The sequence below is a fragment of the Tenrec ecaudatus genome, chromosome 9 (assembly GCF_050624435.1).
Source record: "Tenrec ecaudatus isolate mTenEca1 chromosome 9, mTenEca1.hap1, whole genome shotgun sequence".
In the NCBI taxonomy this organism is placed as follows: Eukaryota; Metazoa; Chordata; class Mammalia; order Afrosoricida; family Tenrecidae; genus Tenrec; species Tenrec ecaudatus.
In genome coordinates this window covers 53,342,978-53,415,066 of record NC_134538.1, presented here as the reverse complement: position 1 = coordinate 53,415,066, position 72,089 = coordinate 53,342,978, and the positions used below count along the sequence as shown (strand labels likewise).

General features: G+C 43.3%; 1 protein-coding gene and 1 non-coding gene across 5 annotated transcripts; both read left to right on the top strand.

Annotated features, from left to right (window-relative positions):
- The first annotated feature begins 50,993 nt into the window (after positions 1-50,993).
- TBRG4 (transforming growth factor beta regulator 4) lies at positions 50,994-63,617 on the top strand. 4 transcript variants are annotated; one of them, XM_075558125.1, is made up of 11 exons: positions 50,994-51,072; positions 52,555-53,021; positions 57,412-57,735; positions 58,544-58,715; positions 59,026-59,183; positions 59,838-59,948; positions 61,135-61,279; positions 61,592-61,837; positions 62,139-62,250; positions 62,358-62,472; positions 63,312-63,617. In XM_075558125.1, the coding sequence occupies exons 2-11, from the start codon at positions 52,608-52,610 to the stop codon at positions 63,411-63,413; spliced, it is 1,899 nt and encodes a 632-aa protein (XP_075414240.1). In that variant the 5' UTR covers positions 50,994-51,072; positions 52,555-52,607; the 3' UTR covers positions 63,414-63,617. The 4 variants fall into 4 exon arrangements, with proteins under 4 accessions (XP_075414240.1, XP_075414241.1, XP_075414239.1 ...); XM_075558126.1 differs by having other exon boundaries at positions 51,044-51,072; positions 52,504-53,021; XM_075558124.1 differs by lacking the exon at positions 50,994-51,072 and adding an exon at positions 51,237-51,365.
- LOC142457571 (small nucleolar RNA SNORA5) lies at positions 58,790-58,921 on the top strand. Its single transcript, XR_012786282.1, has one exon. It is a non-coding gene; the product is annotated as a small nucleolar RNA SNORA5 (small nucleolar RNA).
- Positions 63,618-72,089: the final 8,472 nt, after the last annotated feature.

The window sequence follows — 72,089 nt, the reverse complement described above, 5'->3', positions numbered from 1 at the left end:
ACATAGGGTATCCCTGTGGCACAGTAGTTCTGTATTGATTTCTACTCCTGTAAAAAATTAAAGTCTTAAAAACCCACAGGGGCAGTTCTCCCCTGTCCTATAAGGTAACTAAGTTGGAACTGACTGAATATCAGTAAGTGATAAACTGTATAATATAGTATGTATTACATATAGTATATAATACTCTTATATTATTTTCTGTATGTATATAAAATGCTATATAAAATAATAGTTGCATAGTATCATATATACTCAAATATAAGTCGACACGAATATCAGCCAAGGCACCTAATTTTACCCAAAAAAACTGCATTAACAATGTGCTGAAATTTTTGGCTTATACACGAGTATATACGGTATATTAGTCTCTATCCTTTCACTTTTTTTAATTTAAGTCATTTTATTTGGGGCTCATACAATTCTTATCACAATCCACACATACATTCATTGTGTCAAGCACATTTGTACATTTGTTGCCATCATCATTCTCAAAACTTTTGCTTTCTACTTGAGTCTTTGGTGTCAGCTCCTCATTTTTCCCCTCTCCTTCCCCAATCCCCCCTCCCTATCCTTTCACATTTAACCTATAAATATCATAATATTTGAAGTAATTTTCTCCTAGATAGCATAAAACTGGGTCATTTTTCTAACAAAGACCCATCCTGACATTATCTATATTTTAATTGGAGTGCTTGGATCATTTGTATTTAATGCGGTTATTGATATATTTGGATTTTGACCTATTTTTTCTGCTTGTTTCTTCTGTTTTATTGTTATTATCATGCTTCCCATTTCATGCTTTATTTAGCCTACTTAAGGAATCTATTTTGTTAATAAATAATGGTTTGGTCTATGTCTCTCATATGATCTTTGTAAAGGTTACTCTAGCGATTACAATGTGCATAATTAACTTTTGACAGTCCACTTAGAATCAGTAATTTACCATTTGAAGTAGAATATAGAAATCTTACTACAATATATTTTGACTTATCCTTACTTCCTATTTTGATTTTACAAATTACATTTACATACATTGAAAAGTCCATCAAACAACCATCACACACATTTCAAAGAATTTAAGAGAAACAGAACACGAATTGATGTCAGTGCAAACTTCCCAACTCTTGAACTGAGATGGTTATCTATTAAAAGACATCAAGGAGAAAGGAGAGTGGGGCAGAAATGAAAGGAAATAAATCGGTACATTTGTCTCTATTTATTTATTTATTTTTGTCTCTTTGCTTATAACTAGCTCATAGATCACAAAGGAACTAAAAACAGTTTCAATTTTACTTTCCTTCTTTTTTATAACCACTCAGATCGGTGTTTACATCAAAATTGCACTGAATTTACAGAGTGCTTTCAGCAATATTGACATTTTCACTATATTAAATCTTCCTATCTATAAGCATGGGACATTCTTCCATTTATTGTCTCTTTTGGTTTCTTGTAGAAATACTTTATCATTTTCTTTGTATAAAGCTTTTGTTCCTCTTGTTAGTTTTATTCCTAAGTACTTTTTCTTTGTGTAGTTACTGTAAATGGTATTCTAATAATTTCCTTTTCAGAGTCTTTTCCTTTAAAATAACAGAATGCAATTCATTTTTATATAGTGATATTGTAGCCTGCTCTGTTACCAAAATCTTCAATTAGTTCTGGCAACATTTTATTGAGTGGGGTTCTCTAAATATTGGATTCCATCATCTGCAAATAAAGAGAGTTTTGCTTCTTCTTTGTCAGTTTGGATGTCTTCAATGTCTTTATGATGTTTTATTTATGAATCTGGCTAAGACTGCCAGGACTATATTAAACAAAAGTAGTGAGATTGGACAGTCCTGCCCGGTTCCTGTTTGGAGAGGGAATGTTTTCTATTTCTCTTCATTAAGTGAGATGCCACCTGTTGGTTTTGCCTATATGGCCTTTAATATGTTGAGAAATTTCCCTTTCATTTCTATCTCACTGTTTTTATAAAAAAATGTATGTGGGGGGGGAGCGGGGAGGGAGGGGAAAAAAAGAGGACCTGCTGCAAAGGGCTTAAGTGGAGAGCAAATGCTTTGAGAATGATTGGGGCAGGGAATGTATGGATGTGCTTTCTACAATTGATGTACGTATATGTATGGATTGTGATAAGAGTTGTATGAGCCCCTAATAAAATGTAAAAGAAGAAAAAAAATGTATGTGAAGTTCACAGAATGACTTCTCTGCAGTGATAGATATAATCATATGGTTCTTCATTTTGTTTACATGGTTTATTACATTGATTGTTTCTCCAATGTTGAAACATCCTTATATAATTGGTATGCATCTCATTTGATTATATTTTTCAAATGTTTTGTTAAATTTTATTGGCTAGAATTTTGTAGAATGTATTGGCATCTATATTCAGCAAAGATAATGGTCTATAATTTTCAATTCTGGTTATATCTTTGCCTGGCTTTGGTATTAGGGTAATACTTGCTTCATAAAATGAATTTGACAGTATATTATCCTTTTCTATAATCTGAAATAGTTTATGTAGGATTGGTGTTAACAGCACTTCTCTATAAATTATTTGTAGAATCCTATAGTAGAACTATCTGGTCCCAGACTTTTTTATGTTCAGAGTTTTTTAATGACTGGACTTATTTCTTGATAGGTAATGTGTTCTTTAAAATTATTCATTTATTCTAGGTTTGAAAATTTGCTGGAATACAATTTTTCATAATATTGTGTAATTATCTGTTTTATTTCTGTTGTGATGTCACCTATTACATTTATTAGTAGTAATGTTTGCTTTTCTCTTTCTTTGCCTTTGTTAATGTTTGCCAGTGGTTTATGAATTTTGTTACCAATGAACCAACATCTTGTCTTTTTAATTTTCTCTATTATTTATTTCTGCTCTAATAATTATTATTTATTTTCTTCTAGTATCTGAGGATTTATTTTTGCTGATCGTGCCATAGTTGTTGTAATTGATGTGTTAAGGCATTTATTTTAATTCTTTCTTCCTTTTCCATGTGTGCACTTATGCCTATAAATTCCCCTCTGATTATTGCTTTGCTTTGTCCCAGAGATTTTGGTCTGATGCATTTTCTTTTTTGTTTTTTTAATGTGGGATTTCTCATAAGCATGGATGAATAAAGATCTAATGCCAACAGAATACAGTGAATAACAAGCACTTATATTTTCCAGAAGTTAGAGAGATTGGAGTTTTCTAAAGCTGACTTAATTGAATTTCAAAAATGTAACTGGAATTCCACAATTTATGTTCAATAATTATTTTGGTGAATGTACCCCAGCTTGTGCACATAGTGCTCTTTTTTTAAACAATTTATTAGGGGCTCATACAACTCTTATCACAGTCCATACATATACATACATCAATTGTATAAAGCACATCTGTACATTCTTTGCCCTAATCATTTTCTTTTATTTTCTCCTCTTTTCTTTTTTTACATTTTATTAGGGGCTCATACAACTCTTATCACAATCCATACATATACATACATCAATTGTATAAAGCACATCCATACATTCCCTGCCCCAATCATTCTCAAAGCATTTGCTCTCCCCTTATGCCCTTTGCATCAGGTCCTCTTTTTTTCCCCCTCCCTCCCTCCTCCCCCCTCCCTCAAGTGCCCTTGGTAATTTATACATTGTTATTTTGTCATATCTTGCCCTATGCGGAGTCTCCCTCCCCACCCCCTTCTCTGCCGTCCCTCTCCCAGAGAGGAGGTCACATGTGGATCCTTGTAATCAGTTCCCCCTTTTCAACCCACTCACCCTCCACTCTCCCAGCATCGCCCCTCACACCCTTGGTCCTGAAGGTATCATCCACCCTAGATTCCCTGTGCCTCCAGCCTTCATATGTACCAGTGTACAACCTCTGTCCTATCCAGCCCTGCAAGGTAGAATTCGGATCATGGTAGTTGGGGAGAGGAAGCATCCAGGATCTGGGGGAGGTCTGATGCATTTTCATTCTCATTTGTTTTAAGGACTTTTTAATTGTGTTCTTTATTTCTTCACTTACTGAGTGTTTTGTTTTTTAAATAAAGTTTTCAATTTTCATGTAATTAAATTTTTGGTTGATTGTAGCTTATTTCTAATTTTACAGCAGTGTCATCTGGAAAAATGGTTTATACTATCTCAGTGTTTTTAAATTAACTGATGCTTGCTTCATGACCTAACAAATGCTCGTTTCTGGAATAAGCTCCATGTGTACTAGGAATAAATGCATATTATACGTTGTTGGGTAAAGTGTTCTTTATATGTCCAGTAAATAAAGTTGATGTGTTGCTTGGTTCTTCTTTGTGTTTGTTGATTTTCTTTCTAATTGATCTGTCTTTGCTTGAAATGATGTATTAAAGTCGCCTGGCATTATTGTATGACCCCCCCCCTACTAGTATAGTGGGTTATTCATTGGGCTGCTAACCACAAGATCAGCAGTTCTAAACCAACAGCCACTCCGTAGGAGAAAGATGAGGATTTGTAACCCCTTAAAGACTTAGTCTTGGAAACCCACAGGGGCAGTTCCACTGTCCTATAGGACTGCTATGCGTCTTAATTGATTTGATAGCAATGGGTTTGAGTTTCCAAGTAGACCGTATTATGGTTTCCTTGCCTCTTCCATCCCACCAGAATTTGATGAGTGCACTTTGAGGGTCTTTTATGGACCTCACAGATGTTGTTCTGGTTACGTCTTCTTGTTAACCTGCTTTCATCATTATATAAGGCTCCTCTTAGGCTCTCATGAAGGCTTTTACTTTGATGTCCATTTTGTCAGGAATTAATATTGCTACTCTGGCTTTCTTTTGACTTCCATTAGTTTAATATTAATTTTCATCCATTGATTTTAGTCCATTTCTCTTTATATCTTTATAATTTTTGTACACAGCATATTAATGGCTCATATTTTCTTATCCATTTTATTAGTCTCTGTCTCTTAATTGGTGAATTAAATCCACTTCTATTCAATGTTGTTATTGATAAAAATAGTTTTATAGCTATCATTTTGCTATATGTCATTTTATGGTATAGGTTTATTTGTTCATGATTTTCTGTGCTGATTTCCTTTTGTTTATAGATTTTCTTATAATTTTTTTTCTTTGCTTTAAAATTTTTATTGTTCTGTTTAACAAGATTTTGTGGTTGTTCTCTTTTTATTGGGTAGAGTTTTTAACATCTTTGAGGTTCATTGTTTTTTTTTATTGCTTTCTTTCCAGGTTTAAGACAGCTTTTTGTCTTTTGCGACAACTTATCTTCTCCACTCAACTGTTTATTATCTACTCTGTTTTTTTGTTGTCCCCCCTGCAGAATGTTATCTGTCCATATTTTGACTTGTATGGTCTTATTTCACTGTATATATTACTTAAGATGATTCCTCAACAATAATGTCTTCTATGATTATTTTAGGTGGCTGTCTGTTGGTGTTATTGATTCTGCCCAAAGAATTCCCTTTAGTATTTTGTGTAAGGCTGGCCTTGATGATATAAAGTCCTATATGAGTGACCTGAGACCTTAGTGTGTGGAAACTTGTGACAATTTCCACCTGAGTTCAATCACATTTGCCCCTCCCCAGCATGGACTTGACCCCACCCCAAAAATGTTGGGGTGAAAGTTCTACCTTCCTCTACAGTGTTAGTTAGGAGTGCATGTGTAGATGATGGCTCTGCTCCCTTTTCCCTCTCTCTTCTGCAGAGGTCCAGAGCTCCACGGGGATCCTGTCAGGCAGCCCAGAATCCACAGCTTTTGCATGAGGGGAGAAGCAGGGTGAGGGGAAGCAGGGTGTTTCTTTGTGGTGATTACTCCCTCTTAAATATCAAGGTGTAATTGGGAGAGTTTCTGTTCTTCCAGGGAGGTATAGAACTCAGATGACTGAGTCTCCTTTTATTTGAAGAAGGTTTTACAGAGTCTCCAGCTATGCAGCCCTATTGGATTAGAATCGTATTTAATGTATTTATAGATCAATATAGGTATACCTTTCTCAACTACTACACACTTTCAAGAAAGAAAAAAAATAGTCCTGCCAAAGCACAGAGAGGACCATAGGGCTGACCCCACTATGAAACACAACATCCCTCACTGACCCACAGGCCTACAGGGGATGACACTGGAGACACGGTGTGGTACTATACCCGATCTGACCCCACCACACTGAGGCAAAACACTAAGGGTGTGCAACAGAACGGCAAGGGGAACAGAGCAATGTAGTTCCCAGGAAATACCAAAATTGGACTTTGAGACCAGAGCTTGGCACCCCATCAGACGCAACCAGAAAACACTCCTAAAGGTCAACAAACAGACCTTGAACTATTTACAGACTTTCTCTTTTTTTCTTTTTCTTTTCTTTTGTTGTTGTTGGTTTTTGTTGTTGTTGTTGTTGTTTTGGGGGGATTGTTTCTTTGTTTTGCTCTGTCTTTTTTTGTGTGTGCATACTATTAGTTCTGCAGGTTTATCTAGAAAAGAGGTCATATAAACAATCTGGAGGAGAAAACAATGAGACCTACGGTTCTGGGGGGTCATGGGAGAGGGGGAGGCAGGGGAAAGGAAGTGGGAGCTAACAAACCCAGGGACAAGGGAACAACAAGTGATCTAAAATTGGTGGTGAGGAGGGTTTAGGAAGCCTTGTAGGACTTTATCAAGGGTAATGTAACAGAGAGGAATTACTGAAACCCAAATGAAGGCTGACCATGATAGTGGGACAAAAGGAAAGTAAAAGGAGTAGAGGGAAGAACTAGGAGGCAAAGGGCATTTCTATAGGTCTAAATACAGGCATTTACAGAAGTAAATATTTTTATATATGAGGATGGGGAAATTGATCTATGTGCATATATTTATAGATTTAATATTAAGGTAGCAGATGGACATTGGACCTCCACTCAGGTACTCCTTCAACACAAGAACACTTTGTTCTATTAAACTGGCGTTCCGTGATGCTCACCTTCCCGACATAATCGCTGAAGACAAAGTGGGTGCATAAGCAAATGTGGTGAAGAAAGCTGATAGTGCCCAGCTATCAAAATATATAGGATCTGGGGTCTTAAAGACTTGAAGATAAACAAGCGGCCATCTAGCTCAGAAGCAACAAAGCCCACACGGAAGAAGCACACCAGCCTGTATGATCACGAGGTGTCAATAGGATCAAGTATCAGGCATCAAAGAACAAAAAATCATATCATTATGAATGAGGGGGAGTGCGGAGTGAAGACCCAAAGTCCATCTGTAGGCAACTGGATTTCCCCTTACAGAAGGGTCATTGGAAGGAGATGAGCCAGTCAGGGTGAACTATAGCAACGATGAAACATACAGACTTCCTCTAGTTCTTAAATGCTTCCTCCCCTCCCCACCCCCACCACCACCAACATGATCCCATATATACTTTACAAATCCAGCTAGACCAGAAGATGTACACTGGTACAGATAAGAGCTGGAAACACAGGGAATCCAGGACAGATAAACCCCTCAGGACCAAGAATGAGAGTAGCAATACTAGGAGGGGAAGGGGAAGGTGGGGGAGAAAGGGGGAATCTATCCCAATGATCTATATATAACTCCCTCCCTGGGGGATAGACAACCAAAAAGTGGGTGAAGGGAGATGTCGGACAGTGTAAGACATGATAAAATAATAATAATTTATAAATTTACCAAGAGTTCGTGAGGGAGGGAAAAAAATCAGGAGCTGCTACCAAGGGCTCAAGTAGAAAGAAAATGTTTTGAGAAAGATGCTAGCAACAAATGTACAAATGTGCTTGACACAACAGATGCACGTACGGATTGTGATAATAAGAGTTGTACAAGCCCCCAATAAAATGATTTTTTTAAACTAGTCATTTAGGAAAGCTAGCGTCTGTTCATTATAAGACCAAGGATCTCTTGGGACATCACATGATGCAGGGGACAGTGTTGCAAATGCTTCTCCGAGCATGCCCACAGTGGCAGGAAAACAGGTGCACCTACTGCTCGGACTCCGGGATCACTTCTCTTCCCCTTTAGGCCTAAGGGCCCATGAAGGGGTTTGCAGATGCACATGGGAGCAAAGTAGAGATGGGACTGAAGGAAGTGTCCCTTCCGGCTCCCAGGCTTCCCCTGGGGAAATCTATGACCGGTCATGTCCACCATGCTGCGGGGCCCACTGTCTTCTTGTGAGCCCAGAGGTGCCACCTGCTATTTCCTTCCCCACACCGCTGGGGTTAGTTCACCGATTAGAATAAACATTTCTCTCTTTTCCCAACAGTTTCATTGGCACATAATGTGCATATCATACAGTTCAACACTTCAATAGCGTCAAGAAGAGTTGTACAGTCATCACCTCGATCAGTTGTAGAACATTTCCTTCAGTCTTGTGCTCATCCTTATTAGCTGCCCACTCCCCCTCAACCTCCCCTGCCGGACTCCCAGGAACCGCTAATTCATTAATCATAGGAAACCATCAAAACCAAACAACAAAATCGAACAGGAATTAAAAATTAAAACAGATGAAGACCTCAATCAAAAAGACAGCAGAAAATAATAAAAACTAGAATAAATGGATCATAAGGCAGATCAAATGAGAGGGTGCTAAATTCTAACCCATCCCTATTATCTGCAATAATCCACTTTCCAATCCATTCTGCAGGTTAGCAAGGCTTCGAATAGACACTTTGGAGAGTACCTTGATTAGCTGAAACCCCTGTGTGCATGTACCTCGGATGCTTGCCTTCGAAAACAAAACATTCAGCTAAAAATAGTCCTCTCCTAGGACTAAATAGGGAAGTTTCTGCAGATAGGCTTTCTGGGAATTTAATAAAATCACCCCCTGATGATTTTGATAAAAATGTCCTGGGTGCCTCCTGCATGCTGGTACAGTGTGTTGTGGGTGGGGAGTGAGGGTAGGGACCACGGGTAGGTAGGGCTCTAATGAACTCTTTCCTTTTAGAAGGAAACAATTGATTGAAGCGAGTCAAAAAGCTGTAAATAGACGCATTTTTATGAGCAAGAACTTGACATTGAAAGGACAAAATGTAGGAGGAAAAATATTTCCCAACACTTGCACCACCAATCGGGTCTAAATGGAAAATCACTATTTCCCATGGATTAAATATTAATCCCCAGTTTTCACAACAAATACATGGTGCCAACACCAAGGGATGGCTTCACCTCTGACGGCAGTTGCTCATTACAATTTGTTATTGGCTGACTTCACTCCCACACAAAGCAATGGAGAGCTGCGTAGTCCTGTGCCCTTCCGGAGCTGAGCTGTGTTTTCAATCTGTGGGGTTTTCTTTGTCTGATTTGCAGAAGGAGATTGTGGCAGTTACACAATCTGTTGTTAATTTGAGACTATTAAGCGTGAAGGAGTGGAGGTTAGCCTGTCAATCGGGTCACAGCTCGATGGTCTCATTTGGAGGCGCTAAGGAGATAAATAGCTCACTGGAGGCAGGACTCACACACACTCCCTGCAAGACATTCCTGTTGACAAGCCGCATGGAGCTATTCTTGGCAGCTAGATCTGGAGCTGGAGGAGCCACGTGGACACCCCTGCCAGCACCAAGATGCTTCCACCGCCACTGGAACCACAAGACTTTCCACCCACTGGCCTGTGATCTTCCTGCATTCGGTGTCATTGCATGTGTTGCATGAGTCTGAAGAGGAAGTTACAGACTGGTACTGGACATATGGGCTAATACCAAACTTATGGACTTGCTCTGGACTGGGCTGGGATGTTTTCTTAATGTACAATTACTCTTTCTATAAAGCTCTTTCCTATACACATATGAGTGTCTATGAATTTGTTTTTCTAGTCCACCCAGACTAACATAGATCACAGACTCCTGATCTGTGTCGGTCTGCAAGCGATCTGAAACCTGTTAACCATAGCAGCAGCATGCAAGCCTCCATTGACAGAGGAGTGGTGATTGTATATGAGGAACTTAGACTGGGAATTGAATTTGGGTCTCTTGCATGGGTCTCAGATAAGAATTCTGAACCACTAATGTTGTGAGATCATAAATGACAGGGGTATTGTAAGATGCTAAGTTTGTGGTCAGTTGTGATACTGCCTACATAATTAACACACATACCATACAAGTGACCCCAGCACCTGTTGTCACCCAATCATGGCCATGTCCTTGGAAATGGATGCTACATGGGCCGTCCTCAGATTCAACAGGTTCCTTCTTGTCTCAGTTCTGCCTTACAAACCTCCCCCTGTGCCTATTGTAGTTCAGAATAAAATAGTAGCGAGTCCTGCCCTCATTGTGGCATTCACATTGAGCTGCTAACTACAAGGTTGGCAGTTCAAATGCATCAGCTGCATCATGGGAGAGATGAGGTTGTCTGCTCCCGTAATATCTCAGAAATCCCAAGGGGCAGTTCTACTCTAGCCTATCAGATCACTATAAGTCAAAATCACCTGGATGGCAGTGAGTTTTCAAATAAGGCGGAGGTGCCCTGGAGGTGCTACTGAGTAAGCATTGCACGGCTACCTGAGAAGCCAGTGGTTCCTCACCCCCTGCCACTGTGCTTGAGAAAGATTGAGGCGATCTGCTGTTGTAAAGATGACGGCCTCAGAAACCCCGTAGCAAGTCACTATTGGTCAAAACTGACTTGATGGCAGTGGATTAAATGATGGGGAAGGATAGGGCAAATGGTTCATGAGTTCTGTGGTGAACCAACAGGCTGGAGGCTCAAATCCACCCAGAGGCATGAAGACAAAAGGGTTGGTAATCTACTTCTGAAAAATCAGTCATGGAAAATCCAGTGTAGCATGGTGTATTCTGACACTCATGGAGTCACCATGAGGGAAGGCTGATTCTACAAGAGCTGGTCTGGTAATGGTGGTGGTGGGTGCGGTGAAAGGTGAAGGGCTTCCAATCCTCTTCAACTGGAATCCTAGACGCTCTTAGTCTGGAAGCTGTGATAAAGCCCGGGGAGGCCAAATGAGCAGATGATAGTAGATGCTAGCATGAAGGAAATCGATTTGCCAAGATATGACAAGGCTTACTTTATGGGAAAATATGTGAACTTGAATTCTATCTTTAACTATTTCGACCTCAGGTGTGAGGGCCTCCAAGGACTGCAATCTTAGATAGAGCCACATGGCTGAGGCCATGTACACAGGCCCTCTTCCTCTGAAATTGACTTGCCGCCATGACCCTGTTGGTGGCAAGGGTCATAAAATGATCACGACCTTTGACCAGATACTAACACTCTGGAGAAGCATCCCTAGTAAGTCACCAAAATGTTACCTAGATCAGCAAAATGCTAGGGTCAGTCCCAATGCCCCATCTAGAGGAAGGGTACAGATAGTACCTCGGTGTGTCATTCATTTATTCATTCATTCATTTAAATAGTCCTTCATTCTTTCTCTACATGAGCCTCAGATGAGGGTGATCTCTGTAGAGCTTAGAGGTTCCAATGTCTGGACACAGCATCTCCCCCAAGGGTTAGAAAGGCTTGACAGATTTTCCCTGCATGAGGACAAGGGATGGAGAGAAATGCATGTAGTTTTGATTTTCTAAAACTATTTTATTTAATATTATTAATATGTACTCATATTTCCAGCTAAAAAATAAGGGGGAGAAATTGGATGAACAGCAACATAATCGTAGGAGTAACAGTATACGAGCTTGAATTCTACCACTTCAACATACAGACCTGGGACAGTCATACTAAATACCTGCAATGCCAGGGACCTAGTCAGGATTGCCTGCTTTTCTTTTCTTTGCTTTGTTTTTCTATTTAATCCCTTAGAGGTGAATCTTAGTACTGTCTCTTCAGCTAGCAACAGAAGCCTGGTGAGTTCAGGACAGGTAAGCTGCCTGCCTAGCAGCAACTTCACTTCTAAAAAACCTAGGTCGTGGGTCCCACTGGCTACGGCAAAGCAGATTTTCCTCTGCTCATGCTGGAAGGAGAAAGGTTTGCCTTGCACAGAGGCCTGTCCCCTTACTTGCTTTTCCCTAATCATGGAAGTGTCCTATGAGGAAATATGCAGCTATGTCCAGCTTGAGAATTGAACCACTTCCTGCTGAGTTGGAGCAGCAAAGAAAGGGTGTTTGAGAATCCAGCTAAGATACACAGGGAACAATTACCTGAATGAACACACTCAACCTGGGAGGCTGGGGAACCACCTAACTACTCAGCTAGTCTCACTGGCTGGGTGTTAGAAACTCCCCAGGACAAAGTCAAGGGGTCTCCACCTTCAGAGTAAGGTTTCAAAGTACAGGAATAAGGGGAATCCTGGGGTATTGCAATAGTGGGTCCTGGGTCTTTCTCTCTATCTTCTGGGGGAGCCCTCCTTTTGGGGTAGTGGTTTATGTGTTGGGCTGCTAACTTCAAGGTAAGTAGTTCATAACCACCATCCACTCCTCGGGAGAAAGATCCACAGTCGCAGAAACCTACATGGGCAGTTCTGCCCAGTCCTATAGGGTTGCTATGAGTCACAGTCAACTCAAGAGCAGTGAGTTTGTGGTTTCTGTTTTAACGGATCAGGAATAAACTCTAGCTAATGTATGTGAGGAAACCATGAATGGGATGGGTTCACTTGGTGCAAGTTAATCTCCTCGACACAATAAATTTCACAAATATAATTCTGTCTAGTTTGTTAGACCTATAAATGGAATAAACATTACTATGGGTGCTTAGAATACTCTTTGGGGCAGATGAACATTAAAAAGAATAAGGAATGTTAATTTGTGATTTCCACATTGAGGCTGCCCAGCTGCCCACCCTGATTACAAGTGCTATTTTAACAACTGGTTTGTCAAACTCAGTAAAAACTTAGGTATCAGTTCTGCTGAATCTATGTGAACTGACTGGATCCCACCAACAACTACATTCCCCAAAACCTCTTATACTTGAGGTCATTTAGTGGGAATCAAGCATGTCTAGACTGAAGTTTCGAAAATATTGCCTGGGGAGACCCTTAAAAATCTGGGGAATGCGTGTGCAGGTAAGAGAAGCCAATTTATTTGGGGCTGGATGTAGCTTCATTCCTCCTAGGAGCCTCTAATAAAATTCTCCACCACTGCTTCTGCGTCTAACCAGATCAAATCTTTCTCTCAGTGAAAACAGAACCTACTTCTGGTAGCAAGTGCTTCATGGTCAGGAGTAATATAACCTCTTAATCAGTTTAATTTGATTCACCTGAGGATGAATGACTCCTTTTTCCTTAGCAGCAGGAGACTTGGCTCACCACCCTGAGAAGGAGACCATTCCTTAAGTGGGTTGGAGTAAGAAATTCATAGCTGCATGGGAAGAACTGGAGGAAATCATGCTAAGCGAGGTAAGTCAGGCACAAAAGGACAAGTACAACATGAGCCCGCTGAGGTAAGAATTAAAATTTTTTTTAAAAAGCAAAAGTGGCATAGGGGAAAAAGCTACTGGATACAAACATTTTAGGGGTGAAGACGGTGTAGTATGGAAGAGACCAGACCAAAACCAGGGATGTACATGGTAGACAATGGTGGAGGAGGGGGGGAAAGGAAAACAAAAGGATGAATACAAGGAAGAAAAGGGTAGTGGGGGCATGGGGCACTAACCCACCCAAGGGGAGGGTATTGTTTATATCTCCACAGGGAAAGTGGGACCAGACTTCAACCCAGTGCCCCCAAGGTGTTAATGCAATATCCCGGCGTGGAGTAGGGAACCAGTGGAGAGGTCTGGGAGGCTGGCCCCAGCACCATAAATTAAGTGGATTCCTGCCCCTCCTCCGAAAAGAATTTGTTCCAAAGGACGAAAATGACTCTGCAGGTCCGGGAGATGAACATATCTGATCAGAGCACACGGGAGCAGATGAAGGGGCAAGAGGAGAGAGTGGAGCACAGCCTGGCCCACCAGGCCGTGAGGATGATGTTCCTGATTAGAGCAGCCAGTCCACAGAGAGAACAACATGGCTGGCCCCACTATGAGAAATGATGCCAATCAGTGACTAAGGGCGATACAGGGGACAGCACCGGAGACACAGTGTGGGAATTGCACCTGACCTGATCCCACCACACCGAAGCAAATCACTGGGGGAGTGCAGTGGAACAGCAAGGGAATGAAGTGGCAAGGTCCCCAGGGAATGCTGAAAGTGGACTTTGGGGCCAGGGCGTGGTGCCCCAATAGACTGGACTGGAAAACGCTCCTAAGAGCCAGCAAACGATCCCTGAACTAACTTCAAGCTTTTCTCTTATGAACTGTTTTGTTCTGTTCTTTGTCAGTGGTTTGTTTTTGTTGTTTTGTTGTCTGGATGTATACTGTTGCTTTATTTTCCTCTGTCTTGTTTTCGTGCATGTTAGTGTCTCCACAGGTCTGTCTAAATAGGACAGGCTGGATGAACTATCTGGAGGGAAAAAAAAGGGACAGACAGTTCCGGGGGGACTTGGGGTGGGGGGGTAAGGAAGTGGTGTTAACAAACACAGGGACAAGGGAAAAACATGGGACCCAAAATGGTAGAGAGGGGGGAGTGGCAGGCCTGGTGGGGAATGATCAAGGGTAAGGTTGCTTAGAGAAGAGGTATACTCTAGCCCAGGTGGCGACGAAGCATGGTAGTAGGGCAGGAGGAAAGTCAAGGGAGATGGAGGAAAGAGCTAGGAGTCAAAGGGCATTTATGGAGGTCTAGACAAAGACATGTACATGCAAATATATATAGGAGGATGGGGAAATAGATCTATGTGTCTATATTTATTGGTTAAGTATTAAGGTGGCGGAAGGACCTTGGGCCTCTACTCAAACACTCCCTCAATGCATGAATACTTTCTTTTATTAAATTGGAACTCTACGATGCTCACTCTCCCGACACAACTGCTGGAGCCAAAGGGGGTGAACAAGTAAATGTGGTGAAGAAAGCTGATGGTGCCCGGCTATCAAAAGAGATAGTGACTGGGGTCTTAAAGGCTTGAAGATAAACAAGCGGCCATCTAGCTCAGAAGCAACAAAGTCCACATGGAAGAACACACCAGCCTGTGTGATCAAGTGGTCCCGAAGGGATCAGTTACCAGGCATCAAAGAACAAAAAATCATATCATTGACTGCACACCTCCATGATAGGATCGCTGAAGACAAATGGGTGCTTAAGCAATTGTGGTGAAGAAAGCTGATGGTGCCCGGCTATCAAAAGAGATAGTATTATCTGGGGTCTTAAAGGCTTGAAGGTGAACAAGCGGTCATCTAGCTCAGAAGCAAAAAAGCCCACATGGAAGAAGCACACTGGCTAGTGCGATCATAAGGTGCCAAGGGACCAGGTATAAGGCATCATGCAAAAAAAAAAAAAAAAAGATATATGTGTGCATGTATATATATATGTGTGTGTGTGTGTATATATATATATATACCATATTAAATGAAGGGGGAAGTGCAGAGTGGAGACCCAAGGCCCAAGTGTCGGCCAATGGAGATCCCCTCATAGAGGAGTTTAGGAGAGGAGATGGGTTAATTAGGGTGCGAGGTAGTACCGATGAAGAATACAGCTTTCCCCCAGATCCTGGATGCTTCCTCCCCCCAACTACCATGATCCGAATTCTACCTTGCAGGGCTGGATAGGGCAGAGGCTGTACACTGGTACATATGAGGGCTGGAGGTACAGGGAATCCAGGGTGGATGATACCTTTAGGACCAGGGGTGTGAGGGGCGATGCTGGGAGAGTGGAGGGTGAGTGGGTTGGAAAGGGGGAACTGATTACAAGGATCCACATGTGACCTCTTCCCTGGGAGAGGGACAGCAGAGAAGGGGGGGAAGGGAGACTCCGGATAGGGCAAGATATGACAAAATAATGATGTATAAATTACCAAGGGCACATGAGGGAGGGGGAAAAGGGGAGGGAGGGGGAAAAAAAGAGCACCTGATGCAAGGGGCTTAAGTGGAGAGCAAATGCTTTGAGAATGATTGGGGCAGGGAATGTATGGATGTGCTTATACAATTGATGTATGTATATGTATGGATTGTGATAAGAGTTGTATGAGTCCCTAATAAAATGTAAAAAAAAGAAAAGAGGAGAAAAAAATGATTAGGGCAAAGACTGTACAGATGTGCTTTATACAATTGATGTATGTATATGTATGGACTGTGATAAGAGTTGTATGAGCCCCTAATAAATTGTTTTTTAAAAAAAAGAAATTGTGAAAAGGAGATCACTAGATGACAACACTGTCCAGGCTCCTCAGCCACCATACTAGACATGAGTTAACTCAGTGTTTGACCAAATATAGCAGGCTAATTTTTAAGCTGATAATTTATTTTCTTTTTTTTTAAAGATAATATTATTGGAGGCTCTTAGAGCTCTTATAACCATCCATACATCAATTGTATCAAACATATTTGTACATATGTTACCATCATCATTTTCTAAACATTTACTTTCCATTTGAGTCCTTGGTATCAGCTCCTCTTTTTTCCCTCCTCCCTGCCCTCGTGACCCTTAATAAATCATAAATTATTATTATTTTCATATCTTACAATGACTGCTGTCTTCCTTCACCCACATCTCTGTTGTTCGTCCCCCTGGGGGAAGGGGTAATGAGTTGATCATTGTGATTGGCTCATCTTTCCTCCCCTTCTACCCCCACCTTCCCCCTACCCTCCTGGTATAACTACTCCCATTTCTGTTCCTGAGGGGTTTATCTGACCTTGATTCTGTGTGTCCTGAGCTCTTATCTCTACCAGTGTACATGCTTTGGTCTAGACAGAACTGGAAGGCAGGACTGGGGTCATGATAGTATGGGGGGAGGAAGCCTCAAAGAACCAAAGAAATATTGTGGGTTTCATCGGTGCTTTTCTGTGCCCTGTTGACCCATCCCTTCCTTGTGACCCTTCTGTGAGGGGATATCCTATTGTCTATGGGTGGGTTGGGGGGTCTCTGCTCTGACCCTCCTCATTCTTAACAACATGGTTTTTTGTTTGTTTGTTTGTTTTTGGTCTTCTGATGCCTGTTACCTGATGCCATAGACACTTCATGATCAGGCACAGGCTGATTCGCTTCTTCTATGTGGGCTTGTTGCTTCTCTGCTAGAAGGTCGCTTGTTCGACTTCAAACCTTAAAGACCCCAGGTGTTATGTCTTGATAGCCAGGCACCATTATGCTGATAATTTCATATGGACATAAATGATGTTACAAATACCCAAATGTCTCTTGGAAGAAAAATAGTTTCCACATCCCTCCTTTATAGGATTGAGAAAATGAGGCAATGTATTGATATTGTTAGAAGTCAGTACTTCTTGTAGAAGAAAGAAGTTACAAATATGGAATGAGGAAAGGTAAGAACTGGAAGGAAACATCTATAGATTTATGTGCTTTCTAAATGTTAGAAACCATGTATGACTATATGTATATATATATACAAAATATTATATAATATATGCAAAATATGTATGTATGTGGGCAAAATTTTAAATGATGCAGGAAGCAACAAAAGGCTGTCACAAGTTGCTATACCAAAAAGAACAAGTTGACATTCAACCATTCCAGGAGGTAGCATATGATCAAGAACCAATGGTACTGAAGGAAGAAGCTCAAGCTGCCCTGAAAGCATTGGCCAAAAACAAGGCTCCAGGAATTGATGGAACACCAACGGATAAGTTTCAACAAGCTGATGAAGCACTGGAAATACTCATCTATGCCAGGAAATTTGAAAGACAGCTACTTGACCAAGTGACTGGAAGACATCCATATTTGTACCCATTCCATATGTGATAGGTAGGTTATTGTGCCAACCTGGCCAATAGGAACATGTGGGTAGATTAATCAGGTTGCAGCTTGAGTGGAGGTCAATGAAATAGATGGCTCTGCAAGGCCCACTCCCTCTCCTGGTGATCAGACTAGCACCCATCTGCTTTAGCTAATTATCTGCCTCAATGCGCATGCTATACTATTTGTGGGTCAAGAAAACCTGTAGATTGTGCTACTAGAGCTTGAGGCTCCTTTGAGACCTGCTTCACCATGCTGCTGGTGTGTACCTTGCTTGAGCTTGAGGCTGGTGGATCTTGTAACCATGCTTGAATTTGAGATCCCATCTGGGCCTGCTTAAATAAGCTACTGACGGTTGCTAACTCACCTGCTGTCTGCTGCCTATGGGCAGACCCTGTTTGCCCAGGCCCAGGGAGGACTCTGCTGCCTGCTTCCTTTACCATGGACATGGCAGCCCATGTGAGCTGAAGGACTTCCAGTGTATTAACTGTCCCACAGAAATGAGTTGAACTGAACCCTTTGTACTGATGTGTGGACTAATTAGCTGTTACATTCCTTCCTGCTGTGTAAACCATATATATATATATGGCATATATACTCGAGTATAAGCCGACCTGAATATCAGCCGAGGCACCTAATTTTACCACAAAAACTGCATTAAAAATGTGCTGAAAAACTGGACTTGTGCATGAGTACTTTATGTGTGTGAGTATTCATAAGTGTCCTCATTTTGTTTCTCTAGAGAACCCTACCTAACACACCATAGAAAGTTGACTCAACAAAATGCTCAAATTATAGAAAAATATCATGAATCACTTGCAAGTAAAATTTTGCTGAAGATCATCCAACAACAATTGCAGCAGTACATTGACAGGGACCTGCCAGAGGTTCAGGCCGGATTCAGAAAAGGACGTGGAACAAGGGATATCCTTGCTGATGTCAGATGGATCTTGGTTGAAAGAGAATATGTCCTCTTGACTGTGCAAAGGCAAACCGTTGCGTGGATCAAACAAACTATGGGTAGCCTTGAAAAGAATGGGAATTCCAGAGCATTTCGTTGTGCTCTTTCTGAACCAGAACATAGATCTGCAGCTGTGCAAACAGAACAAGGGAATGCTGCCTGATTTAAAATCAAGAAAGGGGTGTTTCACAGTTTGTATCCTCTCACCATCATTATTCAATCTGTGTGCTGAGCAAATAATCAGAGAAGCTGCACTATATGAATGGGGCATTAGGATTACAGGAAGGCTTATTAACAACCTGCAATGTGCTGATGACGCAACCTTGCTTGGTGAAAGTGAGGAGGACTTGAAGCACTTGGCCGGTGAACATCAAGGACTGCAGTCTTCAGTAAGGATCACAACTCAGTGTAAGGAAGAACAAAATCCTCACAGCTGGGCATCATAATACATGGGGAGATTGAGCTTGCCAAGGATTTTGTGTTGCTTGGATCCACAATTAATGTTCATGGAAGCAGCAGTCAGAGGATCAAATGACATATCGCTTTGGGTAAGTTTTGGAATGTTCAAAAGCAAGGATATTACTTTGAGGACTAAGGTATTTTCAATTGCCTCATGATATGTGAACACTGGACATTGAATAAGGAAGATTACAAAAATGATGTGTTTGAAATGGTGTTGCCAAAGAATATTGAAAATACCAGAGTCTGCCAAAAGAACAAACAAAACTGTCTCCCTAGAAGCAAGGAGAGCGAGGCTTCATCTCCCTCACTTTGGCCATGTGGCCAGGAGAGACGGTCCCTGGAGAAGGCCCTCATGCGCGGTAAAGAAGAGGGCAGTGACAAAGTGGAAGCCCTCTAATGGACTGACACAGTGGCTGCAACAATGGGCTCAAGCACAAGAACAGTTGTGATGGTGACGCAGGACTCAGTAGTGGTTCAGTCTGTTGTACGGAGGTCACTGTGACTCGGAACCAACTCAATGGCAGGTAATAACAATATTTATGCGTGTATTGTTGGTGTATATGTATGTCTATATGAACATGTACAGGAAAGGGCCTGACAAGCTACTTCTGAAATCAACTATTAAAGACCCTAAAGAATAAAGTTCTACTTTTTACACATGTGTCAGTTCGGGTAGACTAGAGAAACAAATTCATAGACACTCATATGAATGTAAGAAAGAGGTTTATCTACAAGAACAACTGAATTTTAAGAAAACATCCCAGCCCAGTCCAAATCAAGTTCATAAGTCCAATATTATCCCATATGCCCAATACCAATCTATAAAGTCCTCTTCAGACTCACGAAATATATGCAATGATGCCGAATTCAGGAGGATCACAGGCCAGTGGGTGGGGAGTCTTCTGGATCCAGTGGCATTGTAAGCATCTCACCACTGGCAGGGGTCTCCATGTGGCTTCTCGGGCTCCAAAGGTCTGGTTGCATCAGGGTGGGTCCATGTGGCTTCTCCAGCTCCCAGGACATATTGCCATGTGTCTTGTCAGTAGAGCTTCTCTCGGGGAGTGAGCCTTGAGTCTTGTCAGTAGTCTCGTCAGTAGAGAGGCTCCAAGGGAGGGCACAACGAGAGAGCGGTGCCTCTTGACTCCAAGAAGGAAATACAGGAGTTCCCGGAATTCTCAGGAGAAGAATTCTGAAGGCCATGCCCACCCAGAACCCTCATTGATTATATCTTGATTGACAGGTCAGACTCCAGTCCTTCACTCATACTCCTCTCAAATTGGCACCAGGTTATGTAACTACTACAACACACATGGAGTTGCTGTGAGTCAGAATGGATTCAGTTACAACTGTTGGGGTTTTGTTTGTTTGTTTGTGTTATGTATAAAGTTGTGTGTTTGTGTATACCAAACTGCACATTATCAAGAGAGAGGACCAAACTAAAGACACCCCCATATCATGATCTCTATTACCCTTGCTACAAAACTTTAAGCAACTTGGAGAAATTGCTAGTTCCAGGCTGTGGCAGGGTAGATACAAGGCTGAGCACCTTGCAATATGATAAGACAGAAGATGCTCAAATGAAAAACAAATAGAGAATGCCACAAAGGCACGGGGCCTGCTCTCCCACTGGTCAAATTTGAGACAATTTACCGTATTTTTTTCAGCACATTTTTACTGCAGTTTTTGTGGTGAAATTAGGTGCCTCGGTTGATAATCAAGTCGACTTTTACTCAAATATATACAGTAAGTACAAAAATAAACAAGTAGAGTAAGGAATGATATTCGATGGTGAAAGAAGTTCGTGAGTCTATGCCAATAAGAGATAAATAAATAAACAAAACAAAGGTCCCTGCTTACAGTAGAATCCTGAGTGCTGACTGGTAAACAAAGAGGGGCACTGGAATGGGAAAATCATCATTTTGCAGTCATCATTGTAAACACATCCAAGAATCTCTCACACAACTTAACTTACATCCAATTGTAGGTCAAACTGCATTACCTGCATCTTGTCATGAGGAAATATCAGAGAGATGAAAAGAGCATTCAATATCAATGCCACAGGCATCAGAGAAAGCCCAGGGAATTATCTAGGCTAAAGGAGACTAAGCAAGACTTGGACCCACGCAAGACATACAATGGTTGGGGGAAACTCCCCAAAGACATCAGTTGGGGCAGTTGATAAAAATTTCATATGAACACTAACATAATGCCATTGTGTTTATTTCAACTCTTAGTAACCCAGTACAGGATTTCTGAGGCTGTAAATATTTATGAGAACAGACAGCCTCCTTTTTTTCATGGTATGCTCAGCATGCTAAATTAACTGAAGTTGAAGACGTGGGTTTGACACGCTATTGTGAACAAGAGCTCTTCTTTTTATCTTAGTTGTTTAGTTAGGTACTTATTTATCACCGATATTAACTTGAGGTTTTTGTACAACATGCATTGATGACTTTTATGTGTTTAAATTTCCTTGATAACTCACTGTCATCACTCTCCCTTGGGTGGTGCACCTGATCTATGCCATGGTATTTTCAATTGACTCATATATATGTGAAAGCTGGGAGATGAATACAGAAGACCAAAGAGAAATTGATGCCTTTGAATTATATTGACAAAGAATAGTGACGATACCGTGGGCTACCAGAAGAGGGAGCAAATATTTCTTTGTATAACTGGAGTGCTCCTTAAAAGCAAAGATTGTGAGATGTGTTATTAGAAGGAACTAGTCCTTGAAGAAGGATTTCATGCTTGGTATAGGAAGACGCTCAATGTAATGGATGGATAAAGTGACTGCAAACATAACCATTGTGAGAATTATCAAGAGAGGACAGGGCAGTGTTTGCTGCTGTAGGTTTGCTGTGGGTTGAAACCAACTCAACAGCACTTAACAAAAACAACTTCCTTCTGTCCAAACAGATTGCACACCAGGACTTAGCTTGCTTCATAATTTATTATGTTCACCACTGTGCATAACAGACCACTACAGCTTGTCACTGGCAATAGGGCTCAAAACATCCAGTGGTCCATGTATGAAGATCATGTACCACAGTGGCAAATGCATTGTGGATTCAATTTGATCACAGTAGTGACAGATGTCACATGCTCAGTGGGAGTTCCCCATATTCAAGAGATTTTTAAAAGTAGATATGAATCTTTAATGGGGTCATTAATGCTTCATGAGCTTGGAAATACTGCTTGCAGGTAGAGCTTTAGTCTGTTTCCAGTGCCCATTAAAATTCATGAGTAAATACTATTGGAGAGTTTTTTGTTCTGTTTATTTTTTCAGTTTGTAGTTCATCCATTAGTAACTAGTAAAACAGCTGGATTATATGTGTTGTGGAGAAAAAGAACTGCATAAATCATAATACATACTATTTTTCCACCACTATATTTTTGCATTTGGGAATTTGTTGTTAATTACAAAGTTGGTAAAAATTGAACAAACATCACTCAGGAAGCACAAATATAAGTAATCAAGAATTCTTTGCCTGTAGGAGGATTGAAGTTGAAGATTTTAGAAACTAGTAAATCCCTATTTTGACAGCTGAGTGGTATCATAGAGGCTGCCACTGGCATCTTCACAACTGTCCGTCATCTTTAAAGACGGCATGAATTCTAATTCTGCCTAAATTGTGCTTGTCAGAATAGAAATGTCAAATATGTTTCATGCCTAATACAAGGACAACATTGATACACCACTATACGTGTTCATTGAGCATTTATTCTGTGTCAGACAGTGTTTGGCCCTGGGGATTCATTTGGGTCCGATACACTCTAGCCCTGAGAAAGCTCTGTCCTACCAGAAGCTGGGAGGATCAACGAACCAGGAAAAACACCATTAATATGATACAGTGGCATAGAGTGGGTGCAAGTAGCGCAGTAAAAAGATATGAGGAAGGACAAGAGCAAGGGAAATTTCTAGAAAATATGCTGGCTACACTATAATTTAATGACGAATGATGACGAAATCTGCAGGCACAGAAGGTAAGATGGCCATTGTGGGTAGAGGGAACAGTGTTTTCAAACTCAACTTTCATTAAAAAATTGTATTGTTGCAGAGTGTACACATAACAAAAAAATTTGCCACTTTAAACCTTTTGAATGTATAACCAATTATATTAATTACATTCACTATGTTGCACAATGACTATCACTACGCATTGCCCGAAATTTTTCTTCACCTAAATAAAAACTCAGTGTCCTTTCAGCCATAAAGTACAATTTCTCTTCTGTAGTAACCATTAATAAACATTTGTTTCTTTTTAGTTGCCTCCTTTGCTGTTGTTAGGTGCTGTTGTTAGGTTCACTGAGGCAACTGTGAAACATAGTGACCCTATGCACAAAGAGCAAAACACTGCAAGGTCGCGCACCATCCTTACAATTGTTCTTATACCTGAACCCATTGTCGCAGTCACAGGATCGCGCCATCTCCCCAAGGGCCTTCCTCTCCTTTGCTGTCCCGCCACCAAGAATGATGTCCTTCTTCAGGTCGCTCCGGACAACATGTCTGGAAATATGTAATGTCGAAAATATGTAAGGCGAAGCCTTGCCATCCTTGCCTCCAAGGAGCACTCTGGCCATACTGTTTCCAAGACAGACCGATTTTTCTTTTTAGCAGTCCATGGTACTTAAAATATTATTCTCCAACACCATAATTATTTTTTTTAATCATTTTAGAGGGGGCTCATACAGCTTTTATCACAATCCATGCATACTTCTATTGTGTCAAGCACAGTTGTACATTTGTTGCCATTATCATTCTCAAAACATTTGCTTTCTACTTGAACCCTTGGTATCAGCTCCTCATTTTTCCTCCTCTTTCCCCCACCCTCCCTCCCTCACGAGTCATTGATAATTTGTCCTTTTTTTTTCATGTCTTACTCTGATGTCTCCCTTCACCTACTTTTCTGTTGTCTGTCCCCCAGGGAAAAGGTTTGAGGTAGTTTATTGTGCCAACCTGGTCAATAAACATATGTGGGATTAATTGAAGGGCGAAGAGATAAATTCTTGTCTCTTGCTCTTTGATCATCGGACCAGTGTGCAGCTTGCCTTGCTTGTTCTGTGTCTCAATTCGCAAGCGACACTATCTGTGGGGCACCTAACCCGTAGACTGTGTCACTGTAATTTGAGGTTCCTTCAAGACCTGCTCTGCCACACAATTGGAATTTACATCTCTTGAGCTAGGTACTGCTGGACCCTGTCATCTGGCTGACTGTTGGTGACCTGCCTTGCTGTTTGCTGCCTGTGCCCGGATAGCCTGAACTGCTCTACAGAGGACTACGCAGCAGCCCTCAGGACTTGAAGGACTGCCAGTGTCTCACAACTGTCTCACGGGAGTGAGTTGCACTGAGCCATTTGTACTGCTTTATAATTTAATTGTTTGTTTCTTATGTTATATATCTATTTATCTAGCATTCTGGTTTTGTTTCTCTAGAGAACCCTGTCTAACACAGGGTTATATGTAGATCATTGTGATCTGCTCCCCCTTTCTCCCCCACCTTACCCTTACCCTCCTGGTATTGCTACTCCCATTATTGGTCCTGAGGGCTTTTTCTGTCCTGAATTCCCTGTGTTTCCAGTTGCTATCTGTACCAGTATACATCCTCTGGTCTAGCCATATTTGTAAGGTAGAATTGGGATCATGATAGTGGGGGAGGAAGCATTAAAGAACTAGAGGAAAGTTGTATGTTTCATCAGTGCTATACTACACCCTGACTGGTTTGTCTCCTCCCCATGACCCTTCTGTAAGGGGATGTCCAGTTGCATACAGATGGGCTTTGGGTCTCCATTCCGTACTCCCCCTCATTCACAATGATATGTGATGATGCCTGATACCTGATCCTATTGACACCTCATGATCACACAGGCTGGTGTGCTTCTTCCATGTCGGCTTTGCTGCTTCTCAGCTAAATGGTCACTTGTTTATCTTTAAGCCTTTAAGACCCCAGATGCCATATCTTTTGATAGCCTAGCACCATCAGCTTTCTTTACCCCATTTGCTTATGCCCCCACTTTGTCTTCAGCTATTGTGTCAGAAAGGCGAGCATCATGGAATGCCAGGTTATTAGAACAAAGTGTTCTTGCATTGAGGGAGTAGTTGAGTGGAGGTCCAATGTTCATCTGATCCCTAAGTACTAAACCTATAAATATATGCACATAGATCTATTTCCCCATCTCATATATGTTTCATTATATGTGTATTTAGATCTCTATAAATGTCCTTTGCCTCCTAGTTCTTCCCTCTATTTCCTTTTACTTTGCGCTTGTCCCACTATCATGTTCAGCCTTCATTTGGGTTTCAGTAATTCCTCTAGGTTACATTGCCTTTGATGAAAGCCCACCAGGTCTCCTGCACCCTCCTCGCCATTGATTTTGGATCACATGTTATTCGCTTGTCCCTGGGTTTGCTAACATCCCCTTCCTTTCACCTGCCTCCCCTTCTCCCATGTGCCCCTGGAACCATTGGTTCTATTGTTTATTTCTCCAGATTGTTTATCCCACCTATCTTATCTAGATAAACCAGCAGAGACGATAATATGTACAAAAAACAAGACAGAACAAAACAAAGCAACACAAGAAAACAAAACAACAACAAAGCCCAATGACAGAAAAAAGAAAAGCCTGTAAATAGTTCAAGGTCTGTTTGTTGACCTTTAGGAGTGTTTTCCACTTGAGTCTGATGGAGTGCCACACCCTGGCCCCCAAATCTATTTTTGGTATTCTCTGGGGCCTTCATTGCTCTGTTCACCTTGCTGTTCTATTGCACACCCTTATGTTTCGCCTCAATGTGGTGGAGTGAGATTGGGAGCAATTCCCCCACTGTGTCTCCAGTGTTGTCCCCCATAGGTCAGCACCATAATTCAAATGCATTGATTCTTCAATCTTCCTTACGCAATTTCTAGCTTTTGCATAAATCTGAAGCCATGTAAAATATCATGAATTTGGCCAGGTGTGCCTTAATCCTCAAAGTAATAACCTTGTTTTCAATACTCTAAAAAAGTCTTGTGAAGCAGATGTACTTAATGCAACATGTCTTTTGATCTCTACTCTGCTGCTTCTATGGTCACTGATCATGGACTCAAGTAAGACAAAATCCTTGACAACTTCCACCTTTTCTCCATTTATCATATTACCTGTTGGTCCAGTTATGAAGATTTTGTCTTCCTTACCTTGAGTCATAATCCATAGGCTGCAATCCTTGACCTTCATCAGCAAGTGCTTCCAGTCCTCCTCACTTTCAGTAAGCAAGGTTGTGTCATCTGCATATCAGAGGTTGTTCATTAGCTTGCTCCACTCCTGATGCCACATTCTTCTTGCCTACTTTAGACATTTAATATAAGTGGGATTAAACAATATTGGTCCCCCTTTTGTCAGCATAATGTTTTCAAGTCATCTGTACTATGTGAGTTAGTTAGTTTATTTATTTATTCTTTTGTTAGTTCACGGACTGCTTGTTGGCCTTTAGGAGTGTTTTCCAGTCCAGTCTGTTGGGACACCACGCCCTGGCCCCAAAGTCCACTTTCAGCATTCCCTGGGGACCTTGCCGCTCCTTTCCCTTGCTGTTCCGCTGCATTCCCCGTGCTCTGCCTCGGTGTGGTGGGATCAGGTCAGGGCAATTCCCACACTGTGTCTCCGGTGCTGTCCCCTGCAGGGCCATGGGTCGAGTTAGTTAGTTTATTGTGACAACCTAGCCGATAAACACATGTGGGGTTAATTGAAGGGCAGGGGGATAAATGGCTCAGTGAGCCTCCCTTTCTAGTTCTCGGGTCTCTTTCTTTGTGATGGTTGGACCAGGGTGCAGCTGCCATAGCCAGTTCCCTGCTTCCGCTGGCAAAACTCACTTCCTGCAAGACATGCCTGAGGAGGAGCCACATGGACCTTCCCCGATGCAGCCCTGGGTGCTGGAGCAGCCATGTGGAGACCCCTGCCAGCGCTGAGATGCTTACACGGTCACTGACTGGGCTTCCCTCCTGCAGTCGGTGTCATTGGGTGTGTTTTGTGAGATGGAGGAGGACTTTGTGGACTGGTGTCAGGCATATGGGTCAATGGGTTAATGTTGGACTTGTGGGCTTGGGCAGCACTGGGTTGGGATGTTTTCTTGATGTGCACTTAACCTTTATATAAAACTCTCTCTTATACATGAGTTTCTGTGGATTTGTTTCTCTAAAGTACCCAGACTAACACACTATAGTATTTATCAGAATTTCATCTCTATTTCTGATTAATATTCCACTGTATGTCTATACCACTATTTTTAAAAATACATTTTTGATGTACACCTCACCTTTTTCTTCCTTTTAACTATAGGAAATAATGTATTGCTACACAAAACTCAGTTATCTTAAATATTTTTATAAATTAAATAGGCCCTAGATAAACATGATTAAGAATAGGGCATAGAGACTGATTTTCAATTCTGATGAATGTGACATCATCCTTCTTTAATTTGTCAATCTTCCATAATAAACCATATGATTGTCTAATTCAAAATGGCTTATACCAGTCCATTTCAGCTCACTAATGCCTAAGACAAAAGTCTTTATATGTTGTATTTTATTTCTGATGCCTCCTCGTTTTTCTAGATTCATACTTTGTGTGTACAGTTCTCATTCCAATGATTACAAGATGTTGGCAGCTGTTTCTTCATTTTGAGTTAAGCACTGCAACCAAAGGTCCTGAAAGCTTTGATCTACCGACATCATTAAAGTTGAATTTGCTTGGAATAAGCAGCTCTTTCCCTGTTGTCAACCTGAGTAAAGTATCTCTGGCACTCTCTGAGGCAATGCTCTGCTTCTATTCGTAAGATTTCCAATGGTCAATTTGATAAGAAGTGGCCTCTTCTTTCGTCCTAGTCTGCTCTTAGTCAGGAAGCCCCACTGAACGCAGGGCGATGCTGCTGGTCTTGAAATGCTAGTACCCTGGGTCACAGCAGCCCAGCAACATGCAAGCCGCCTCAGGTGGATAAACTAACAGATAGCCGGAGTGTAGCTGCAGCAAACAACTTTATTTTCTTGCAATTTAGAAGTCTTGATGTTGAATTCACAGCATCAGCTACAGGAGAATGATCTCTCTCTGTCAGCTCTGGGGTGACATTTTTGTCATTAACCTTCCCCTGGATCCAGGTTGTTCTGTGCGTAAGAATCCCATGTCCAAATAATACACTCCACCCTAGGCTCTTCTTTCTTGATGATAGAACGTACCTGGGCTCTCTGCTTATTTGATTAATCCTTTCTATCTTAAAAGACTCACTCACTGTCATAGTGATGTAGTGCTTACTTGTTGGATTGCTAACTGCAAGGTCAGGAGTTTGAAACCACCAGCCACTCTGTGAGAGTAAGCCAAGTTAACATATCAGAAACCCATAAGGGCAGTTCTTCCCTGTCCTACAGGGCCAATGGGAGTCACAATAGACTTGATGGCAGTGAGTTTTGTTTGTTTATCTCAGAAGCGATTGACTCAAGATACAACTTAATCCTAGATTACATTTGGGCTCCTTAACAATACTGCTTGTGACCCCGGCTTATTAACATCATTCCTCACTGCTCTCCAGACAGTGCTGACTCATAGCGACCCTCTGTGGGTTTCCTAGACTGTACTGTTTACGGGAGTAGAAAGTGCAGTCTTAGACCCACGGACGCTACTCTTGGTTTTGAACTGCTGACTCTGTGGATAGCAGCCCAAAGCTTAACCACTGCACCACCATAGATGTTAGGATTTATAACACATGGTACAGAAGTTTCCAGACTTATTTGGCTCACTGTCCCCTTTTCAAAGCAAAGATTACTCAGCATTCCCACCGTCAGCAGTTTAAAACTTTTGTATTATGGCCCATAAACCAGGATAAAGTACAGGTACAGGATTTTGCAGCCCCCTGGATCATTCCAGTGCCCCACCCCAGGGGTCTAGTATCTCCCTCTTTGGGAAACAGTGGCACAGAATAATTACATCAGGTCACGAAACTAAGAATAATTGCATAATATTGAGAATCAGTGTCTAACCAAATTAATACATATTTTAAGTTGACCCAATTCAATCCATAACACTGGCCAATTAATTCTATAAATATTTGGCTCAAATTCTCTTTTGAACAAATATTAACATATTATTTATTCTTTCATTATTTGATCAGTGAAATGAAATATTTGAATCAGGTTCATTTAAGGAAACAAAGTTAATGAGTTTTTTTAGGGTATTTTTAAAAATCATTTTATTGGGACTCCTGCAACACATTGCAATCCATACATCTATACATTGTGTCAAGCACATTTGTACATTTGTTGCCATCAATATTCTCAAAACATTTGCTTTCTACCTGAGCCCTTGGTATCAGCTCCTCATTTTCTCCTCCCTCCCTGCTACCCCCTCTCTGGTATTTTTTAATATAAAAATATTCATTTTTCCATGTATATTTTGACTCCATCATCCCCTCCTCCATTCCATGCCTACTACATGGTAACATTAACCTTCTTTTGTCACAATGGGTATACTTATTGTAAATATTTTATATAAATGGGATTATACAATATTGTTCTGTTATAGCTGCTTAATCCACTTAACGTATTTTCAAGTTCCTTTTCACAAACCTTATGAACTTCACTTCTTTTTATATTTGAATACTATTCTATTATATAGATATATCACATTTTGTTTCTGTTCTTTGTCTGGATGCTCCACTGAAACATGTTCTTTTGAGTGGTTCTGCTGGCATTTGAAATACCAGTGAAAAGCTTCCGGCATCACAGCAACACACAAGCCACCACAGTGTGACAGACTGACAGACAAGTGGAAATACCATAATACCAGCTACCATATCGATTCTTCTACTGGGTAGATCTCCTAAAGAAATATTTTTAAATGCATGAATATTCTCTAGTTCTTTAATATTTCTTCCCCTTACTGGTATGGTATTAGTTTCACCTCATTAATCTTCTGAGACCTGTGTATGTTCATTTGTATAATTAAGATTGGTTGATGCATGAAACCCAAGATAGCAAAACCTTTTAGAAATCGTAATGGAAGTAATGACTCCCTGAGGGTCTATGTACATATATTTATAGGCTTAGTATTAAGGCAGCAGATGGACATTGAGCTTTGACTCAAGTACTCCCTCAACTCAAGAACACCTTGTTCTAATAACCTGGCATTCCATGATGCTCACCTTCCTCACACAATCACTGAAGACAAAGCAGGTGCATAAGCAAATGTGGTGAAGAAAGCTGATGGTGTCTGGCTATCAAAAGATATAGCATCTGGGGTCTTAAAGGCTTGAAGATAAACAAAACGACCATCTAGCTGAGAAGCAACAAAGCCCACATGGAAGAAATACAGCAGCCCATGTGATCATGAGGTGTGGGGAGAAGAGAGTCCCAACAAATCATCACAGGTCCGGTAGGCACAATTGTACAGCGATAATAGCTAAAGATTATAGTAAAGTCATAGAGAGCATGAGCGGTAGAGGAGAGATAGGAATAATGGAGTCAGACACATTTCATGGTAGCATGCTCACCTCAGCCTCGCTTGGCGGTCCTCATGGGGGGAGCTCGACCACGAGAGCAGGAGAGAACCTTGGGAGCAAGATCAGGAGAGCCCCCACTTTATTGCTAACCAAGGGTTATATCTCATTAGGGGGACATGATTACAGGTAACCACACGTCACAGGAAGGGGCAGTACAATAGGCATACACATCGTAGGAGGGGGATGTATGATAGGCATAAACGTGACAGGAAGAGGATGAGCTAGGGGTGTGACCATAGGAATGGGAAGGTCTAGGGGTCTACATGTGACAAGATGGGTGGACCCTAGATTCATGATGGCAGCCTAACCCTGGTCATCCTAGGGCGGGTTTGACCTCTCTGGTGTCTCCTACAAGGAAACAGACAACTACTATCATCAGAAGGGAGTGGGCCCTACTTGCTGTGGGATAAACAGTGGTGTCTACTTGGTCTAGAAGACTGATAGCTCTTAGGGAGAATGACCCCTGATCTACTCCTAATGATCTCCAAGTGTATACTCATTCGCAAGCAGCTAAGTTTGGCATATATTTGGGGAAGAGAGCTTGGGAGAAATCCTTCTGTTTCCCACAATAAAGTGTTGATAGGATCAGGTATCTGACATCAAAGACCCAGAACGAAAATCCATATCATTGTGAATGAGGAGGAGTGCGGAATGGAGACCCAAAGGCCATCTATAGACAATTGGACATCCCTTGCAGAGGGGTCATGGAGAGAAGAGGAGCCAGTCAGGGTGCAGGGTAGCAATGATGAAACATACAACTTTTCTCTACTTCTTTAATGCTTCCTCATCCCCGATATCATGACCCTAATTCTACCTTACAAATCTGGCTAGACCAGAGCATGTACACAGGTGCAAATCAGAGCTGGAAATACAAGGAATCCAGGACAGATAAATACCTCAGGACCAATATTGAAAGTAGCCTTACCAGGAGGGGAAGAGGGCAATGAGGGGAGAAAGTGGGAACCGATCATAATGATCTACTTATAAGCACCTCTCAGGGGGATAACCAATAAAAAAGTGGGTAAAGGGAGACATAGGTCAGTGTAAGACAAAAATAATAATAATAATTTATAAATTATCAAAGGTTCGTGATGGGGGTGGGGAGGGAGGGGAAAATGAGGAGATGATATCAAGGGTTCAAGTAGAAAGAAAATATTTTGAAAATGATGATGACAACAAATGTACAAATGTGCTTGACACAATGGATGGATGTATGGATTGTGATAAGAGTTGTTTGAGCCCCAAATAAAAAAAAGAAAACATCCCAGTCCAGTCCAGATCAAGTCCATAAATCTGATATTAGCCCATATGTCCAATACCAGTCTATAAAGTCCTCTTCAGACTCATGCAACACATGCAATGATGCCAAATGCAGGAAGATCCCAGGCCAGTGGATGGAAAGTCTTGTGGATGCAGTGTTGGTGAAAGCATCTCAGTGCTGGCATGGGGTCTCCACGTGGCTCCTCCAGCTCCAGGGCTCTGGCTCCAGCATTGTAGCCCTATGTGGCTTGTCAGCAGGAAGATGAAGCAGAGTGTATCTGGCCTCCAGTGAGCCATTTGTCTCCTTCTCCCCTCCAAATGAGGTCATCAAGCTGCGACCTGATTGACAGGCTAGAGTCCACCCCTGCCCAAGTTGACCATTATGTAACTGCCGCAGCATCGTCTATGAGATTGCTTTGAGCGATGAGGGAAAATTGAAATAATTAAAATCATGATTGATTGAGGCAGTGACAAGTTACAGGGTTTTGCTTTTGAGATTCTGAGGACTGTGACTCTGTAGAGGATACTGCAAGTCAGATGCCCCACACTGTGAAGTAGGGACAGCCCTGTCAAAGCAAGAGAGGGCCAGTGCCTCTTCCAGCCAGAGAGGTGGAACTGGTTCTGGAAACTTCGGTGGTGGCCGCAGAGGAGGTTTTGGTGGGAGTGACAACTTTGAGGATGAAATGTCAGTGGGCGTGGTGGCTTTGGTGGCAGCAGTAGGGATAGTTATAATGGATTTGGTGATGGTGGAAGCAATTTTGGAGGTGGTAGAAGTTGCAATGATTTTGGCAATTGCAACAATCTATTTTTCAACTTTGGACCAATGAAGAAAGGAAACTTTGGAGGCAGAAGCCCTGGTCCTTATGATGGTGAAGGTCAATACTTTGCCAAACTACAAAACCAAGGTGACTGTGGTAGTTTAACCAGGAGCAGGAGCCATGGCAGAGGCAGAAGATTTCGTGACTACCAGGAAACAGAGCTTAGCAGGAGAGGAGAGACAGAAGTGACAGGGAAACTACAGGTTCCAACAGACTCGTGAACTCAGCCAAGCATAGTGGTTACTGTGACTAACTGCTACGAGAAGACACATTTTAGACAATAGTCATGTGAATGAGCAAAAAAATTCGAGGACTGTATTTGTGACTAATTGTATAACAGGTTCTTTCAGCTTCTGTTCTGTGAAAAGTATAAAGCATTCCAACAAAATGTTTTAATGTCATTTTTCTTTTGTTTTTTGCACCCATGCTACTGACAGTGTCTGACCACAATGCTGACTAACTATCGTGGTTTTTTTTAAGAGGGAGAGAGGAGGGGAAAAAAGCCCTCAACAAGCTGGATTGACACAGTGGCTTCGACAATGAGCTCCAGCACAGGAACAACTGTGAGGATGGCGCAGGACGGGGCAGTGTTTCCCTCTGTTGTGCAGTACACAGGGTCATTATGGGTTGGAACGGACTCAATGGCATCGAACAACAAGGGAAAGCAAGCGTGGGGGCAGCATAGGCTAGAGGATAGAGAGGTGGTGGTGTTTCTTTTCACTGGAAGGGAGTTTCCTCAGTGGTGTGACCTGCTTCATATATGTATATGGCAGTTCTAGCAAAGCACTTTTGTCTTTTGCTCCTCTATAGCCTTTATGTGGCTCATCGTAATCTGATCTCTGGTTCTTGAGACGTGAGCCAGTGGCCTGCAACACTGTCAGATGATGCTGGGATTTGTTAGCTAGCAGTTCATCATCTTACCTGCCAATCTTAGATTTGTCATCCCGGCCCATGAGCCAGTAGCAGCTTGCTGTTTGACCTGCTAATCTTGGGGCCATCAGTCCCTGTGGTTACATGAGGCAAAAGACACCTCCAGCCTGACCCCTGATCCATAGACTTAGGACATACCTCCCTTTGCAACCATGTTATAGATCTATCTCTTTCCTGGAGATCTGTCTATCTACAGACTATGTCAATAACAGGTTTTCACGTGGACAGAAACATACTGTATGGGTTGCTAGGGGTGGGAGGGAAAGGGAGAGTGATGATGTCATAGGCTAGAGGGTAGACACGTGTTTTGTTGTTGTTGTTTTCATGGGAAGGGCTTTACTGGGCAAAGTGGCCAGCTTCCAATATATTTGGCCATCATTCTTGCAAAGCCCTTTTTGCTTTTTGCTCAATCTTTATCCTGCATCTGACTCATCATAATCTTATCAATGGACAGGTAGGTGATGAGGGAGAGAGGTCAAACTCCAAAAACTCTGACTGCCCTCTAGTTGATTCCGACTCCAAGCAGCTCTACAGGACAGGGGCAGGGTAGAACTGCTCCTGTGGGTTTCTGAGTCTGTAACTCTTTACTGGATCACAAAGCTCCACCTTTCTCTTGTTAGGGCTGAGTGAAACTGCCCTATAGAATTTCGGAGATGAAATCTTTATGAAAGCAGACAGCCTTGTTTTTCTTGTATGGAGAGGCTGGTGGTTTCAAACCTCTGCCCTTTCAGGTAGTAGCCCAATGCTTAACACGCTGTAACACAAGAAATCCCTTCATATTTGTTTTTGGGTGGTGGCTTAGGGGTTACAGGTTAGGCTGCTTATCTTTGTAAGTAGTTCAACCCCTCCCCCCAACCTCTCCATGAGAGAAAGATGAGGCTGTCTACTTCCATAAAGATTTATAGTGTCAGAACCCCACAGGGACTGATGGTCTCAAACTGCTGAGCAGCTGGTTAGCAGCCCAATCTATAATCTACAATGCCACCAGGGCTCCTGAGATGATAGATGATAGAAGATATAGATGATAGATAGATAGATGATAGATGAAAGAAATGAATTTCAAACAGTTCACTGAGAAATTCCATTATCTTTTGATTCTATTTATCCACAACCTTTTTGAAGGCCATATGTGTCTCTGTGTGTGTGTGTGTGTGTGTGTGTGTGCAGTTATCCTGATTTTGCTTTACTGGAGGAACTAGCCTCAAATGAGTGTTACAGTCATGTGTATGGCATCACAAAAAGAAAATGAAACAAAAATAACAAAACAAAAACAAAAAATAAATAAACCCTAAAATTATATCTGCCAAGGTCTCGACTAGTTTGACTGTCCCGTCTAACTGGATACTGTAAGAACCCACAGAGCTCTGCTGTCCTCTGTGCTTTTGAGGGACGCTCACGGGAGCGCTGGTGGCACATCTGATTAGGTGTGGGGCTGCTCACCACGGAGTTAGCGGTTTGAACCCACCAGCTGCTTTGTAGGAGAAACATGAGACTTTTGGCTCCAGTAAAGACAGACAGCTTCAGAAACCCACAGGAGCAGTTCTACTCTGTCCCACAGGTCACCACATGTCCAGAATTGACTCAATGGATGCGAGGTTTTCGGTTATACAGAAGTTTCATCCACAAAATGAAAAGTCCAAGGGCTAATTGGGAAATCCTAGCATACGAATGTTCATTAATGCTTCTCTCGACAAAGTCGTTTGGCCGTCCTCAGACAGCTGAAGGGCCAGGCACCACACTCTTACGATGATGGAAAGAGGTTGAGCCAGTAGATAACAATCCAGTGTCTACGTTCTGCAGTAACATCAGAATTAAAAGAATCCTTTTGTCTCTTTCATGTAGGAAAAGGGTAAGCTAAGAGCATTGCTTTTCTTTTGGGTACATAGCGATCCCCTTTGTGGACAGTATGTGTCCCATATTTAACGGAAGGTTAAGCTAACTATAATTTTTCTCTGGAAGCGTTGTGACCTCCTCTGGCCAAATGTTGCAATGACAGGATACCGTTAGTAAAAGAACCCTGTAGAAAGGGAAACAAAGTACTAGTAAATCGTTGGCATCTTGTAATAAAATAGACCCCTGAGTGAACTGCAAAGGCTGAAAATCAGCTTGTAAGATCTGAGGGTAAAGTATGTTGGGCATAACATAAAGCTTTGAGCCCTTATGTGATAGACATAAGGTGTGATAGGCAGGTTTTGTGATAGACAAAACCTGGAATAGACAGGTTGTGTACAAGATGACTGGGCTAGGATTCGCAGTGGTTTGGTAATTGGGGCTTCTTCCATGATGTGACTCAGTGTAACGCACACAAGTCCATGATGAGAAGTGCTTTGAGCGGACGAGCAACTGCGGGGAGACTGAGGAAGAGTTCAACGCTGTCCTCGGGCCAGGGCCCTGATGATGCTTCCGAGCTGTGGGCTTCCTCATATATATAAGTAGGCACTTCTTTCTGCTCTGGAGCCTACATCTGGCTCATGGACCTCTGGTCCTTTTTTTTGTTTGCTTGCTTGCTTGTTTGTTTAATCATTCTATTGACATATAATTCATATATCATGAAAGTCAACAGTTCAACATCAAGAAGAGCTGTGCAATCTTCACCACAATCAGTTTTAGAACATTTTCTTGATTCTTGTGCTCATCATTGCTAGCTCCCCATTTCCCCCCAACCTCCCCTGTCATATCCCCAAGGGATCATTAATCCAGCTACAGTCTCTATAGAATCACCTATCCTAGATTTCATACACAGAAAGACATTTTTTTAAATTAAGTAAACAAAGTAAAACAAGTAAAAACCTTAATAGAAAAGAAAACAGAAAATATTAAAATTAAATTAAAATATTAAAAACTGGAATAAATTTCAAATGGATCATAAGGCAGATCAAATGATAAGGTGATTAGTTTTAACCTAACTATCTGCAATAATCCACTTACAATACATTCTTCATAGCAGCAAGACTATTCAGATCCCTGGACCATGATCAGAGGGGATTCACCCGAAGTCACATGTATTTCTCCTTCATTTTTGGTTCTCTGGACTTCAGCCAGCAGCCCACCATATAGCCCACTGACCGGGGAGTCATCTGACCTGCCAACCATGGATTCACTCATTTTTGCAGCTACCAGCCTTGGTCTCCCTGCTTCACCTCCCTGCTTCATTTCCCTGCTAGCTTCATGAGTCAGCAAAGACTTTAGCTTGACACCTGACCTACAGACTTGAAATCAGACTGGACCTACTCATGCCTACAATTCTGTGAGCCACTTTTAAAATCTAAATTTAAAAATAGGGATTTTTACACATATATATCACTGGTTTGGCATCTCTAGAGAACCCAGCCTAACATATGGTGCATGTACGTTGTTGGCACAGATCCAAGTAAAAACAACTAAGGTTTCACTGGGTAAGTGGAAATGCCAAAATAAAGAATTGCAAAGTTTGGTCACTTTAAATGAGTTGCTTCAAGGAATTCATTAGAAATGAACAAATGAAGGTTAGTGTCTATGGGAAACCTAGGAATTACCATCCAGTTAATGGGATGTGAATCCTGTATAAATCTCCAAACTCAATGATCGGGTTTCTTAACAGGAAAAACTGGAAAGTTGCAGGAACTGGTGCAAGGAAATAATTTTGAACACTTAGGTAAAGTATAGAGGTGTCTATCTGAATTTTAAATTGATTCAGCTAGTAGGGCTCGAATAATAATTGTCGACATTGTGGCCCATAGATTTTTCAGATCGGGAATAAAGATATTCCATAAAAGTGGATAAAGGGATGACTTAGTCTCTTCATCTGGAGGATTCTCTACCTTATTGTCTACCCATTGATAAGTCACAGGTAAACTTCATACGTAACATTTCTCCAATTTCTGAAATTTTTATTTGAAAAAGCCCATTTATATAAAAGGAATTCTTCATAACAGATTTGTAAGGTTATATACCTGCAGGGGGATCTAAACTAAGTATTCATTGTCATTGAGTCATTTCTGATTCATGGTAACCCTGTAAGTATGGAGTAGAACTGCCCTCCCCGCCCCCTGCCCCCCCCCCGAGTCTCTGAGACTGTAACTCTTTATGGGAGTAGAAAGCCTTGTCTTTCTCCCACAAATCAGCTGGTGCTTTTGAATTGCTGACCTTGTGGTTGGCAGCCCAGTGTGTAACCACTGTACCACCAAGACTCAAACTAAGTACATGTGAATGTATAGCTTTCATGGGACCCAAAGAGCTTGAAATAGATTGAGATTTGCTTAAGATTTGTTCTTGATTAGTAAACTCCACTATTTTGAGCTTTAATAAAAAAAATCTAGGCTATATAAAGGAATATGACTCAACTATAAAGAGAAATGAAGTCTTTTTTTTGAGAAATGAAGTCTTAATAGAGGTCATAATATTGATAAACCCTTAAAATATTATGAGTAAAACCAAACAAGTCAGTCACAAAAGGTTCACTAGAAAGGGGCGAATGTATACAGATCAAAGTGTATTGCTGGTCAGCAGGAGTAAGGTGCTGGGGAAGAGAAAGGAAGACGTGATGCTTAGGGACCACTGACTTCTGTAAGAGTTAAGGAAGTATTTGGAAACAGGGTGATGTTTGAACAACGTGATTAATGTCACTAAACTTTACATATGAAGAATGCGAACATACATAAGGTTTTGTTGCACATATGTTTAACACATAGAAAGATAACCTCTAAACTTGACAGAAATAAAAAGTTTATAAAAGAATACTATGAACAACTGATGTCTTCGAAGAATGTATGCATTGGTATTACAGTGCTGATGAAGAATAATGAAAGTGCCACGGACGTCCAGAAGAGTCATGGCGCTTCCGTCTGTCTTGAAAGAAGTACAGTCGGAATGCTCCTTAGAAGTGAGGATGGCAAGACTTCATCTCACGCACTTTGGAGAGACCAGTCCCTGGAAGAGGATATCACGCTTCATGGGTAAAGCAGAAGGGAAGGGAAACAGAGGACAACTCTCAGTGAGGTGGGTTGACACAGGGCGGCAACAATGAACTCAAACCTGACAGTGAGGATGGTGCATGACCTGGCGGCACTTTGTTCTGTTGTACACGGGGTGGCTATGAGTCAGAACTGACTTGACAGCACTTAATCGCAACAACTCTGAACAACTTTATGGCAGCTGTATAAGGGAATTTTTTCCTTGAGGTGCCTGAAATATGAAATGGCTTTTTTCTTCTTTTTTTCATATTGTTTTTTTTAAACATTTTATTAGGGGCTCATACAACTCTTATCACAATCCATACATATACATACATCAATTGTATAAGGCACATCTGTACATTCTTTGCCCTAATCATTTTCTTTTTTTTCTCCTCTTTTCTTTTTTTTATATTTTATTAGGGGCTCATACAACTCTTATCACAATCCATACAGATACATACATCGATTGTATAAAGCACATCTGCACATTCCCTGCCCCAATCATTCTCAAAGCATTTGCTCTCCACTTAAGCCCTTTGCATCAGGTCCTCTTTTTTTCCCCTCCCTCCCTGCTCCCCCCTCCTTCATGTGCCCTTGGTAATTTATAGATTGTTATTTTGTCATATCTTTGACCTCTTTGGGTTGCTTAGTTCGGTTTTCACCCTAGCAACCATATCATCTGCGCAGATTCACCATGTAGCTAAGGAAACCGTTTTCCTCTGCGATAGGTAAGTATGTATAAATGGTATTTCTAAGAAGAAACCTTGCTACTGACCCTCAACTAAGCATTCCACACAAACGTTTGAGAACTGATTGTGGTAGCAATTGTATATTGTAATTGAAATTTGGAAAGATACATGTATTTAAAAAATACTGTCCACCACGTAAACGAAAGACAAGAAAGAAAAGTTCGGCTCGAGTAGGTAGTTTGTAGGGAAAGAACAGCCGGTCATTCTGAGGCAGCTCTCCTGTGACTCCAGGGACGTGCCCTTCCAAGTGTCACGCTGAGAAAGACATGCATCATGCCTCATGAAACTGTTTCGGAACGCTCCATTTTCCATCTTAGTCAGTATGCTTTTCACCTCTACAATTTCTATCACTTTTTAAAAATTGACAGTCCCTATTTGAAGAGGTAGTGGCTTCATACTTTCTTGCAATATTTACTCTTTTAATTCTTTGAACATATTTAGAGAAGTTGATTTAAGGACTTTGTCTTCCCATCCTCCACTTGCCAACAGGCTTGCTACATCCTGGCTTAAGCCTCTGGTGAATTCCCTAGGGATGCGAATAGTCTTCTGTCACGAGGAAAGCATTGGAACGTGGCTTTCCAGAGATGCAGTTAGGTAGGATTTTAACTCCTTATCATTTGATCTCACTTATGATAGATTTTAAATTTGCTCTGGTTTTTCATATTTTCTGCTTTTCCATTGAAGTTTTTAACATATGCTGTTAGTCTTTTCCTTTTGTTGTCAGTTTTAAATCTTTTTCTGTATATGAAATCCAGATTAGGTAAGTCTACAGAGACAGTAACTGGATATGGTAGTTAGATTATCTGGTGTCAATTTGGGACTTGAGAGGATTAAGAGTGAAGGTGTGGAGTCTAGTCTGTCAATCCAATCATAGCCAATGAGGTTTCTGTGTGGGCATGGCCTTCTCCTGAGGATTCTGGGAAATCCCATTTTTTCCTACTTGAAGGCAGGAGACTCTCGCTCCCTGTTCACTCCCTAGGAGACATTGCAGAAGACAAGATACATGGAACTATGTTAGTGCCCTGAGCTGGAGAAGCCACAGGGACCTACCCTGATGCAACCAGACCTCTGAAGCCGGAGAAGCCACATAGGAGACCGCTGCGAGCTCTGAAATGCTTACAACACCACTGGTTCCAAAGACTTTCTACCCACTAGCCTGTGATTGTCCTGAATTCAGCATCATTACATGTGTTTCACTAGTCTAAAGAGGACTTTACAGATTGGTATCGAACATATGGGGTAATATTGGATGTATGGACTTGGCCTGGACTGGGTTGGGATGCTTTCTTAATATATAATTACCCTTATATAAAACTCTCTCTTACACACATGAGTTTCTATGGATTTGTTTCTCTAGTCTACCCGGACTTACACACTGGGCCCTTGGGGGTAAGGCAAGGGCAATTGGGAGGATATGGGAAGCTAATAACGATGAGTACAAGAATCAAGAACATGCTCCAAACCTGATTGTAGACATCATTGTACAACTCTTCTTAACATGATTGAACTATTGAATTGTATTATATGTTAATTGTATGCCAAGTAAACTGTTAAAAAATTAATCTTATAGGTCAGTTCTACTTAGTTATATAGGCATTGACTTTGCAGTAATGATTTTGTTTTGAATGTACTTTGCAATGTGGAGAAATAACTGAGACATCATGAAACAAGCTGGGGGGAAAGGTGTTCAGTTAGATACATGATCCTGAGCTTATGCTTACATTGGAGCTATATATACCCAATGTTGAGCGTTTTCCCCAATGGCATGCTTCCCTACCCAATTTACCTATTGATGGAAGCTTAGTTGCCGTCTTCAGGACAGGAATGCCCTCCACTCTACCACCTGAGTTTCCAGTAAGTTTCACGAATCACTATTGTAGACGTGTCCATTAATTTGGGGTAGCCATAGAGGAAGACTATATGGCAAGAGCTGGTTGGTCTTTCCCTCTCTCCACATCATGAGAAACTGACCCAGTTGAGATGACGTCTCATCTCTCGGCCTGGTTTTTAAGATGAATCAATAAGGGGTATTATAATGGTTCATAGCCTTATTTTAATGTCATGAGCTCTCGGCAGCCATGCTACCTCATTGTCTGAAAAGCCAGAATAGAAAATGACATGACTTGAGAGCAGGAGCTTGCCTATGTCTAGGTGTTTCTATTTAATAGTAATGGTCTCATCAAATATTTGTCTTTTGTGATTGGCTAATTTCACTCTTCATAATGAATTCCAGGTCCATCCATGTTGATTTTTGTTTAACCCCCTCTATGGGAATTATAATCTCCTGGGTTTTGTTGTTGTTGTGTCGGAAACTAACACTGAGGGAAATATGAGCAGGACTATACTCCCTAACTTATAACAGGGAATCTGGAAAGCTAATATGCCATGGTAGGAAAGACACCACTTTGGTAAATTAGAGATAAAGTCCAAGCACATTATCCTGCTTTAAATGTCATTCCTACAGATTCTCCCCTAACAGCTATGCTGCCTTAAAGTGAGCACACGGTTGATTTTGTTTACTAGTAGAAGCAGACATTCTTTGATTATCTCCTCCAGTGGAAGAACCCATGTCCCTTCATCGTCTTCCCCAATGCAAGTATTAGATTTCCTCACCTGTGAGCTCAGGGACTTTACTTTAACTACCACCCACCTTGTGACTTACATAACTCATGAATATGCATGACTAATGACTACGGATAAAAGCCCCAAAACAGTAAAGACCCTCCCTCCCCTCTCTTGCTCTCTCCTCCCACTCTCTGGGCGGACGGCAGCTGAGATCATGGCCGTCCAGGAGGTGAGCTTGCTACTATGAAATGTGTCTGACTCCTTTATTTTATCGTCTCTCCTATCTCTCTTATTCTCCATGACTTTACTATAATCTTTATATATTATCACCTTACAACTGTGCCTTCAGACCTGTGATATTGTCAGGGGATGGCTACCCTGACATTGTTGTTTGTTTTTGTTTTTAATTGAAAACAGATTTTTAAACCATATAAAGTGGCACCTACCAAAATTAGATTTTATTTCTTCTCTCCCTGTTTTTGTTTTGTTTTTGCCATTACTGTTTGTTAGAGTTGTTGTTTTTTACCTGTTTGGTGATTTTTAAAAATTAAGTCTACAGAGTTAATAATCTTTTTTTCATTTATGGCCATTAATGCCTTTATTCCGTTATTTTGTTGTTGTTATGGTTAGGTGCGATCGAGTTGGCTCTGACCCATAGTGACCCAATGCACAACAGAACAAAATACTACATGATCTTGTATCAGTCTCACAATAGTTTCTTTGCCTGAGCCTATCGATGAAGCCATGTGTCAATCCATCTCGTTGAGGGCCTTCCTCTTTTTCGCCACCCATTCACTTAACCAAACAGGATGTCCTTCTCCAGGGACTGTCTCTCCTGACAATACATCCAAAGTATGTAAGACAAGTCTTGCCATCCTTGCTTCTAAGGAGCACTCTGGTAGTACTTCTTACAGGACAGATCAGTTTGTCCTTCAGCAATTTATGGTACTTTCAACATTCTTCACCAGCACCACAATGCAAAGGCATTGATTCTCCTATGGTCTTCCTCATTCAATGTCTAACTTTCACATGCATATGACGCAACGGAGAGTACTGTGGCCTGCGTCAGGCACACCTTAATTCTCAAAGTAACATCCTTGTTCTTCAAGACTCTAAAGAGTTCTTGTGCAACAGAGTTACCTAATGCAATGTCTTTTGATCTCTTGACTGCTGCTTCCATGAGCATTGATTGTGGTTCCAGTTAAGACAAAATCCTTGACAACTTAAACTTTTTCTCCACTTATCATGATGTTACTTATTGATCTAGTTGTGAGGATTTGGGTCTTCCTTACATTGAGTTGTAAGCCACACTGTAGGCTAAAATTCTTGACCTTCATCAGTAAGTGCTTCAATTCCTCCTCAATTTCAGGAAGCGAGGTTGTGTCATCTGCATACCACAGGCTGTTAAGAAGCCGTCCTCCAAACTCGATGCTGCTCTCTTCTTCAGGTACCTAGTGGTCAGCTAATGATTGGACAGAGACCACCTTAAAAACTAGGAACAACAAATTTCCAGTCTTTACTGAGAGGGTCTATATAGGTGTTTGAAAATGACTTAAACATTCGAGTCAAGCTATTTACAGCTGGGCCTTCCCCTCCCGTTAGACTTTTCGAAGGTCATCCAGAAGTGAGAGTTCAGTGCACTGTCTTAGTTATCTGATGTTGACATAACATAAATACCCCAAGTGAATGGCTTTATCAGACAGAAATTTCATCTCTCGCTGTTTAGGAGGCTAGAATTCCAAATTCAGAACACAAACTCTAGGGGAAAACTTTCTGTGTTAGCGCTTGGGGAAGGCCCTTTGATTTCTTTCAATATTTGTAGGTATGGTGTTCTTTGGAGTTAGTTCTCCATGTGTCTTGGTCTCAATCATCCCGTAAATCTAGGAGGTTCCTATGTGGGAACCCTGGGTCCAAAGGATGCATTCTACTCCTGGATCTTTTTTCTTGGTGAGAGTAGGTCTGTCTCTCTGACCTCTGTTCACTTGTTTAATCCTGGTGGCATACTGGTTGGGCGTTGGGCTGCTAACTGCAAAGTTAGCAGTTTGAATCACCAGCTGCTCCATGAGGGAAAAAATGAAGCTTTCTACTCCTATAGATAATTACAGTCCCCAAAACTGACCGGGGCTATGCTACCCTGCTCTCAAGGTCAATATGAGTTCAACAGTGAGTTTGGCTTCGGGGTTATCTCTCAAGATTCAACCTAGTCCTGCAGGTTATGTTCTGTCTCGTTAACCTACCTCACTAATCTTGCCTCCTTCATCTCATAGAGGTTAGATTACAGCACATAGGATAATTACATTAAATCATCAAAATAATGTACAATTATGTAGTGAGAATCATGGCCTAGCCAAGTGGACACATATTAGAGGTATGGGGGGTACAAGTCAATCCATAACAGGCCCTTTCAGGTCCTGTACCAGCATCCACACAACCCTGGACACTGTGGCCTGGTTTCCCAAGAATATGTTGGAGCTTTTTAAAGAGTCTTAGACATTGCATTCTCCATTTTTTCATTTACATTATTTAAATTAAAACAGTTATTAGCATCAATGGTAATGCTATCTCAACAATTGCTGCTGGTTTGTCAGGACAAATATCCTGGGAATTGAGATGTTAACACAGAGAAAGCATTGATTCGTGCCAATTCAAAACAAGTCCTGAGAACTGAGTCTTTCACTGAGTTCCATTGATTGACAGGTAAAACAGTAGCGATTCTCTGGCAGTGGACGGTTTGCCCCATCCAATAGCTATCACCATAGCAAGGCTATGGCAAAGCAGCACCTTGAAACTGTGCGAGACGTTAACTGGCAGCATCCTGAAAGGCCTCTCTTAAATCTTTTGCCAGCGTTGTTGCTTTTATGGAGAGGTAGATCTTCAGAAGCCTCTAGTCCACCTTTCCCGAAGTCCCTTTCCCACCATCCTTAAATATGAGACCTTAATTGCACTTTGTTTTATAATTAAATGCTAATATTTAAAAATCAAACTGCACATCAAAATCCAGATTTCAAGACTTCCAGCAAGATGACAGACTAAGACATTCGACACAGACCGTGGACAACAGAGACCACAAAAGAACCAGATACAGAAGATAAACGTGGAACCCTGAGCTCCAAAAGAAAAGATACGTGGATTGGATACCAAGTAGAAGATGCTGAACTCTTAGAAGCAGTATTTCATTGGAACAACCTGATAATTAGCTCTGCTTTCCAAGGACCATACAAGCACCCATACTGGTAACTGGAAACCAGAATGATGTGACCTTCCCCTTGTCCCCCACAAATTTCCAGTGGCCAGAAGTGCAGCCAGTTGGTGAGTGACCCAGTGGCCAGTGGCACAGACATACACCTGCACAGCTCCTGGTGCACCTAAGGTCAAAGGTGCACAACCACCTTGTGGGCACACGCTCTCCGCCTTCTTGAATCAGTGGACTGTGCAGTGCCAGATTATGGACCTGCTCGCCAGCTACCCCCGAGCAGGCAGGGACTCCTTCCGGGAACAGGTTCCCTAACACCAGGCACACTCTGAATGGCATGAACTCCTTCCAGATTCAGTCTCCCAGAACCCAGACACCCTCGAGGCCAGAGTCCTGCACCTGCCCTGCTCCCACCTCCTTGTCTAGCAGAGTGCTGACCTGTATTGAGGTACACAGCCTCCCACTCCGTTTCCTCTGCTTTTGCTTGTTACTTTTTTCATCTATTTCTCTCTTCCTATCTTTTGCTTCCTTTACTAACCTTTTATTTACTATTTTCTTTTTCCTCCTTTTCCAACCAACTACCATTGAGTCGATTCTGACTCATATACACTGTAAAGGAGAATCGCTCCCTTCAATTTCCAAAGCTGTCCTTCTTTATAGAAGGCAGCCCTGTCTCTCTCCTTGGAACAGCTGGGGGGTGTGAGCTGCTTACTTTGCAGTTCCGTGACCCCCACCCCCAGCTCCACCCCTCTCTCCTGATTTAATTGTTTTTCTTCCTTTTCCCCCTTGTTTCATTTTCCTTTTAGTTATCAATTTCTTTTATTCTTGTTATTGTTTGCTTTTTTTCTCCACTCTCCTCCCACACACACACATTTTCCCCTTTTGGTTATTTCCACTTTTCCCCCATTATTCTTTTTTTTTTTAATTTTAACAATTTATTAGGGGCTCATACAATTCTTATCACAGTTCATACATATACATACATCAATTGTATAAAGCACATCTGTACAGTCTTTGCCCTAATCATTTTTTTCTCCTCTTTTCTTTTTTTACATTTTATTAGGGACTCATACAACTCTTATCGCCATCCATACATATACATACATCAATTGTATAAAGCACATCCATACATTCCCTGCCCCAATCATTTTCAAGGCATTTGCTCTCCACTTAAGCCCCTTGCATCAGGTCCTCTTTTTTTTTCCCCTCCCTCCCCTTTCCCCCCTCCCTCATGTGCCCTTGGTAATTTATACCTCATTATTTTGTCATATCTTGCCCTATCCGGAGTCTCCCTTCCCCCCTTCTCTGCTGTCCCTCTCCCAGGGAAGAGGTCACATGTGGATCCTTGTAATCAGTTCCCCCTTTCCAACCCACTCACCCTCCACTCTCCCAGCATCGTCCCTCACACCCTTGGTCCTGAAGGTATCATCCACCCTGGATTCCCTGTACCTCCAGCCCTCATATGTACCAGTGTACAGCCTCTGTCCTATCCAGCCCTGCCAGGTAGAATTCGGATCATGGTAGTTGGGGGGAGGAAGCATCCAGGATCTGGGGGAAAGCTGTGTTCTTTATCGGTACTACCTCGCATCCTAATTAACCCATCTCCTCTCCTAAACGCCTCTATGAGGAGATCTCCATTGGCCGACACTTGGGCCTTGGGTCTCCACTCTGCACTTCCCCTTCCTTTAATATGGTATATATATACATATACATATACACATATATACACATACATACACACACTTATATCGTTGTGTTTTTTTATGCATGATGCCTTATACCTGGTCCCTTGGCACCTCGTGATCGCACTGGCCGGTGTGCTTCTTCCATGTGGGCTTTTTTGCTTCTGAGCTAGATGGCCGCTTGTTCACCTTCAAGCCTTTAAGACCCCAGACACTATCTCTTTTGATAGCTGGGCACCATCAGCTTTCTTCACCACATTTGCTTATGCACCCATTTGTCTTCAACGATCCTATCATGGAGGTGTGCAGTCAATGATATGATTTTTTGTTCTTTGATGCCTGGTAACTGATCCCTTTGGGACCACTCGATCACACAGGCTGGTGTGTTCTTCCATGTGGACTTTGTTGCTTCTGAGCTAGATGGCCGCTTGTTTATCTTCAAGCCTTTAAGACCCCAGTCACTATCTCTTTTGATAGCCGGGCACCATCAGCTTTCTTCACCACATTTACTTGTTCACCCACTTTGGCTCCAGCCATTGTGTCAGGAGAGTGAGCATCATAGAGTTCCAATTTAATACAAGAAGGTATTCATGCATTGAGGGAGTGTTTGAGTAGAGGCCCAAGGTCCTTCCACCACCTTAATACTTGACCTATAAATATAGACACATAGATCTATTTCCCCATCCTCCTATATATATTTGCATGTACATGTCTTTGTCTAGACCTCCATGAATGCCCTTTGACTCCTAGCTCTTTCCTCCATCTCCCTTGACTTTCCTCCTGCCCTACTACCATGCTTCATCGCCACCTGGGCTAGAGTATACCTCTTCTCTAAGCAACCTTACCCTTGATCATTTCCCACCAGGCCTGCCACTCCCCCTTCTCTACCATTTGGGGTCCCATGTTTTTCCCTTGTCCCTGGGTTTGTTAACACTACTTCCTTTCCCCCCCTACCCCCCACCCCAAGTCCCCCCGGAACTGTCTGTCCCTTTTTTTTTCCTCCAGATAGTTCATCCAGCCTGTCCTATTCAGACAGACCTGTGGAGTCACTAACATGCACGAAAACAAGACAGAGGAAAACAAAGCAACAGTATACAACCAGACAACAAAACAACAAAAACAAACCACTGACAAAGAACAGAACAAAACAGTTCACAAGAGAAAAACTTGTAGTTAGTTCAGGGATCATTTGCTGGCCCTTATCCCCCATTATTCTTTTGGGTTTTTTTCTTCATTCATTTTTCTCTTGTGCTACTCAGTGGGAGAGAACAACTACAAGGCCTAGCCTGTACCCCTTGCGGCCCCACCCACTGTGAAAGATTCGCTACCCATTCCTGGACAACCTGATTAATGACAGACAACAGCTAACACCAGCCAAACCCACCCTCAATTGGACTAAAGAACAGGAGACAGAGTTTAACTACTCACTTAGAGGGTTGCTTGTTTGAATACAAGGCTTTAAGAACCCAGACACTATTCCAATTGAGAGCCGGGCGCCACTTGCTTTCTTCCCCATATTTACTATAGCACCCTTATATTCAGTGATTATTTCATGAAGGTGAATATCAAGCAAGGTCATGTTATCAGAACTAACTGTTCTTATATTGGGGCAAGAGTTAAGTGGCAGCCCAGAATCCATCTGCTTGTCCATGGGACATGCACAACTCAGACTTACCTTGGTGGTAGAAGACCAACGACAGCAACAAACCAACCAGCAAACAAACGTAACCCCAAAACAAACAAAGGCAAGAAAACAAAAACCCATAGAAACAAAAAGTACAACATTGTCAACCATCCCCCTGGGGTATAAGGTGATGGCACTGATAACATCATCATTCTTTCCAATGACACAGCCCTCCAGACACTGTCAGTATGAGTCTATATGAGTATCGCTCCACCTAAGCCAAAACCCATGAGTTCTTGCCCACAATTTGATCTCCCATTTGATTGAGCTCTGTTTACCTAAGTAAGGGAAGTAGTGGCAGGGGGAAACTTCCTACATCAATTCTTCAAAATTCAGATCCCTGTCCAACAGCTCAAAACCAGTCACATCACTGTGAGGGGGGCATTGAGGTACTAAATATCTGGTGGTTCTGGGTCGCTTTCCACTGGACACCCACCACACCTGGTGTTCCCCCAAGGTCCAATGACTGCCCCTCCCACAGCCCCGGGGCAGTCACTCTTTGCTTCCTCTCCCATCTGAGAACCCCTGTGCCAAATCCAAGGTTGCAGGCAACCTCTAAGCAAGGCTCACTTCATTCAGCTAGGCCTCGACATTAAGTCCTTCTGGTGGAGCCCCTGAGTTATGCCATGCTACCTACAAGGTCAGCGCCCAAGGATATCATGGTGCTTAGTCCATGGAGTGGTTCACCAAGGGTTGTGTAGAAACATATTTGTAGTGTCTACCCAGATACATAAAATCTGGTCCATTGTGCTCCATGTTTAGCATCCCTTCCTGATGTGAGGCTACTTCAACCCAATGACCCACCATATTCGGCAAGAGAACTATCAGTGTCTCCTCCAAAATATAGAAGGTCCCTTCCCCTGGTCTTGGCTTGATTTTCTGGCAAAATTCTCCTTCCATTCCTGTGAGGGGTCCATTGGTTTGTCCCAGTCTTCTCTTGATGCTGTATAGCCTCAGTTGGATGGTCTTCTTTCATTTCCCCTGTCTTGAAGGACTGATCCCAGACCATTTGAGATCTCCTCCTTCAAGGTGACTCTAGAGGAATGTAAAAGGGAGGTGAGGTGACGTATGGGTCATGGCCAGTAGGTACCTTTTCCCCCTTTTGTTCAGGAATTGGTCCCTAATAATTAATTGGTGTTTCTCCTTATAGTAGTGGATTCGTACAATACTTGTCCTTTGTGATTGGCTTACTTCACTCAGCATAATGGTTTCTAGTTCCTTCCATGTGGTGTTTCATGCTTTCATCACTGTTTTTTTTAGGGATGCATAGTATTCCATTATGTGTATGTACCAGTTTCTTTATTCACTCTTCCACTGCTGGGTATTTGGACTGCTTGCAGTATCTTGCTATTGTGCTGCTATGAACATGGGAGAGCATACATCCACTCATGTGTCTCTTATTTCTTTCAGGTATATGCCTAATAGTGGTATTGCTAGATCATATGGGATTTCAATTCCCAGTTTCTTTAAGTAGGGACATATTGTTTTCCACAAGGGCTGTGTGTATTTACAAGTGCACCAACAGTTTCCACAAACTCACCAGCATTTGTTGTTTTCTGTTTGTTGGTTTTTATTAATTTGGGTTAATATTGTGGGTGTAAAGTGGTGTCTCATTGTGCTTTTAATTTGCATCTCCCTGATGGCTAGTGATCATAACCATTTGTTCATGTGTTTGTTAGCCATTTGTACTTCACTTTTGGTGAACTGTCTGTTCATGTCCTTTTCCCATTTCTAATTGGGTTGTATGTTATTTTCTTATTGAGCTGTTGTAGAGTTCTATATATTTTGGTAATGAACCCTTTGTCTCAATGTGTCGTTGGTAAATACTTAGGTATCTTCACTGCAGATGCAATCAAGGGACATGGACAAAATTTCAGGTTTTTGAAACTGCAGTTTCTAAGCAAATTGTGCTTCAGTTGGTGATGCAAAACTCTACTTGCAGTTCCCACTCTTAGAGCTAATCCATGCCAATAGGCGCACAGCCCATCACCTCCACCCCTCCACCAAGGTTGAAGGATACATGCATTTATAAGGGTAATTCTAGTTCTTCAGTCTCCACTTGGCTTCCCAATTTGCCACAGACCCTGACCCACCAAGTCCAAATACCTTGACACACACCCCACAGACCTGAAGTTTAGATTCTAAAGTTTAGAACCCACGACCATTGAGTTGATTCACACTCATAGCAACCCTACAGGTGGCTGGTGTGCATAGGATACCCAAGGCTGTAAATCTTCCTAGACGCCAACTACTGACCCACTGCTCCGCCAGGGCCTCCTCCCATGTCTGGTCCCCGTTTCTAGACCATCACGAGCTCTTCAATAGATCTTCGGCAGAAGCAATGATACATGAAATGACGCGGGTAAGGAAGAGAGGGAAGAGTTGAGGGGCAGGGGGAGAGCCCATTGACAATAGAGGTCTCCCAAGTTCTGTACGAACAGCTGTAGGCTACTAAACGGAAAGCGCACAGATGTTTTGGCTTTCGCGTCCAGATTGCTGTGTTCCGGTTTTTATTTTCCCCGCCCGCCTCTCGTTTCCCCTGTCTCAACAAGGATGGGATTGGCTGGGGAGAGGCAGAGGGCGTAACTTCCGGGAAGGCGGCGCTCGTCAAGGTGCACTTCCGGTCGTCGCTCTGAGTGACGTACCTTGCGTGCTGCGCCTCCTGGGCTGAGGGACGACGCAGGAGACAGATGGAGGTCAGCGCCGGTGCCTGTCCGAGCGGCGTAGGGGTCGGAGCGGGGGGAGGACGGGGGGAGGAATAGTAGCGAAGGCACCAAGTCGGGGCAGAGGGAAAAGACGAGGGCGGAGGGGGAGGGGGTAAAGGTGACGCGGCCGTGGGTCTGAACCTTCCGCCGCGAGCCGCCGTGGGTCCGTGCGCTCCGAGCGCTCCTCGTAGTGCGCACGCGCATGCCCTCCCAACCCCGCGACCGCCGCTGGCACCCTGAGCCTTCCGGGTGTTTTGTGTGGGGAACGCTGTGGCTTTGCAGAGGTCACTATTCCGAGTGGGCATTTGGCTTAAGCCAACGTTAGGCTTTAGTTAAACTTGTGAATGGGGTTTTTGCCAGGCTTCTATATGGTGGGAGAGGAAAGTCAGCCAGACAGCCGACTTTGCACACCTGGGATGGACGTGCACGGTCTATTCGGAATATTAGTGTGTTGGAGAGGAAGAGGGAAAAAAAACCTAAAAAAGTAATTGCGGACCTTATAGTGAAATGCTTTTTATGACCAGTTCAGGAGTTTTGCTTTTACAAGCGTTTTTGTGGTTTTTAAGTAAGCTGTTAGTGTAATCTGTCTTGGATTTTTTTCATGCCCACTTTTCTGCCCTTCATTCTTAAAATGCATCCAAAGAAGCAGTCGGATTTTGAATTATGTACCTTGGTTTCCAGGGTCAGCTAAATTTCAAGATTCCTCCCCCGTTTTCTATGCATGGCAGTGATTCTTAATCCCGGTTACCTTTGAACTAACAATACTTGTAATAATAGTATCTGTTGAGCTCGCCCTACAGAGATTCCCACCCACTTGTTCTTGGTTGAGTCCAAGAACCTGAGTCCTTAAATCACTATCTATCTTTTTTGAAACACAACCAAGCTTGAAAACGTCTAAGCCAAGCTGTAGTATTTCTGGGTTTTGGGTGGTGGCGGTGGCTCTGTATAGATTAAAACCACAAAATCGGTGCTTCCAGCCCTTAGGTGCTCCTCAGGTAAGGGATGAGGTTATCTTGTCTTCTCCCATTAGGGCTTGCAGCCTTAGTTAGGATCCCTATATAGGTAGTGTTGCTGTGAGTCAGCATTGACTTGATGGCAGTAAGTTTTTTTTGAGTTTTTCTTTTTTAAATACTGATTACCAAGGATCCCAGGTGGGGCTGTCAGGTAGGCATGGAACAACGAACCTCAAGATTGGTGGCACCATCCCCCTCCTGTGGAGGATGATGAAGCTGTTTGCTCCCATAAATATTACCCTCTCTGTGGTTTTTGAGAGTCAGACTTAATGCAGGGACAGTGGGTTTGCGCCAATTTAGCATCCTATTGAAATAGGTTCAGAAATGGTGACCATGTGGGTAGTCAGAGGAGACTTGAGTTGGTGTTATGGAGATAGTGACTGACTCATTTGTCATGTTTCTCTCTCAGTGAATTGGGAACTGCCCCTGCACCACACCCTTCTCTCCTTTTTCTCTTCAGTGTCTTGGAATCACTTCCTAGGAGTCTTTCCTTGCTGCAACCAAGGAGCCACCATGGCAGCTCACCTGATGAAGCGATGCACATGCCTCCTGAGAGAGGCCGCCCGGGTAGCCCCTGTTATGTCTCTAGCTGGCCGACTGCAACTCGCTGCGATGACCCAAAGGACTGTGACTTTCTCAGCTACCTCACCTAGTTCCTACTCCTCAGGTTCCTTGAGTGAACTTGTCGAAAAGGAACCAGTGTTTACACCCTACCCAGAGCACCAAGAGATAGACCAGCTAATTGAAAAAGCCACCAGACCAGAGGAGCTACTAGAAATACCTAGTGGTGGTCACCGCTTACACCAGAACCATGCTGCCCTCATCCTTATCCAGTTCTCGCGCTTGCTGTCTGAGAAGCCAGAGTTCAAAGCCTCTTTGATTCAGGATGCCCGATTTCAGCAACTTCTCCAACTTGCCAACAATCAGGTGGGTTCTAGAGTGTCATCTGGGAACTATTGACAAGAGGGAACTTTCTAGAGCAGCAGTTTTCAACCTGTGGGTCACTACCCCTTTGGGGGGTCTAACGACCTTTGACAGGGGTTGGCCAGTTCATAACAGTAGCAAAATTACAATTATGAAGTAACAATGAAAATAATGTTATGGTTGGGGGCTGAGCACAACATGAGGAGCTGCATTAAAGGGTCACGGCATTAGGAAGGTTGAGAACCACTGCTCTAGAGGCACTGAAGTCTGACGTACTATTCTCAGTAAATGTAAATGCTTATTTTGTTAGGAGTTCCACGATGTCTTGTTTTCATTTTTAATTTAGCATTTTGTGTGCTTCAAAATATTTTCATGTGTGCTCTTAATCCTCACAACAGCCTGTTAAAATGTCTCTCCTTATCTTACAGATAGGGGAACAGTAAACCACACCTGTTCACTGGCAGCAAATCTGGCTTTTTCCACTTCCCGTGGTTCTCTCTCACCTCCCCATAGTTTATTTGGAGCACTGGTGGCATGGTGGTGACACATTGGGCTGGATTCAGCAGTTTGAAACCACTAGCTGCTCCTCAGAAGAAAGATGGGGCTTCTACTCCCATAAAGAGTTAGTCTCAGAAACTCACAAAGGCAATTCTACCCTGTCCTAAAAGAATCGGCATCAACTTGATGGCAGTGAGTTTGGTTCGGATAGCTGATTTGGAGAGTAACATAAGGCCACATATTTGGGTTTGAAAACCTTCAAGCATATGTAAAGTTTTTTTTTGGGGGGGGGGGTGGAGTCGGTGACCATGAGGATGCATATCTGGAGAAAGGTATTTCATAGGCTGGACTTGTACTAATCCTCCTCAAATGTTTAATGAGGGCTGAACATTATTCTCAGAGCTAGCGTAGAGGCAGCGGACACCCCTGATGGAAGATTCCGGGAACTCAGCTGGGGAAGGGAGTTAAATAGCCTTGATCGAATACATAAAAGATGACCTTGGAGAGGAAAGGAGACTAGCTGTCTAAGCGGGTGGCTGGGAGACTATGGGCAGAACTGAACTTCTGAGAGGTCAGTTTCTGCTTCATTCCTGCAGGTTCTTGCCCAGGGCTTTGTAGGTTTGCTAGACTATTGAAGGAGTCTGTGTTGCACAGTGGAGTTAGGAAGCCCCTGTTGTGCTATCATTGACCCTCATTCACAAGGTATTCATGGAAGAGAGTGTTGAGCCTTACGTCATCACAGGTGCTCAAGCATTGAAGCCAGATACCTGTTTTTAGGGATGGTAAAAAGAATTGAGGACCAAGGAATTAGAGTCAGTGTTTGTCTAACTTCAAGTTATAGAATCCATAGAGGGACACATAGAGAGTTTGGCACTAGCTTTTAAAGTAGTATGGAAAACATAATGTGATGTTGAGATACAGTAAATTCAGTACCTTCCCCCTTCCTCTCCAACTCTTCAAGCACCTTTACTGTTTACAGCTAGAGGAGTCAGTAGGTGTTAGGAGTTTCAGTGCCTCCAGGAGGGGTGGAGTTAGGCTGACGCAGTATGATGGAGCCAGTGCCTGGTCTCAGGTGCTCTTGATTCAGACTATGCCTATTTTACTGTGTGGGGCCTTTGCGTGGAGGGTGGGGGGGGTCTCAGCCGTAAGACTCCTGCTAGCTGTTGGCATCATGGGCCTGTATTTCTCTGGGGCCGGGATCGCTCAGGGCAATGGGAGCTATCTTACGGAGGTGAAACTAAGTGCTTGTTTTGCACTACCTGCTTGCAAATTCCGTTTCTACCCTACCCAGACTTCAGTGAACCTCATCTTGCTAAATGTTTGCTATATATGTGAAGTGAGCAAGATGCACCTGCATGAATGTTGGTTTGTTCGATGTATAAACGCTAAGAAGAATGCCTAGCATTTATTAAAAGCCCATTTAGATGTGATTTTGAAGACCACAGCAGGTAGGCAGCTTGCTTATGCTTAGGATGGCTATGAATTTGTTAATAAGCAGGGCATCTTTTTATTATTTTATTGGAAGCTCTTACAGATGTCATAACATTCCATAATTCAAACAGATCAACTATAGTTGTACAATTGTTACTACCATCTGTTCCAAAACATTTTCTTAGAGATCAGCTCCTCTTTATCGCCCTCCCTCCCCACCCTTCCCCAGGAATCCTTGTTATTATTGTCATATATTATTATTTTATATGTATATTAGCCCTATCTCACCCTATCCAATATATCCATTCACCCACAATTCTGTTATTCACTCCCCTCAAGTGGCATACAGTCGGCATTGCTATCAGCTGTCCCAGTGATGTTTCTGAAGGGTCATCCATCTTGGCATTCCTGCATAGAGCGTTCTTAATTATACATATGAACATAGGTAGGTCTGACAGGGTTAACGAGGTGAAACATAAGCCTTAATAGTAAGGCGGGGAAATATTAAAGAACCAGTGGATAGTTGTGCTACACTGCACCCTCATCCACCCCACCCTCCGCACAGACCCTCTGTGAGGGTCTGTCCACTTGTCTTGCAAGTGAGTTTTGGGTCTCCACTTTGTCCACACTCCTTCACATCAATTTGATTGCTTGTTTTTGAACTTAGGATAACCATTCCTGTCAACACCTCACAATCAGCAGGCTGCTATGTTTCCATGTGGGCTTTGTTGCTTCCCTGCTGGATGGCCGCTTGTTTGACTACAAGCCTTTAAGACCCCAGATGCTATATCTTTTAATAGCCAGGTACCATCAACTTTCTTCCCATTTGCTTATGCACCCATTTTGTCTTAAGCAATTGTCAGGAAGGTAAGTATCATGCAGTGCCACATTGTTAGAACCATTCTTGTACTTGGGTGAGATTTTAATAGAGGCCTAAAGTCCAGTTGCTTCCTTATTGTATTTACATATATGTACTTATAAAGACAAATATACTTACATTTGTATAATTACATATTTTTATATCTATATACCTACATTTATAAATTTTTGCTTCTTTCCTCTTTCTGTTTTCTTTCCTCCTATCCCACCATCATGCTTACCCATCGTTCACCTCTCAGTAATTCCTCTCAGACACTTTTTGATATATTAAACCTGACCAGGAATGCTACACCCTCCTCCTCACTGTCAACTTTAAAACCCTTGCTATTCCTCTGTCCCTGTCATTACAGACTCCCACTCACCACCCCCTGCCTCCTCTCGTCCCCAACACCTCCATCCCACTCCTGCAGAACCATCGGTCCCGTCATTGTCTCCATGGGTTGCTTATCCTGGCTGTCTTCTATAAATAGAGAAGCAAAGAGAAAGACCATATAAGTAGTTCCAAGTCTAACTAATACCTGGATGCAGAGTAGTCGAGTATCTCTGTTAAATTGCAAGCAGAACTTGCTATCATCCCTCAGCCAGATTCCCGTTCAGGGTTCCATATCCTGGGACCCGCTTACCTAACAGCACTTAAATACCCTTTCAGTCCTCAGCATTCATGCCTGATAGGTGCACGCCCTGCAGTCAAGGGTGGAACGGTCTAGTGCCCGCACCCCATCAGACCTTTAGAGTTTCAGTGTGGCCCCCTTGTGAGTAACCCCCAGCCAGTTCGGGTGAGGTGCCAGGTGCTGAGTGGGGCATCTTTTCAGCTTGCTGCTATTTGACATGCCCAAGCGCTTTTCTGCCAGGATTTCTGCAAACCACAGAGCTGGCCTGGCCTCCTTTGCATCTTTTGACTAGTAGTAGCCTGTGAGCTTGGTTTCTTCAGGCACACATGTCAGGAAACAGTCTGTTTCACTGCCCTTGGGCACTAAGCTTGCTGTAGAAGAATGTCAACAGCTCTGCTTTAATGAAGCAATTGCATTCCTAAGAAACTCAGCACCAGAAACTGCCTTGTGATTATTTTGTTGCAGAAAACGAGCTGCTCAGATTCTAATGAACAAGTTACTGTCTTGAAGAAAAGGTAACAATTTTAACTGTCCTTGGAAGCAAAGATAATAGAGGATTAACTAAAGAACCATGATTGCTTCCTTATATGGCATTTAATTCACACTCAGATACGCTTTTAGTCTCATCCATCACATATCAGATTCATATTGGAAAGTCTGCACTTTTTCAGAGTTTATGATTGTAAGCAGTAGGAAATAACTGGCCAACCTGGGCAGAAATGGGGTTATCTTGGAGACTGGCGAACCTGGCTAAGAACATAGGCCTCCGGAGAGACTGGCAGAGGATCTCCTCAGGGAGCAGCCTGACGTGGGCCCTGTGAGCGGTGCCTACGTTAAAATGACAGAACCGAGCACTCGTCTCTGATGTCTGAGAAACAGTCCGAGCAGGGCTTCCTGGCTCTCTGCATCCTGTGTCGTGAAACCGTGCAGATCACGTCAAAGGTGGGACCTCCTCGGTTTGCTTTCCTCTGCAGATAACGTCGGTCTGGCACGGGACCCTTGTGAAGTTGCTACGAAGCCTCTATTCACTGGCACTCCCTCGGGCCTCCAAGGAGCTGCAGTCAGTGGAGCAGGAGGTCCGGTGGCGAATGCGGAGGCTCAAATACAAGCATCTGGCCTTCCTGGCTGAGACCAGCACCACCTACATGCAGGAGCGGGACTCCAGGGAGCTGCTGGCCGAGCTGCTTGTGAACCTGGAGAGACGCTGGGCGGAAATTGAAGATGGTCGCACATTGGTGGCCCTCATGATGAAAGTGGGCCACCTCTCAGAGCCACTGATGAACCGTCTGGAAGACAAGGTACTAGACTGAAGAAGGGGGCCCACCTTTGTCACCTTCCCTCCTTCCAAGCTCTAGAACTACCTCTGGGGTCGAGAAAAGGTCTAGGTCTGTTGTGTCCACTGGCCAAAGGCCTTATGTGTGTGGTGAGGGCTGAGGCCTGGAAACCCTGCCCCTGCAGGTACCAGCAAGGTCACCCTGGTGGAGAAACGAAGCTAGCACCTGTGGAGACTGCTTCTCCATCTCTGGAGAGCTGGAGCCCAAACGCTGAGGACAGCAGCAGGAATAAGCCCTCTAAGCCCAGCGCACTCCTCAGAGGAGTGCTGTGGACCGAATCTGAACCCTTGGAACTGTGTTACCACTTAACACATGCTATAGCCTTATCCCACTCTTAGGGGTTGCGGATGGCAGGTCACTCCTTAAATAACACAAAGCAGGATTGGCCAGTACCAGGTCCTCGGATTTCCTAGGTTCTAATTAAAACTTTCTTAGAGGTCAGTGTGTCACACACACACACACAGCTTCATTTCCTGTTCTACCTACTTCAAGGGCTAGCTTGATGCTGCTGGCACACCAAGTTCTCTAACTTAAGCCCCGAGTTCCCGTTCCTCTGGCCTAGGGATTAGTAGGTTATAGACACGGCCCTAGGTACAGGAGATACCTGGGGTGTGGATACGAAGCAGGCCCTGCATGGGTGGCCTGTGTTGAATAAGCTCAGGCCCAGTTGCTGTCTCGCAGGGGCTACACTGGATGGGACCCTTGCCCCCAGCTCTTCCCTGGCATCTCAGGCAATCAAGCTGACTCCTGCGTACATGGCTGTGGTTAACAGTGCCTGGAGCTGGTGGAACAGTTTGGCCCTGATGATCTGCGAAAGGTGCTGTTGACTCTGGCAGTACAGAATCGTAGGTCGGTGCCTTTGCTGCGGGCCATCTCCTATCACCTGGTTCAGAAACCCTTTACCCTGACGAAAGGCATCTTGATGGACCTGGCTTATGCCTATGGTGAGCCCTTGACATTGGCGAGGGGGTGGGCTGGGGTGGGGTGGGGTTTTCTGACCATATTTGGCTGGGCGGGGAAGCTGTATCAAATTCAGTGCCTGCCTCACCCATGGCAGGCACTGGCCCAAACGGCTGACATAGAAACACTGTAACTCATGGCCCTGTTTTTCTGTCCTGAAACTCAGGAATACATTTTGTTACAGACACCAAGCTTCTAGGTCTCGAGAGAGTAGTGTAATTACGAAGTGAGGAAGACTGGTGGGCCTTTTAGCTACTACCCCTGGTAAACTGTTGTGGTCTGCTCTGTCCAAAGGTAAACTCGGCTTCCATCAGACCCAGATATTCCAGCGATTGACAGCCGATCTGCTGCCCCATGTGTCCAGCTTGACGCACAGTGAGGTGGCCCGATGCTGCAAATCCTTGGCCTTCGTCAAGTGTTTGAATCTGCCTCTGTTTGAAGCCATTGCCCAGGTGAGCTGAGGCTGGCAGGCTCCTGACAGGTGGGAGGACACAAGTACTGAGGGCTGACTCCCACTCAGAAGGAAGCAGAACTAGTCTGAAAAGGCTCAGTTATGGCAAATACATTGAACTCTCCATGTATTTTTAAAGTGATGTTCACACTGAACGTCATAAGCATACCGTCTTTGGATCACTGTAACCTGTGACAACAGTTCTGGATCCCTCGTGGGCAGGGTCTGAAAGGCCCGGTGTGATAAAACATGTACATTGAGGTTGAGAGTCCCCTTCCTCTGTTCCTTAAAGCAGCCCCTCCTGAAAGTAACCATTGTGGGGGTTGTACAAAATGGGTGTCTGTTGCTGGCAGTGGGCTGCTGACCCCCGCTGAGGGAGACAGGTCCTAGGGCACCTGAAAGCAAAGACCCGGTGTTTCTGAACACCCCATAATAGCATGTGCTAGTAACCTGGGTGGATGTTAATCTGACATGCAACACACAGGCTTGGTTTAAGTTACCTTCCTACCGAGGAGCACATGGGACGGTGTGGGACAGCCGAGGTGCTGACAGCCAGCCCAGGCCGCTCCAACTTGAAACAGGACAGAACATAAGTGAGAAAGTGCTCAGCATGGAGCCATTTTTCTTTCCTTTGCCTTCCTGACCCTGACCTTAGCACATCTCGAACAAAGCCCAGGACATCCCCCTGCTGCATCTGTGCAATGTGGTCCTAGCTTTCGCGCGGCTGAACTTCCATCCGGAGCAGGAAGATCGGTTCTTCAGTCTGGTACAGTGTCTTTGCTTACCTTTTCCTGTTCCTTAGCCTCCTTCCTGCCAGCTTCTTGAGGACAGTATGGAGATAGTGGAGGGAGAATGGCAAGTGTGTGCACTGCCTAGGGCAGGGAGGAAAGGGGCAGAGTTGGCTGAGACCACGGCATCCCTGGGATTGTTGACAGACAACAATGGTCTATAGGAGAGGCAGGGGTGGGGGTGGGAGATACGGAGGGTGAGGGAGGTGGGGGAAGCAAGCAGTGAATGTGGGAGGGTAGCGAGCACTCCCTGGAATCCCTGGTGATGACAACTCATTTTAAAAGTTATTTAACCATGGGGCCGGGGGTAGAGAAAATGCTCTAAAATTGATTGTGGTGATGATTGTTTACCTCTTCTTGATATTGAACTTTTGAATTGTGTGATGTGTGGATTAAGTGTCAGTAAAACTTTTTTTAATGGTCTTGGGAGGCCCCCCCATGCATAAATCCAGACCTAACAGCTATGGTAGGTTAAAAGTAATGACAGGCCAGGAAGGGCAAGGCCAGATCTGCCTGCGAGGGAAAATTGGGCTAGTCAGGGTTGGGGTATCTTTTGTCTAAAGCGTTGATGATCCACTTCAAAGACACACCGGAAAATGCTCCGGTCCTGTATGTGCACTGGGGAAGAGCGCTGTTGGTGAGGGCTAGGGTTGTGTGCAGGTCTGGCGCAGTTCCCCGAAGCGACCAGTAGTGGGTGTTCTATACTGGGCATCCCTGTGCCCATCTCCCTGCAGCATTCTTTACCATCTGCTGCTGCTTGCTATGCTCTGGTTCCTCTCAGAGACTGTTCCGCCTTTGCCCCAGGTACCCACCTAGGAGAAATTACTGGGGAAGTGGTTTTGCGGCTTAGGCGCCTGCTGAGAATGAGATTGGCAAAGCCTAGCTAAATGCCCGCATCAGACAGCACTGCCTTATTTTCTGGATCGGGAAAGGATCCAGTGCTCCAAACGTGTGGAAGAGTTCTTGTACCTCCCATCCTAGAGTGCTCTAATCCGCACATGCGCGCGCACAGGTGCCATTTGACCTGGGCACTGCCTCTCCCAGCTCACGGCCAACCCTCTGGCCTCTGTGTAACTACTTTAAGGTAGTGCTGACTGTTGTCTTCCAGGACATGTGCAGGCCCCTGAGCAGAGTCTGCTTTCCTCACCCTTACCCTGTCATTAGGTGCACAAGAAGCTTGCATCAGAACTGGCAGGCCTGAGCCCTGCTCTGCAGGTAGATGTGGTATGGGCCTTGTGTGTGCTACAGCAGGTCCAGGAAATAGAGCTGCGAACTGTCCTCTCTTCCGGATTGCACACCCAGTTTCTAGGTAAGTTGAGGAGAAGTATGTACAGGAGCATCACTCTTCTCCTTTAGTGCTGTGAGCTCCTGCCACCAGGACAGCGAGTCTATCAGGTTCGGCTATAGAACAGTGAGAGACTGTCAGGGCTCCCCTTCAAGGTGGATTCCCCTCGCCCTCTCCCTGGAAGGGACCAACCACCTGACCCAATCCGGGTGGGGCTCGGGCTCTGAGGTGCTGCTTTCCCTCCTACTTGGGCCCTCCTCCACTCCCGCACCCAGGGTCCTTGGAATAGCAGCAATGTGGCATGGTGATTTTTCTCACTCTTCTCTGGCCCCTTAGATTGCAAGGCTCCTAAGGATCAGAATACCTTTCAGAAGCTTCTGCACATCAACGCCACGGCCCAGCTGGAACACCCCGAGTACACGAGCCCCCTTTTGCCAGACTTGGCCTTGGTTCCCAGGTCGACAGCCCTTGACAAGAAGGTGACCCCCCTGCAGAAGGAGCTTCAGGAGACCCTAAAGGGGCTGCTGGGTAGTACCGACAAGGGCTGCTTTGAAGTAGACACACAGTATGGCTGGGTTCTGGGTAAGGACTCCCGTCTGGTTGGTTTAGGGGCCCATTCTCCCTGAGATTCCCAGCCCTACAGTCCCCAAATGGCCAGCTGGGGGCCTCACCCCTCTTCCTGTTGTTACAGACAGCAGGGAAGATGCAACACATTCACTGACTCCCCCCTTTCTGGGCTCTCTTAGGCCAGGTGACTGGGACCACTGTGGCTGTGTACCCATGCTCACATTGCATCTCCCTGGGTTTGGCCCATCCGTGGGAGGGCAGAGGCTGGGAAGGCTTTTATCCTAGCTGTTCACCAAGTGGGTCTTACTCCCTTCAGATGCTGAGGTACTGCTGGACCCTGAAGGCCAGTTTCTTCCCCTGAGGGACTTTGCTGCTCCTCATCTTGCCCAGTCACCAAGGAGCCAGCCACTGCCCTCTGGAGCTAAGAGGTAGGTGACCAGAGACCACTGCTTGTGGTCCCCATGAGTGCCATGGCAGCTCTGCCACTCTGGGAGGATGATGTAAGCAGTCATCAGTGCCTTCCTCCTCTTCCCAGGCTGGCCTTCCTGAGATGGGAATTCTCCAACTTCAATAGCCGGAGCAAAGACTTACTGGGTCGCTTCTTCATGAAGCGACGCCACATGCTGGCTGCTGGTTTCCTGGTCATCGATGTGAGTACCTGAGAGGGCAGGGTCTGAGTGACCAGTACTGCAGTGAGAGGAGCTCTCTGGGTGCAGGCACTGGCGGGTGCCCAGCCCACCCCCTCCTGCTGCTAGCCCCTATTTGATGACTTTGCATCTCATCCCTCCTTCCTCAGGCTGGGCTTCAAGCATAAGCCTGGTCACCAGTCCTTCTCTTCCCAAGATTATGGTCAGGACAGTGCTCAGGCTGGTTTGTCTTCTAAGGTAGGCAGTCCGGAGGCTCCTCATTTACAGATGAGAGAATGAGGCTCAGAAGGATCCTGGGCTTTTTCCCAAGGTTACACAGCTCTTCAGTAACAGAGTGGATCTTCAAGTCCAGTTCGTTTGTCTCTGTGTCTCTGCTTTTGAGAAAGGTGCAATTGGCCAGACCGCTGTGTGACTGGCCCAGAACTTGTTGGGTTCTGATCCAGGAGTCGAAGGACAGACTCGTTCATAAGTCATGTGCTAGAGCCGCCGCTTCTCTCTCCACTGGGCCTAGACCAGCATCAGCGCCCTGCTATAACGTGCACTTTCCACCAAGTCTCCACGCGACATTGGGTGGTGGTTCCTACTTTACAACCTTTTGAAACTTCAAACACCTGTCTTAGTCCCTCCGTGCTGTCTAGCGTGCTGCTGTGTGGCACCCACCCAGTCAGGGGCTTCCCCCCTAATAGCTGCGGTCCTTCGGGACTTGGAGACAAAGTCTTACAGTCCCCCAATAAGCGCTGATTGGGAAAAGACCCGGGGGAAGAGGAACAAATGGGACCCCTGGCAGGGGAGTGGTCAGTTGATGAGGAATCCCAGCCTGCTCTTTGCTGTCTCTGTACCAGGTTCCTTACTATGAGTGGCTGGACCTCAAGTCTGAATGGCAGAAAGGTGCCTACCTCAAGGACAAGATGCGCAAAGCTGTGGCAGAGGACCTGGCCAAATGACCCCATCCCGTCAGCATGGACTGCATGCCAGCACTTCATTGTGGTTTCCTCAGAAGCCTAGCCATGGGCGCTAGACTCCAGGGAAAAGATCTCCCTTCAGGCTGAGCCTTCATAGTACAGAACTTTGGCCAGCAGCTCTGAGGGATGGGTTTTCCTCAAGTGAATAATAAATGTTTAATTTTGGTGTCCCCCACCAATAGGGTACCTTGTTGTTGTCACAGTCTCCTCTTCGTGTTCCCGACCCGTGTGCTCTGGAAGGCAGGCAGCGGTGTACATGGCTCTGCCCTGCACTCACCTCCCCTCTGCATTCAGCGACAGGCCCTATTTGTTGCAGAGGCCAGAGTCCTGCAAGGCAACCAGAGCGCAAGAGTTGGGGCCTAGACTCTTATTAAAACAAAAACGCTCATGCACCTCCATCAAGTTGATTCTGACTCAGAACACTGCAGGACAGGGCCATCGTGCCTGCGTGGGTTTCCCAGATTACAGCTCCTCATGGGAGTCGGCGGCCCTGCCTTTCTCCCTCCAAGCGGCTTGCGGCTTTGATTATGCCACCAGGGCCCCTTATTCACTGTAGGGACGCAGACTTAAGACATCTTCCCACTCCAGATCACTCCTGCCCAAGAGCAGAGATGAGTGAAGACCCCCAGGGAAGCAGTGACGGCTGTTGTGGGGTGGTCACTGAACCATTGTCGTCTTGGGAAAGTCCTTATCGATTTCCCCTCATAGGGGAACCCGTTACAGGAACCTTGAAGACCTGTGGTGACAGATACACAAAGGCCAAGTGTTTGGGAAGCAACCGATTCTGGGATTGGGGAAGACAGCAGGCACTCAACTGGCCCTCGTAACTGCCGGAACCAGAGATGGTGAACGTGGTGCCAGAATCATCTGGTAGACCGTGGGAGCAGGGCCATCAGATGCTGAGAAGAAACTGAAAGATGCTTTTCCTCCTTCTCAGGCTCATCAAAAGTTCTCTAAATGGTGATTGTTAAAGGGGATCTAGGAACTGAAGCTTGACTCCAATACAGACTGGAACATCACACTGGGATAGAGCTCAGTAGTACCAGGGGAATATGTGGCGGTCTCCAGTTTGCCAGCTGGGAGTTTGTTGTTCTGAGGTGGCCATAAAAGAAGTCCTTACACCTTGCTATCACGCACACCTTTTAACTCTGTATGTGGATGTGTGGCATGAGGGTAGAGTGGTAATTTGCATAGACGGTGACCTGAAGGAGCTAACTAAACTGAGCAAGATGGAGAAAAGAACAGCATTCCACACACAAGCCGGTTAGGGAACCAGGGGCACCTGCGCTCCGAAGTCTTGAGTGCTGTGTTTCCAAGGAGGTGAGAGAAGACGGGGGAGGGTTAAGAAGGACATCTTTAGTCACACTTAGAAAATAAACGCTTATCTTCACCTTAGGACTACTTACTGGCTTTAATGTTGAAATAATGGTAAACAGTACTGTTTTTAACTTCATTGTTAATACAAGTTCATTGTTCTATAGACAAATTTTTAGTACAAAAGTATTGCTACTAGCAATAGAAATATATTAAAAATACCAAAATGTAGAAGATGGCACCCATATAGAATCACTTGCTCCCATTGTTAGATCAGAAAAATCAAGAGAATGTGTCTGCTAGCTGAAAAGCCAGAGCAGGCCTGGGATCCAGATCCGGACATCTGGAGCAGGTTGGAAATCCGAGCAGAGCCCTGGTCTTCCCTTGGCTGTGTATACCGAGCTAAGTCCGTTTCTGAGGGCATCCTCAGCTGATGGCAGCGAAATCAAACTGCCCACCTTCGCATCCCCTTCCAATCCCAAACATAAGAATACTAACCCTGAAGGTTAGGGGGGTGAGGGGGCAGGGAAGGGGGGGCTGACAGCATGGATGGCTGTAGCCACACACAAGGAGACTGAACAGAATGCCATGTCAATGGATATACTGGATGGTGTCATACGGCAAAATGAACGAATGAGGAAATAAGAGTTCTTGGGGCGGGGAGCGGAGGGAGAGGAATAAAGGAGCTGACACCAAGGAGTTCAAGAAAATGCTTTCAAACAGTTGTGGTAGCAATTGTATAATACTGCTTAATGTGATTGAACGATGGAACGTTATACCTGTAAGAGCTCCCAATAAAATGATTTGAAAATATATATATTGATATATATCAAAATGTAAAGTTACTGTTTATCTAGGCCTTTCCAGGGGTTTTCTATCTCTAAAACCTTTTCCCAGACAATTCTGCCCTCACACTAGGTCAAAATGGTAATTTTGGCATGTTGCTGGGATACTGGAAGCTATGCCATTGGTATTTAAAATACCAACAGGGTTATACATAGTGGACAGATTTCAGCAGAACTTTCAGACTAAGCAGATTCGCTATATGGAATAAGCTGTCCACATGTGAGGAATTAGCTGCAGAAAGTTGAGCAGCAGTGAAATAGCAATACATATTGTCAGATAAACTGCTGGGACAGGCAACAGGTTGGAAAGCACTCAATATAACTGGGAGAAGTAGACCCCTCAATGTCGAGTTGACATGAATTGAGTAAAGCGTTCAGGACCTTCATTTGATGATGTGGCACAATGCAAAGTGAGAAACAACTGCAAACATCTTTCTGTTAATCACAACATGGAATGAATGTATGAAGGATGAACCTAAGAAAATTGATAATCATCAAAAGTGGAAAAAATAAAATTGAATGCATAAGATTGGTATCTTAGGCATTAATGAGCTGAACAGATACTTGTTATTTGGAGTCAGACATAAGATTTACTATGCCAAGAGTGACAAATTCAAGAAGAATGAACACATGAGCCATCAAAAAGAATATTTCAAGTTTTCTCTTGAAGTACAATGCTGTGAGAGGATAGTCTGTGTGTGCAAGGAAGACCAGTTAATACACTATTACCCAAATTTACAAACAAGCCACTAAAACTAATGATGAACAAGTGAAAAAATTCTACCAACTTCTTGAGTCTGAAACTGACAAACTTGCAAGTTTCAAACTTGCAAACCAGAAGCATTGATAACTATTGGTGATAGGAATATGAAAGTTGGAAAAATGCCAACCAAGAATCATTTTTTTTCCAAGAATCTTCTATACATCAAAATTGTCCCTTAAAGATGAGGGATAAATTAGGGCATTTTCAAATACAGAGAAATTAAGAGTTTGTAAAAACATACTATAGAGTGTTCTTTGAACAAAGAATCAACAGCAGACAATAACCTAAGATCAACATATTAGACACTACCTTCCAGAAATGAAACCACTAATCAAAGCATACTTATAGGACTGAAAATAGGGAGTCCGGGTTATTATTCCACCTTGAAGACAATTGCAATAAAGTGGAATAGTGTAGAGACAGAATATTTTCATAGAAAGAAAATCAAGAAAATCACAAGAGAGAACATTTCTTAAACTTGGGAAGAATATAAGATGACCTCAAAGTAAATGAAAATACTTCATCAAAACAAAGCAAGGAAAATAACAAAAATTTTAAATAGTAAAACAACAACAAAGGAAAAATGACAAAAACTACAAACGAGTTGAACTCAGCACAGAAATGTATGAGGAACGAAGACATCAAAAACACAAGAAATACACAGCAAAATGACATCAATGAGTTCATACCCATGAATAATGACGGTGAAAGTAAATGGATTAAATGAACCAGTGACGAGATAGAGAGTAGCAGATTGGACAAGAAAACCGGCCCCTACAAACTTCTCCTTACCAGAAAAAAACACCTTAGACACATGAACAAAATAGATTAAAATTCAAAGGATTAAAAAATACCAAGTGAATGGCAAAATGCATAAGAAAACAAGACCCATAGATATGCCACATAGAAGAAATATACTGTAGACACAAAGACAAAACCAGACTAAAAATCAAATGGAAAAAATAGATCAAACTAATTGTGGTCTTAATTATGTTGTCTGTTTTACCTCTAGGATAATGCCCACTGCAATGGCTATACAGAACTCAGACAAGATTCACAATTAAAAGATTTATTAAGGAAGTTAAGTTGTAACACCAGTAAAATGCTCAGGGTTGTGTTGTTTATCAGGCCTTGTTACAAAGTTCTTTCAGGTCTGCTAATAAATGCCCAAAGGGGCATACCACTCTGCTGTAAGACTCGACTTGAGGGCATTCAGCTCAAATATGTGTGTCAGCAAACCCAGCTCTCTGAATTAAGTGCCCAGAGGTACCCCACTCCAGTAAGCCTCAGCTCCACTTCTGTGGGTGTATTGGTCTGGGTACTTTAGAGAAACAAATACACAGAAACTCTTGTATAAAAGAGTTTTATATAAAGGTTAACTGCACATCAAGAAAACATCCCAACCCAGTGCTGCCCAAGCCCACAAGTCCAATATTAACCCCTATGTCTGACCCCAATCCACAAAGTCCTCCTCCATCACACAAAGCATGCACTATAACGCTGACTGCAGGAGGAAAGCCGAGTAAGTGAATGTGTAAACATCTCAGCACTGGTAGGAGTCTCCACATGGCTGCTCCAGCACCCAGGGCTGCATCAGGGTAGGTCCATGTGGCTTTTCCTCAGGGATATCTTGCAGGAAGTGAGCCTTGCCAGCTGAAGCAAGGAACTGGCTAAGTCAGCTGCACCCTGGTCCGACCATCACAAAGCAAGAGACCTGAGAACTAGAAAGGCCAGGCTCACTGAGCCACTTATCTCTCCGTCCTTCAATTAACCCCACATGTGTTTATCGGCAGGTTGACACAATAAACTAACTACCTCAGTGGGGCAGCAAGCCCAATTTCCTGAAATGCATGCCCAGAAGCACCGCAACTCTGTAAGCCAGCTCCTGCATAAGCCCTCAGCTTTATTTTATTTTATTTTTCAGCTTTATTTTTCTATGGGCTGAAAACTGTTCCACGCTCTGGCTCCTGATTCCGCTGATGTTCCTTTGATGTTATAGCTGTCATCTGGATCTAGGAGTTTCACTGTACAGGGATCAAAGTTCCAGAGGACGCTCTCCACTCCTGGCTCTTGCTGGTAGTGAGAGCCCTCCTCCTGCTTCTCAGGGGCTCATTTTATACACAGCAAGATGTCCTTCCAAGGACTCCTGTTCACAATTACTCATAGGTGAATCCTATCGGTATCTTTCCCCACCTTCTTGGCAGACCCACGCAGGAAAGGTTGTTTGGTGGGAGTTAGAGACTTTGGCTAGAAGAGCCACATTAAATAATGCACTGCCCCTGCACTACCTGTAGTAAAAGAAAAAAGCAGGAGTAGCAGTATTAATGTGTGATAAAGTCGTTGTCAAAGTTAAAGCCACCAGGAGAAAGAAAGATGGCCATTACATAATTATTAAAGCCACAATTTAAAAAGTAAACAAACCCATAATAAACTTCTTTGCACCCAAAGACTCTCAAAATACATTGACCAAACTCATATAAATATGCACTCTAACAAAAATAGATTTCAATACTCCCCTTTCAAAGAAAATTATTCATCAGCCAGAAAGAAAATCAACAAAGATACAGAATTAAACAGTACAATCAGCATGATCTCTTAGACAAATACAGAATCCTTGACGCAACAACAGCATAATGTATATTTTTCCCAGCATATATGGAATGTAATCCAGACTAGATCATGTGAGGCCACAAAACAAGCATCAATAAATTCAAACGCGTCATTTCTAACCATCTTGTTAGAAAATCTGTAAGAGGAAAATCAACACCCCCCCCCAAAAAAAAAGAAATGAAGGGCATGAAAATTGAACCGTACTTTACTTTAAAAATATGAAAGAAACATGGGTAATTTAAGAAATAGGATGCAATTAAAAACTTCCTGAAAACAAATGAGAATGAAAATATGGCATAGCTTTTGATAGCCGGGCACCATCAGCTTTCTTCACCACGTTTGCTTATGAACCCATTTGTCTTCAGCGATTAAAGTAGTTAGTTTATTGTGCCAACCTGGCCAATAAACACATATGGGGTTAATTGAGGGTGGAGGGATACATGGCTGTGAGCCTTGTCTTTCTGGTTCTCTGGTCTCTTGCTTTGGGATGATCGGACCAGGGTGCAGCTGCCTTAGCCGGTTCCCTGCTTCAGCTTTTAAGGCTCACTTCCTGCAAGATATCCCTGAGGAAAAGCCTCATGAAGCTACCCAGATGCAGCCCTGGGTGCTTGAACAGCCATGTGGAGACCCCTGCCAGCGCTGAGATGCTTACACATTCACTGATTCGGCTTTCCTCCTGCAGTCAGCGTTATAGTGCATGCTTTGTGAGATGGAGGAGGACTTTGTGGATTGGTGTCAGACATAAGGGTTAATGTTGGACTTGTGGGCTTGGGGAGCACCGGGTTGGGACATTTTCTTGATGTGCATTTAACCTTTATATAAAACTCTCTCTTATACATGAATGGATTTGTTTCTCTAAAGTACCCAGATTCACACAGCTATCATGTTGGGAAAGTAAGCATCATGGAATGCCAGGTTAATAGAATAAAGTGTTCTTGCGTAGAGTGAGTACTTGAGAGGAGGTCCAATGTCCATCTGCTACATTAATACTAAGCATATAAATATATGTACCGGTAATAAATCTATTTCCCCATCATCATATATAAATATATTTACATATGTATATGCCTGTATTTAGACCTATATAAATGCCCTTTGCCTCCAAGTTCTTTCCTCTGTTACCTTTTACTTTCCTCTTGTCCCACTATTATGTTCAGCCTTCATTTGGGTTTCAGTAATTCCTCACAGTTACACTGTCTTTGATCAAGTGCTACCAGGCCTCCTACACCCTCCTCGCCATCAATTTTAGATCACTTGTTCTTCCCTTGTCCCTGAGTTTGTTAGCACCACTTCCTTTCCCCCATCTCCCACGTCCCCACAGAACCATTGGTACAATTGTTTTCTCCTCCAGATTGTTTATCTCGCCTATCTTATCTAGCTAGACATACAAAGATAATAATATGCACAAAAACAAGACAGAGCACAACAAAGCAACATAGTATCTGGAGTCTTAAAGGCTTGAAGATAAACAAGCAGCTATCTAGATGAGAAGCAACAAAGCAACATATTATCTGGAGTCTTAAAGGCTTGAAGATAAACAAGCAGCCATCTAGATGAGAAGCAACAAAGCCCACATAGAAGAAGCACACCAGTCTATGTGATCACGAGGTGTCAATAGGATCAGGTATCAGGCATCAAAGAACAAAAAATCATATCATTGTTAATGAGGGGGAGTGCAGGGTGGGGACCCAAAGCCCATCTGTAGGCAACTGGACATCCTCTTACAGAATGGTCTCAGGGAGATGAGCCACCCAGGGTGCAGTATAGCAATGATGTAACATACAATTTTCCTGTAGTTCCTAAATGCTTCCTTCCCACTTACTATCATGATCACAAGTCTACCTTACAAATCTGGCGAGACCAGAGGATGTACACTGGGTACAGATAGGAACTGGAAACACAGGGAATCCAGGACGATAATCCCTTCAGGACCAGTCCTGAGAGTGGCGATACCAGGAGGGTTAAGGGAGGGGGAACCAATTACAAAGATCTACATATAACCTCCTCCCTGGGGGACAGACAACAGAAAAGTGGGTGAAGGGAGATGTCGGACAGTGTTAGATATGACAAAGTAATAATTTATAAATTATCAAGGGTTCATGAGGGAGGGGGAGAAATGAGGAGCTAATGCCAGAAGCTTATGTGGAGAGAAAATGTTTTGAGAATGATGAGGGTAATTAATATACAAATGTGCTTTATACAATGGATGGATGTATGGATTGTGATATGAGTTGTATGAGCCCCTAATAAAATGATTTTTTTAAAAGAAGAAGAAAATGCAGCATACCAAAATCGTTGGGACATGGCAACAGTAGTACTCAGGGGAATAATCTCTAAAATCTATAGACAACTATAACATCTTAATAAGAAAAACATGAATCAGTCAAGTTAAAAATCGGACAGGAGACATGAATATATCACCCACCAACGATGACATCCAAGCCACCAACAATCATATGAAGACATGCTCATGATCACTAGCTTTCAGAGAAATACAAATTAAAGCAAGGATGAAATACTACCTCATACTAGCACTCAGAACAAAGTACATAAAATAAGAATATATATGCTGGAGAGGATGTGGAGAGATCGGCCCCGTATACATTACTGGTGGAATTGCAGCGTTTGACAGCCACATGGAAAACAGTAGAGTGTGTCCTTAAACAAAAGTGAGTAGATATGCCTGGGAATCTCTGCATTCTCTCTATATCCCAAGGAAATAAAGAAGGAAGCATGAATAGACACGTGCACAGCCATATTTATTACAGCTCTGTCCACAATAGCAAGTGCATGAAAATAACCAAAATAACCAGTGTGGAGGAATGGCTAAACAAACGCTGGTGTATGCATACAAAATAAGCCCTGAAAACAGTGAGGAAACTTTCAAACACACCCGCACATGGGCAAGTATGGAAGACAGTATGCTCACCAAACTCAGTCAATCTCAAAGGAAAATACAGCATGAGACCATTATTCTAAAATAAAATCAAGAAAAATAGTTTTCACACCCAAAGAAGCAGACTTTAAAGATTAAGGGGGGACTGGAGGTAGGGAGGGAGGGAGGTGAGAAAATATATACACAAACAAAGGATATTTATTTATAGTTTTAAAAGGAGATACACATGG

Coding starts and splice junctions, on each gene's coding strand:
- TBRG4 (XM_075558124.1), top strand. CDS start 51,284: ATGCCCTCCCAACCCCGCGACCGCCGCTGGCACCCTGAGCCTTCCGGG. Junction 59,184..59,837: donor TGTTTGAAGCCATTGCCCAG/GTGAGCTGAGGC, acceptor CCCTGACCTTAG/CACATCTCGAACAAAGCCCA. Junction 61,280..61,591: donor ATTGCACACCCAGTTTCTAG/GTAAGTTGAGGA, acceptor CTGGCCCCTTAG/ATTGCAAGGCTCCTAAGGAT.